The sequence below is a fragment of the Coffea arabica genome, chromosome 9c (genome assembly GCF_036785885.1).
Source record: "Coffea arabica cultivar ET-39 chromosome 9c, Coffea Arabica ET-39 HiFi, whole genome shotgun sequence".
Taxonomy (NCBI): Eukaryota; Viridiplantae; Streptophyta; class Magnoliopsida; order Gentianales; family Rubiaceae; genus Coffea; species Coffea arabica.
In genome coordinates, this window is record NC_092326.1 from 38,934,624 (window position 1) to 39,005,794 (window position 71,171).

Below are 71,171 nucleotides of genomic sequence, written 5' to 3' on the forward strand. Positions count from 1 at the left end.
CTTTACCTTCATCAGGGTTTGGGATTTTAGCTGAGAATTGCATGTGGGGTAATGGTTTTGAGCCATGCTTCGATCACGCTCCGCCGCAGCAGCAGCAGCAGCCGGAAAAGGTCAGTACTGATCAAGAAAAGGTGTACCGAGTGAGTAATCACGAGTTTAATGGTTGTCAGAATGCCGAGAATGGATTTGATAGCTCTAGCATCGACTTTGAGTTCATGGATTCGGCTCTAGTTCCTCCTGGAATGTATTGTAATGTGAATTCAATGGATCAACTTGCATGGGATTGCTAGACATTTTGTACAAAATCATTTCAATTTTTTACTTTTTTGCGTGCTATATACTGTCTTCGATCACAAGCATCAAAGGGCAACAGATCTCTTTCAGATCATAGCTAGAGTTAGTTCTGATTCTAAGTTTCTGATATACTGGTTATATCACATATTGACAATTCTTTATGTTATGAAGTATGAGCCTTCTAACCATGTGGACTTCTGCAGCCATGTGCTAATGGGCTGCTGACCAAAGTAACCAAAGCTTTTACAATTCGTAAAAGTGCTTACATGCTTCTACCTTCTTCTAATTAACTTCATTAATATATGTTTTTGACTTTTGTGTACTAATTAGTAATCAATTTCTACGGTTTGGCACCTTTACGAAATCTCATTGTTACATCCAAAGAAACTAGCTAGTCAGTTAGCAGATTGCATTACAATCGCCTGATCCTATTAACTTGCAGATCATATATATTATTCTGTTAAACAAGATTGCTTTAGTCTTTTTCTTGGAATCTTTCTTCCAGTCACTTCTGCTTATGTGTAATCCAACCTACAAAAGAGAGAATAGAGGGCCGATCCAATTTGGATTTCAGTACATAACAGTCACTCTAAAGTTGGTAGGGCGGAATATTATGGTACGTACGTGAGCATGGCTAAAGTTGAGTTGATGGGCATCTCCATGTTGAGTTGCTAAAACATTGCAATATTTGCCTAAATGTAGGAGATAAAACGTATTCAAACGTAAAGTAAACTTGGCTGTATAAGGAATATCGGCATTCATTCAGTGGGAGATATTGAAATATACTACGGTGGGTTGGATAGTAGAGCGAGAGACATTATAAATAAAAAATCGAATTCAAAACTTTTCACTTTCACTCAGAAAAAAAAAATATATGAATTGTGCAAGATCGTAAAACAAAATTATAAAATAAAATAACTATATAGGTGTTTCCATTAATTTTGGGGTGTAAACCATCATAAACTACAAGTTTCTTTGTTTTTTTTTTTTTTTTTATAATTGTCAATTGTCACTTCCTGCATTAACCTATTCAAAATCGTCACAAACTACAAGCTGTTTGCCTAGCCAAAGTTTCATTTGGTGAGTCCAATTAGTTGTCGACATAAGGCATGGATTTTGGATCCCTTGTTCAAAAATTTCTTTGTTGAGGTACCGACAGGCCTGCCCCAAAAAATCCAGTCGTAACTTTGGACCTAAACTATGATGCATCCTTTAAAAGCAAACTCGCCACTTCAACGAGTTTTGGCCAAACTAATCTACTTAGAAAGTAATTTCCTCCTTCAGATTTTGTTCCCTTGTCAATCGGAAAGATTTTATTCCCTTGTCAATCGATCTCCATCAAAAGAAAAGAATAAATTGTAAGTAGTTTCTTTCTTATGTTGTATAATTCTTTTTCTATATATTTGGTGCTCTACAGGCACACTATAGGCAGCAAACTAAGAAAGGAAAATAAATCCATATTAATTAATGCTTTAAAATTATCAATTATCCCTTTAATGGCAATAGTTTTGCAAAGAAAATTTACCCCTTTTATGAGAACAATAACAACATATCTGCTCTTGTCTACTCTTATGGCAACAAACAGCAAATCCATGTATGTCACATATAATTATATCCTATCTTCTGACAATGTCGCTTTTATTTTTCCTCCTTAGCATTGTTCTTTGATTGTTATATCACAAATTTCTTTCTTTATAAGTTGTTATATGCAATAACATAAATGATGATGAACTGCTGACTTTATACATTTCAAGAAGTTTGGGAAAACTCAGATAGTATAACACACTAGTGAGTAGTTCAAGATAATGATCATCATTTAATGAGTACTATAAAAGTTCCATTTTAAAGGAAAAAGGAAATGACAAAAAAAAAAATCTTGTATTGATTTTTTGTCTCGCTGTAGAGAATTGAAGCATGTCATAATAAGCACAAAAATTAACACCAAGGTTAGTTGATAGTCGACATTTGGAAGAGTTATCATTGTGCATTCTAAGAGTGAAAAATCATGAATTAATAGAATAGATCTCCAAAGATTTTTAGTTTATCTATATGGCGTTTCATCATACACATGGCAAGAAATTTTTTATGACTATTTAAGAAATTTTCAAATATATTAAGAAATTCCTCAATGTAGACAATCAATAATAAATAGAGAAGAACTTTTATTCACTTTAGAGTGTGTATACAAGTGGTAAATTTTGAACTATTAAAAATAATTGTGGGTTCATCTAATGTGAATTAGCAATTAAGCTCCTAAGAGTAGTTATTAACATTTTAATGGGGATTGTACCTCTCAAAAAAAAAAAAACAAAAGATAACAGGAAAAGCTTAAGCGTGATTAGATTTTCTTATTTGAAGTCCACATCATGGCATCAAGTAGATTAACAGGGGAATAAATTTTGAAACTGCATTAGTTTGAAAATATTTTTTTAAGGAGAGGATTATCGTGGCTAGACCTATCAATCGGGGCTAATGAATTAGGTTTTCATAAGCTCAATTTCAACTCATTTAATTTGTAACATCTTCAGGGTTCGGGCTATGAGTTTCGAATTAATAAATGTGAAATTCATACTCAACTCACATAATATTCGGGTTGTGAGTCTTATTCGAGTTTAGCCCAAACTCACTTATTACTCCTTAATTTTCTTAATATAATTACTATAACTATTAAGTTCTAAAACCAATTTAACATTTACAAGATTGCAATACTAAAACTAAATATGAACAAGTAATAGTTTTTAAAAAGTATATAGACCAACAAATTTTGAACAATATTTTTATCTAATTCATTCAAAATACATGAAAAATAGTAATAAAACATGTGGTCATAAGCTAATAAATTTTCAAAGGTTGAAACTTCTTTATAACCTTGTGATTTGAATCCAAACATGGTTGATGATTTGTGTTTCTAGACAAAATAAATAAATAAAAATCAACCAATATTATGCCAACACAAAAATTTACTCAACCAATAAGAAAAGTTAGATATTCAGTTATGCATTACTAATATTGACTCTCAAGAAAACTGGTACAAGAGTCTTCAGATATATTTTTGTGTTTTGTAATTTATCTATATTTAATATTTAGTAATAATATATTTGGATATATAATTATACACAATATTAAAATATAAATATCATACATATATATAGATAATTAAAGGGTCGGGCCTATGACGGATTTGAGTCTAATGAGATCCAAACTCGACTCATATTTAATTCAGACTTATTTTTAGGCTCAATCTCAAATCGACTCACTAAAAAGTTGGGTTAATGGGACTTTTTTTAGGGTCAAACGAGCTGAACTCGGACTAGTCCGGCCCCATTGACAGTCCTAATCAGGGCAATAAACTCTTACTTCAACGATCCTCCAAAATAATTCTCTTACTTCAACCTTTATCACCTTATTTGGGCTCATACTCAAGGTAGTCCCAGATATCCCAAAGATCTAGCCCAACACAATTAATAGGGATTAGATTGCCACGACACTTCTTATTTGTAATTAGGTTACTATAAGGTCATGACTCGTCTCATGATTTCCTTTTTTTTTTTGCAAGGGTTTTCCTAACAGGTGCCTTGTGGGTATCGTTAACATACTTACAAATTAGCTAACCTAGCCCATATATATAAATAATAACAATTACTATTTTCTCTTACATTTATACACTTTTCCAAATTAATTTCCATACATTTATACATTTTCTCTAATTAGTCTTCTATTTCTAAAATTCTAACAACTGAAATATATGTTAACAGGTGCCCGTAGATTGACCTTTTTTTTTAATATATCTTAAATTATATATCATACATCCGACCGTGACAATATAAGGTTAACTTTTAACTAATACGAATTATGTTAATGTGTGGGTACATCTTATTTGAGATCAAGGGAGATAGTTTTAAAAGGATGGAAGAAGGCGTGGCCTTTGAAGGGTATTCATAATTCATAATCCTAAGCATATAATCAACCCATTGTCTTGTACACGCCTTTATGCCTTTTTAAGTTGCTTACCCTGAGAAGGCGTGAAAAGAAAATGCTCTAAATATGCCTGTTTATGAAATCGTGAGTCATCTTTCCACTTTCAAATTTCGGTAGACCGGAAAAGACACAGGATCCATAGGCTTTCCTGGGCGGTGGCCACCTGGCAAAACTTCACCGTTCTCCTTCCCATTAGATAGTAACGTTGGTGGTGTTGTCTTGTGGCGGAGTTGTCTTGAGTCAGCTGGTCAGACTAAGTACAACGTTGGAAGCGGCAAAAACACACACAAGTTCATATTCACTAGCACACAGAGAAAGACAACCAGGCTTCTTGCTGGGCTTCATCGAGAATGGCCAGAGGTTTTCTCTTCCCTACTGATTAGTAATTCGAATTAAGCTAATGATTCTTGTACATTGAAATGAATTTGATTTGTGTACAATTAATTCTACAGAAATTGCGGGGTATTACTATGATGAGGAGAAGAAAAGGTTCTTCCCTACGCGTGGTCCAATTCCTGGGTCTTCTCGAAAGCGGAAATCAGAGTCTTCTTCTTCTGCTGACAAATCTCAAAAACCAGCCTCAGAATCGGACCAGGTAAATTTTTTTCCTGGTTTATGTGAAGAAGCCTTTTTTTTCGGTTTATCGTTTTAAGGGCTTGCTCATTTTCTGTTAGTGCATTCTAAATTTCTTGATTTTCCTTGTTTGGTTCTGAGAAAAGTTTGGTTGAGAATTTGATTGCTGCTATAACGGAAGTTGGCAGTTGGAGTTGTGTTATTCATTTCCTTTCCCTTTTTTTTTGTAGTCAAATCCGTAAATCAAAAGGGAAAGCTGGAGATTTTACTGTTTAATTGTCAAACGAGACTTGATAAAAAAAAAAGGCAATGATGTTCTTGCAATTTAATTTTTTGTCTCGTTATTGAATCCACGACTTTTTAAGCTTGCTTTGGGAAGAAAGGAAGAGTTTAGCTTTTGAAGGAGGTTTTACAAGCATCGAGCAGTCAAAAACTGCTTTGTCGAACACCTTTTTTTCCTGGTTCAATTACTGTTGTTGATGTGATTGTTAGCATTTCAATTTATGACTAGAATCTCAGAGCTCCAACATGGATTGTACTTTCTTGGTGCTGCTTTTGTTTTGCTATATTGCCTTGTTCAAAATGGTGATTGTGAGGTCTGGTTGAAGTTGAATGTAATGTAGCAAGCTGGTAAGTGTGAGTTTGAAAGAGTTTATCAGATTTAAAGACACCATCTTTTCCAAGACGGAGTATGTCATGTTGAAGACAAATTTAATTGGGACATGTATCTAGTTGATTATCACTTACATATAAAGGCTTCAAAATGGTAGATAGCCTGTTATTATACATAGTACTGAAATGGAAAAGCTAACCTACTATGTGACCATGTACATAAGTTTGTATTTTATAAAATTTAACTTATACAGGAGTATATGAGCATATATGCAATCATGTTACTTCAAAAAAAAAATTAAATGTGCACTTTGAATTACACTTCATTGTGTAGAGAACACAGTTTTTCCATATGTATCCTTTTCTTAAATGAAATTTCACAATGTGTTAAGTTTGCTTATGAAGCGGATTGTTTCTGGATTTTTTATTTCATATTGTACATTATTTTCTTTTAACTTGTGTTCTTAATCACATCTTGAGAATATCACGAGTGACCAATTGCTTCCAAACTTTGAGGATTTGGAAATTTGCTTTTTATCTGTACTTAGTTGTGGAAATGTTCCAAGAAAGTGTAATGTATTGGAATGTCTTAAGAGAAGTGTGACAGTGTTGGTTGGCAGCTAATGGCATATAGCCTGTAGATTGGGGCAACTTATGAATATATTGATCACCTTCCGATTCCGAATAATTTGTAAATAGAAAGGGAGATTCAAGGTTTTTTTTTTTGTCATGAAAGTTGGTGATATCAGCAACATGCAATGATTTTTTTTCTCTCTCTCTTTCCTCTCTAGCTTAGATGTCATTATGCTTTCTCAGTTGTTATTTAGAATATCAGTGATGGGAATCCAACGAACTAGATGCATAGCTATGAGTTAACCTGCAAATCAATAGGTGGACTGATAAGCTTCTTCTTTTGATTTATTTTCTCCTATTATTAGTATATCTGAGTTGCTTAAAATGCTGTTTTTTTTTTCTTACTCTTTTGTTTGTGTTTTCGGATTCTGTTCTGTGATATAAGTTGTTTATTTATCTGTTCAGGCTAGAAGGACACAGAGTTGGATGAAAAGTAGGAGTAAGATACTTCAGTTCAGGGAGCTGTGCGGCAACATAATCCCTTCCAGAAAAGGGAAATTTAATTTTCAAACTACATGCCAAAATAAACAAGCATCACAACCTCTGGTATGCTTCTCCAAGTCAGTTATCAATAGAGATTTTTACATACCATTTCCAATTACCATGAGGTTGGATAAAACTAGACATGAATGGTGAAATGATTTGCACCTTAGATTTAGAGTTATTGTCAGTGTTGCACATTTGTGTATTCGGTTGACTTGATGGAGAATGTTTACCATATGATATCGTAGTGGTGTGCATGTGTATTTGCTTTCTTCATCTCTGCTTGCTCGATTACAATGATTCTTTCCTACTAAAGATAAGTTTTAAGGAATCAATTAATCTCTTATGGTCTTTACTGCTTTCCATTTACAGTGCAGTAACTGAAGTGACACATCAGAAATAATTTTAAACCTCATAAAGAAACTAAGAAGATGTGCTTTCTTGTTGTTTAACTTCTGACTGTTTGAAAAGAGTAGGGAACATATTCTTAATGTGTCAATAACGAAGTTATTCATTAGAGAGAAACTTGTTATGTATTAATTACTTAATAAGTTTTAAAATTCTGTAAACTGCTATACTTTCTTTCTTGTTTTTTTCCCCTGTCAAACAAGAGCTATGAGATTCTTTATCCATATTCTCTTGTTTTCCTATGCATTTAGATATGGAAGTATGGTCAGACCCAAAAGAAGGTTGACAACGTGGTGCAACAGATGAATATTGATATTGACACGCCAGCTGGCACATTGGAAACTGATATATTATTGGCTGGTGGTCTAAACGGTACATTGAGGTATCTTTGACATTGAATGTTGAATTGGATTTGTCTACTTATTTAACAAATTAATGAATAGTCTTTTGGGTTTTGCTTTCCCCTACATTTTTGAGAATTATGTGCCTATTGATGAGACACTGACGACCAGTAGGCATGGAAGGCTCTTTTCAGGAGCACATTGCTTAATGGGAAAATGAACAAAAGGAAGTGAGGTATTTCTGCGTACAAATTGAAATTTAAGATGAATTAGTTGAGAGAAATACTGATAGATGGAGTAAATAAAGAAAAGAGGAAGTGAAAGGGGAGAAAAAATCTTGAGTTCTACAGATAATCAGGTAGTGATTCTAGTTTTGTGTCTGAAATCCCAAAACATAGACTAGTGTGGCTGTATGGGCTTTTCATATATATGACTGAAGAGAACTAGACCATTATAGGCCACAGAAACCTGTAGTCATTGGTCAAAGAAAGCTGATCACCCATCTTGCTTTTTTATATTGCCATGTGTAAGACCTACTCAGGCGACTCTATGCTTGCCAAATATGTTGACAATACTCTGGTATTGAACTTTCACAACGCTTAGTTGTTTGCCATTTACAATGTAAGGATTCCTTTGAAATATTACTGTTCAGGAAACATTCAAGCATTTATTGGGAATTGTTACAAAGTGCTCTTTAATGTGTTGATTTCCGGACCTTTTTTTTCCAGTCTTTTCCTAGTTGGAAATGTTGAACAAGAATTTAATTATGAGATCGAATGTTCTCCGGAGCCAGTATGGCCTGTCAACAAGGTGCAGCAAACCGAATGCATAGCACCGCATAATTTATGCATGCCTGTTCACGCTTCAATCTTTATGGGTTCTGACATAACTTGCATCAAGATGTTGCGGATGCCTGTTGACGGGGCTTTGACAAGGAATGTTTTGTATCCTTTGAAAACTTTTAGATATTCATTGGAGTTTGTGTGAGTATTTCTGGGGTGACAGTTCTGGTCTTTGTCTTACTGGTAACTCTTAGGTACTCCTAAGGTGGTTGATCTCAGCTGTTTTACGATAGGTAATGTGTTTTGCTGCAGGATCTCCATTGTTAACTTCATTTTATATGTTGCTGTTATGTTGAGCAATTCACAAATTTTCTCTGTGGGATGCTCATTTCTTTGGTCTGTTTGTTTCTTTGTAGTTCAGACTAACCACCACTAGTTGATGCATTTTTTAATTTGCAAGTACATCAATCCGGGAGCTTATCTTGTTTAGATGCTTAGAACTTAAACAGCAGTATAATTTTTTGTTGCATGTGTACTCCTTGACAAATAAACCTAAGAATAACTACTATGGGTTCTGGAGCATCTCGTGGAGTGGCATACATTATGGATGTGACTGCACCATTAGGATATTACTCAAGCACTTCAGAATCTCTTCGTCGGCTTGCTTCTTTTGAAAGTACAATTTGGGATGCAGATTGCAGCTATAATGGGGATAAAGTAGCGATTGGTAATTTCTAAGACTTGATCTTTGATTGAGAACTTGTTTACTTTACAACGTTTCTATCTGTTGCAGTGTGAAATGCTTAGTTTACAAAATTAGTTACCTCACATCCATCAAGAATGCATTTAGCAAGATCATCTGTTTTCTTTTCTTTCCACATAATGTGTTATAAAAATTCTCTATTTTCATCCTTTACTTTTATTCTGGTCAAATCTTTGGCTTCAGTATAAGCACAATCTAATTCCGCTTGAACATCAATTTTTATTCCTATCCACAAATGGTTATAATGAGGGAAAGAAAACGAAAAAAAAGAAGCCCATGTAATCTAATTCTTATTTCTGCTTTTGTGGAATGAATTCTTCATAGGTAATATGTAGACATCAAGCACTATAGCATAAACCAGAATGCATTTTATGGAGAAAAACTCCTTTTGACATTGTTTTTGACATTAGTGTGGCCTGAGTTTTCTGTTATTCTTTGATGATCTTTGTCCCTTACTTCTGGAGAGTTCCTCAATATCTTGTTGATTTGCAGCAAAGTATTTTCTTTATTCACCAGTAAAGTTTTTCCCTGTCTGCTTAAACAAATGTCATGTAACTGTCTTTTATATTGTCTTTGCATAAGTGGAGTAACTTGTATCCTTCACCCCATGGGCAATTTCACTTATTATTGGCTTCTTATGCAAGACATATTTCCATAGCAGTATTTATTGATGTATGACATGTAAATACATATGTTTGTTGGAGTAATACTTCTTTCCTTTTTGCTACAGGTGCCAATCGTGGAGCTTTCTTAGTAAACGTAGAATCTCGAGTGGCATCACAGGTTTTGCACTGTAAAAGTGACGTTTTATCGCTACAACTTGATAATCCGGTAATTTGAATTGATTAATGGCTTTTTCTTAGATGCATAATGAAGTAGTTGCTCTCATCGCATGGCCTTTATATCGATTTGATAGTGGAATAGATCATATTTGCCACTTCTTAAAGAATTGTGATGCATGAACTTTATCAAGTTAATGGTGGCATAGATATCATATTAGCCACTTCTCAAAGAATTGTGAAGTAATTACATGGCCTATGAAATTTAAGAAGCTGCCCGTTACATCCTTCCTAAGCATAGTGATCTGCTATGTTCTTCCTTTTTTTTTGGGTAGGAGATTTATTAAACATCAGTGTTGAGGTGCATATTATATCATCAATACAGATAGATCTGCCTGCTTTGCTACTTCAAAATTATGTAGCAATCAGTAACGATACGCCAGTTTTTTAATAAGAGCTCCATTCCATAGCCATATCCTAGTTATATACTTCTAAATGTACCTCTCTGACATGCATTACCGCACTTCCAACAATGGTAAGAGCAAAAACAGTTTTAGTTCTGAACATAATCATGTTTCTGGCCCTCCAACTGTGGTGAACTGGAACAGCTAATGAGAGCTTTTGCATGTTTCTAACATGCAAATATATTTTGATTAAAGTGCTCTCTAAACCAGCAAAGCTCAGTAGGCCAGCTCTGAACAACATTGTCAATCAGACAAAAGACAAAAAAAAATATTTATTACATAGCATACATGTATCATCAGATTGATCTCCTCAGATCCGGAGTCTATCTTGCATAGCGAGCCTTTTTGGAATAAAAGCCTGAAAATGAAAGCAAACTCTGGGATTAAACTCTCTGACCAGACTAGTTTATGCCAAGCTACAGTAGATGCAACCCCTGATATTCCACATGTAGAAGATATCATTTGCCAAATCTTGATTGCTTTCATTTTTGCAATTGCTGGAAAAAATCTAGATGGTTTGCTTTCACTGTGTCAATAACTTCTCCAAGCACTAAGTCTTGTTTTTCCTTCGTCTTGTCTTTAATAATTATGTATTGTCTACTGTTTACAATACTATGGGTAGAAGATTATGAAATCTTTTGGGTAGATTTTTCGGTGAGAAGTAGATTTAACCATTCAGTTATTCTGTTATATGGAATTGTTTGTACACTAGATTTGAGTGTTGCTGGGCTTAGGCAGGAGAACTGACAGGAATGCAATCATGTTGTGGATAATTATGATGGACCTCAACTGGAGAACTTTAAGATGTGAGATTTTACCAGTTAAACTGCTTTAGTACATCATTTTATTATTTTTCTTTTTGTCTTCAGTAGTGGAATAGGGAGTTTCTTTTTTTTTTTTTTTAAGTGGATTAGGGAAGTTATTTTAACCCTATTGTTTATTAGGCGTTAGGAGGATTATATTCTGCATATTCTGCACTATACCCATTTCTTTCTAGTATAATTTTTCTCTTTATTCAAATGACTCTAAATGTAATTATGAAATGGATGGAAGAAGTATTTCACCTATTAGTATAGGTCCACTCACTGTTTCAGCTTGTTACCTTTTGTGGTTTTTGAAATCATTTCACCATATGCCTCCTTGTAAAGATGATCAATGTGGTGCCATTATTTTTTGCATCCTTTGCCTGCAACCTTATTGTAAGATGACCTGGCCTCCAAAACAACTTTATGCATGCATAAGAAAGAATGAAATTGAATATTTTCCTCATTTGCTTCAGAAGTATGGACAATGTGCTTGATTAGTTGTTTCCATGTATTCCAATTGCGGTTCTCTAATACCTTTAGAGACTTTTGTTTTCTCTTTTCAGGGAAACATCATTTTATGTGGCCTCCGCAACGGAGCAATTTTGACAGTTGATGCTCGTCAGAAATGTCAAGATTTTGCTTCTCAACATCGAAATCCCAATGTTCATCGCAATTCTTCAAGACCAAAGGTTGAATGCACTAATGTAGAATGTCTTCCTTCTGTACTCTAGCCTGACAACTGAGAAACACACAAACATAGTTGAGAGATGTTAAGGATAACAGATCACCCAATGAAGCTATAGCCAATTTACAACCTGAGAATTGAGTCAAAACGATTATAGAGATGTTTTATGAGCCACTTGAATATTTTTAGATTTATGTTATTATGTCAGGAAATGTGTCGCTAGACATAATATTGAAAAAAAGTGACAGCAATTTTCTTTCGCATATTTCCTAGACTGGATAACTTTTAAAATAATATGTTAACTTATTGTATCTAATTACAATTCAACTGCAAAATCTAGCATATATACAGGACAATGAGAAATATGTCCTGCATGGAAGTTGATTTGACTACTTTACTATGAGTTAAAGAGACCCCAGAAAGATAATTCTTTCACACTACCTTAAATTTCTTTTTTTAAAAACTTTTGTGCTCCTTAAATCTTGCACGACCCATAGTCCAGTTGCATACTCCTTTTCCCACATGTAACTAATCTTTATGCATTTTGTTTCATACCTTGAAATGTAATTTCCGGGTTTTATAGCTTTCATACGAGTATTAGATTTTGGAGAGTCAGTGAAAGTAAAAAAATTGCCTTTGCAGCTCCAAAGGAATGCGCATTACCCTCCTAAGATATCAATGCCATCATCTATCGCTTGGTTAGTTGCGCTTCTGGAAAATTTTCTGGTATGTTTCTTCTACTCATCATGTTTAACAAACTGCTGTTTTTCCTGTGAATGTAGCTTGAAGTCACTGATGCTCTATGATCAATACTTTCTGGCAAGCTCCATGGATGGATCGGTTGGTATTTGTTCTGAATTGCAGCATTCTATTTTTTTTGCTCATTTTTGGAATCTCTTGAATACCATGCAATACTTAGCCTTATTTGCTTTGATAGTCCGAGAACATCAATTAGTGTCTCATACAATATGCTCATTTTACTGAGGCAAAATGAAAAAAAAAAAAATTTCTGTCATAATTCCATCATGTTGGAATTATAATACAAAATATGTTCTTTGAGAATTATAAGTTTTCAATATCTTAAACTTGATTTTTAAATGTTATATTTGAGTTTTGCATGAAGCCTGAGATTTGATATTTCAGTCCAACTTTCTTCACAAAGATGCATGTAGAATAATGTGTTGCAACATATGACCAGGATACAAAACATCCATGTTTCATTCTCCCTCTATCTAACTTCTTGTTGCCTGGCAATAGGTCAGGGGTATTTTCTGTGAAAACAGTATGAACAGGGCTCAATACTTGTAGCAAATGTGAAACCCTACAATGGCAACAAATATGCTTTTGGTTTTGCCTTCTTAGGTTCTTGCTTGGGCTGCTTTTGGTGAAAGAAAATTTGAAACCCTTGCCCATTTAAGCCTAGTCATGATGATGTATTTAATTATTGATGCATATAGATTGCAGTACCTAATCATAAACTTGATGTGATAACCTTGGACTTACATGGGAAAGACTTCAATGGAGAAGCTATTAAAATATGGTATCTCCAAGTTGTACTCACATTTATAATTCTGGTTTAATCTTCTGCCAACTTCCAGTGGTAAGCTTTTTGGCTTCTGTCCTTTAGATTCACTATGAGTCCTTTACACACAATTAAGAGATTATGCAAGAGTTTTGAATGGATGGATGAGCACAAAACAACTGGTCTCTGTGATGTTATAATCATGTCTGCAGAACCCATTTTTCCCCCCTAACCATTCTTCTTGTTCTCATGTTTGGTCCTTGTAAGGATTAATTTCTTCCACGCCATTCATCCTATCGGTGATTTGACTGGTTAATTCAATATGCCATTGTAGTTGATCTCCTTTCATCCTAAACTACATATCCGGTTTAGCTCCAGTGCTATATTTTTTAAGGAAGGACAATTAAAAACAATTTGTAGAGACCTTATGCATAGTTGCACGTTGCTTCACTATGTCTACAAATTTAAAGAACGCAATAACTGTTCATCACTTTGTCCACCAATTCAGTTAACTAGGCTTTGATTTTGATATGAATGGAAAGCCATTCAGTTTGGAACGCCTGGGACTATTGCCATGTCTATGAGAAGTTTTCTGTTTGTACTGTGGAAGCTGCTCGGTCTATGTTCATCATGATTTTCTTCTGAAATCAATTTGCCTGTTACACAAGGATGGAGTTGTTTCTTGTGAAAATGGGATATGATTGCTTTTGGTCTACATCCTCATTTGTTCGTCAGGTTTTAATTATTAAATTTAGGGTTAATCACATTTAATCCCCTTAATGTATACTCCATTTCTCAGTTTACTCCCTAATCTTTAATTTTGCTCACTTAACCCCCTATAGGACAATATTGCCCTTGCATTATTTTGACTTTTTATTTACCTTGTTTTCCTTTCTTTTATTTCTTTTTCTCTTTCTTCTTTATTTATTTCTTCCTCTTTTCCAGAAAAATCTTCACCTTAATGATTGAAATTAAAAAAGAGTAATTGTAGAGATCTATCTTCTCCTTAAATGATTAAAAAAAATATTCAAATCACTTTCCTAAAATACAATTTTTTTAGTCTTTCAATTCTTTTAATTTTGGATTTTCCTCTTTCTTTTCTAGTTTCTCATTTTATTCTCAAGAAAATATCATAAGATGAAATTGTTTTCCTTTCTTTTATTTCTTTTTCTCTTTCTTCTCTCTTTCATCCTTCCCAATAGAAAATTCCATTTCAACGAAAATTTTTGTTTTGAGTGTGTAATTGCATATTTCTGGGTGAAAGTTTAAAAGGTATCAAAAACTAATTTTGATTTTTTGTATGATGCCATGTGTCACAAATTTCAATTGATGATTATTAATCAGGTCACAATTTCATTTTAAGATATTTTCTTGGGAAAAAAATAAGAAACTAGAAAGGAAAGAGAAAAACCCAAAATTAAAAGAATTGAAAGGCTAAAAAAATTTTATTTTAGGAAAGTGATTTGGATATTTTTTTAATCATTTAAGGAGAAGATAGATCTCTGCAATTCCTCTTTTTTAATTTCAATCATTAAGGTGAAGATTTTTCTGGGAAAACGGAAGAATTAAATAAAGAAGAAAGAGAAAAAGAAAGGAAAACAAGGTAAATGAAAAGTCAAAATAATGCAAGGGTAATTTTGTCCTATAGGGGGTTAAGTGAGCAAAATTAAAGGTTAGAGGGTAAACTGAGAAATGGGGTATACTTTAAGGGGATTAAATGTGATTAACCCTTAAATTTAACCTTATTTTCCTGAATTATTGAAATGTTTTTGTGGTAATTGCTTCTCCAAGGCAAATTAGAATTTATCTTGCACTGTCTTCTTTCTTTTTAGATCAAGCTTTATGATCAACGTCTGATCCAAAAAGGTGCTGTTCAATCTTATGAAGGATATGTTAATTCTCATACTCGCATACAACTTGGAGTAGACCCAACAGAGAGATTTGTTATGTCAGGTGATTGGTTTTAAATGTGTGCATATTTTTTATTATGAATTTGAAATAAAAAATTTTAAGGTCTTCTTGTTAGGTGGTGAGGACTGCAAAATGCGGCTTTGGAGTATCAAATCTGGGGAAATGCTTTTTGAGAATCGATTCATGAGTTCAGTGCCTTCAGTTGTCTGTTGGGCAAAACCTGCAGGTACTGCCAACTTATCCTCAAAATTTTGCTGTTTTTTAAATTTCTAACAATCATTATTTGGTGGCAGTAGAATTTTAAAGTTGACAATCTTAGATTGTAGATTCCAAATAGAGGTACACAACTTTAATAAACTTTAAGCCAAAGAGAGGTATGTACTGACTTCTTGCTTCATCCAAAAGTATAATCTGTGTGTAATCTGTTATTTGAGTAAATACTGGTATAATCTGTGTGTGTGTATGTTATGTGATTTAGATACATATACACTTGTGCCTATCTGTGAATGTACACATACATACATATTGACTGGATTCTGATTAACTCTTTTGGGACTCACTGATAGATCTTGCAAGAACACCTGGTGAATTACTAGATGACCAAGATTACTGGCAGAAACATGAATGGGGGGTGTGGATTGGATCTCGTGAAGGGCTTTTTTACATGGATTGGTGCTGAATGGTACTCGTTCAGTGGTCGTATCTGTGTAGTGTTGTGGCTTAGGTTCCTAGAAAGATAGAACTGCTTCAAGGTTGCAATTGTCAGCAAAGCTTGGGACAAAGCTACAAGGACCTCCTGTGTGCTCAACTGCTCAACCAAGCTGGTTTTTCTATTAGCTTGAAATTCAAATAGATTCAAGCTAATATTGCAGCTTTTTTTTTTTATGTAGAATTCATCATCATCCCTGCATAGAACTGTAAATTGGTATGCATAGTTTTAGCTTTATTTTCTGGAGGAAAGTTGGGCTGTAAAGGAAGAAAAGGAAAGAAATATATTTTTTTGTAGCATAATGAAACTATTTTAAGACATGAAGAGATAGATTATAGAAAGTGACTCCTCTCTTTAGTTGCTTCTGCTGTTGTAACAGATGTCAAATGTAGTAGACTTATAACAATATTTTTTTGTAGCATCATGAAACTATTTAATAAAGACATGAATAGATAGATTATAGAAAGTGACTCTTCTCTTTAGTTTCTTCTGCTATTGCAACACATGTCAAATGTATTAGAATTATAACAGGGGAAGTGTTTGATCAATAGGTTTTTATTCTAAGATGATGGTTAAAGCCAGTACATTTTCTTTTCATGGGAAAAGAGAAAAGGAAGTCTGTTTTGTCTGCCATTTATGTTAATTGGGAGGATGGAAGTAATTGCTGTTCTATTTTTGTAGCTTTAATGTTCCTTTTAGAGTGTTTAAAACTGAATCACTGATGCAGCTCCCAAAGTCAGTGCTGGTGGACTTTCACACAAAGTATTTCTCTAGGGAATCAAACGGTATGAGCTTCTTGTTCATGGAGATTTATCAAAACATTTTTGTTTTCCCCTTAGGAAAATGATTTGGGACATTATTTCTATGGTTATCCCAAAAAGAAAAGCATGAATTGTTAAATTGCTTGATTGGCCTAACCATTGTTTGTGAAAGACGGAATTGATCTCAAGCAATCTACTATCTTAGAAGCGCTTGTTTTTTGGATACTGGGTAAATGAACTTTTCGGTTTTAATTAAAACAGGGCATGTATGTGCAAGTACATAGGGATTTTTCTAAATCAGATTTGCAAAGTAGGACATTTTGGATCTAGAAGTTTTTGCTGAAGCTGAATGGTTAAAAATGCATTTCTTTCCAAAATCTCCATCGAACAAATACTTGATACCCTACAAACACACAAACATCGGTGACCGCAAAAGTAGATGAATAACTAATAACTTAGCTAACAAAAATGATAAATAATTCATAATTTAATATATATATATATATATCAGCTATTAACATATTAAGTTGTAATCAATTAGTGGATTTGTTGTGATATTGTAAAGAGTAAATCTTATATGCACTAACAGTGTATACACTATTACGGTTGGATGTACGACACATGTACAAAAGAGACGTAGAAACTATTATCATTTGACAAATTCAGCAGTTAAGATAGGTTCAGGAGTTAATTTTTTGGTAAGAATAAAACTAATTTAGAAAAACGTCTAAATATAAGGGCTGAAAGGAATGCAAGTGTGTGCTTTCACATAATAAATTAAGTGAAATTTGGGTATCTTAATGTGTACTTCAAAGTTAAAAGGTAAAATAAAAAAAGCTACACCTATGTTTTTATATCATTTTGAGTCATCTATAAGAAAAACCAATTCCAATTCAAGATTTGCATCCTTTTTTTTTTGGTTGCCTACCACGGTATTCAGGGTTTTGCCCTGATTAATCCGTTGGTCGACCCGGGTCACACACCTAGCTGTGATGGATGAGTACTTTTAACGGTCGAGATTGACTCATTAAAAAATCAATAGTCGAAATCTCAAGATTCGATGAATTGGGCATTAAAAGTTCTCGCAATTGCACCTATAACCATAGAGAATTTGCATCCTGTCAATTGTAGAAAAATCACTCCCAATTGAGGATCTGCATCCTTTGCGGTTGTAAGTACAAATGCAAGGATGTTTGGCACTTTTAACCCCTAAGATTGGCCTATTCGAATCAACAACTAATATCAATGCGAAGTTGAATGGGCTAATCTTGGCCATTAAAAAGTTCTCGCAGTTTGCACCTGCAACGGTAGAAAATCCGCATCCCTCAATTCATAATATGTGACAGGATCATGATCAGATGTTTTTAAATAAGGCGAGATCTAGCACTTTTAACACTTGAGATTGGCCCATTCGAATCGATAGTTGAAATCAGTTCGAGGTTGGATAGACTGATCTTAGCCATTAAAAATTCTTGCAATTGCATTGTAACTCTAAATAATCTGCATCCCTCAATTCATATTAAGTGACAACCACCAGCTCTTGGGCTGGTGGCCACCACCAAACCCTTAAGGCTTTGGTGGAGTGGGAGGTAAAGTTTGAAACCTTGCCTCCAACCAAAATGCCATTCTTGTGGCTCTGCTTCAAATCCAGACAGGTGTGTAGTGTACCCGTCTGATCTGGTGATGTAGTGTATCCATCTGATCCGGTGATGGTTCTGTCCCCATCGGTTCCCCGTAGGTTCAGTTGAGCCTCCTCCGTAGTTAGAATAGAAGTAGAAGTAGGAATGACAATTGATAAAAAAAAAAAAAAAAAAAAAAAAATCATATTAAGTGACAGGATCATGACCAGGTGCCTTTAAATGGGGCGTGGTCCAACATGTAAAAACATCCTAACAAGTTTGGGACAGCTTTTTACTGCTATAGTGAATTCTAATTTTACTTTTAAAAAGTAGTGATATTGAATTTTTTGAGTACTCATTTCTTGAATTCCAATACAATTCTCCTTGGGGTGCTAATATGCAATGCCAAAAAATTTCCTTCCAAGATTTAAGAATTTGCCCTAGGTCCAAACCTATAAATTTGCTTAGTGAATTGGTCCTGCCAATGTTCACTCTGCTGAGCACTTGAATCATTTTTTTTTTTTTTAAATGCCCATAGCCTCTATCAAAATAATCAACCTACATGTCAATTTTTTGGGTCTTACACCCGTAACATGTTATGTTTCTCATATAGTACTCTTTTTTCTATTCATAGTGGTTGAATAATATAAAGTAAAAAAAAAAAAAAAAAATTAGCAGGGCATATTGCCTATGCAACTATGCTTCATTATACTCTTTCCTCAAAATTTTCCATCTTATATAAGATTTCAAATTGTTTGCCAGAACACAGATAATATAGAAATTGTCTTGATCTACCAAACTTTACACTATCAGGCTACCAAGGCAGATATATCCATGTTTTTGTTCTTAGCACTGCTCCAAAAGAAAACTATTTTGCTCTGATATTCCAATTAGTAAACGTGTCAAATTTGCTTCCTGGATCAATGAATCCCTTCTTTGTCTTAAATTTTAACAGTTAACCAAACTCATAAAATGTCCATTGGCTAAATACCCCACATTTAACTGGCCTCGTAGTATTGGATGCTGATGGATGATTGGACCATAATATAATCTAATTACATTCACCAAACTCCACACCCTTTTTCTCAATGGAGTATTATTTAATTCTTCAATCCAAACGCAGCCTGACATCAGCTTTTAACTGGTCAAACTTATCATTAATAGTGCCCGCCGGCAAAAGAGTGACAGTAAAATCGCACCACCACCGCCGACGAGAGTATAGAATTCATCTTACTCTCCTTTTCGTGCAATGTTGAGCGTCACATCGTCTTTTATTTATACTAATCATAATTTAAAAAGCTAAAGAAAATCTCATTTCTTCGGCTAAAAAATTTATCGATTTCTCAAGGAGAGCAGTAGCAGACAGTGTATAAATCTCTTTTTTGTATTAAGAAACCTTTAGTAATAAGCAAGTCTTAAATCACTACTGAAAATTTGTTACCTCTACTATCTCATTCTGGAAAAGGGTGACGTCATCTGAAAGCCCATATAAAGCTTATGGCGCGTGAAGGAAGATCTGGAGCTGCGTCTCCTTCGTTTCTCCCTCCTCTAAGCCCCTTCAAAAGTTCCCTCTCAAAATTCCAAGCAAACGGATTTGACTGCGGTTTTAATGTGTGGTGAATGTTAATGTATGCACGTTATCATTACAGCTTGATTGTTGAAGATTTACCATTTCTTGCTGTTTTAGGCCTTAAAAAAAGTTTTAATCTATTTCTATGGCTACTCTTGTTCTTGTTTTCAAGATCTAATAATTAATGTAGCCCCTCAACTCTATTCCTCTTGTGATTATCCAAGGAATTTGAAGTGTAAAATAAAAGAAGCTCTACATTTTATGCCGGCATAATGTGATGAGGATTAGGTTAATGATGCTAGACTTCAATGTGCTCCACAAGTTTGTAGTTTATATTATCATACTAATACATATTGCACTCATTAGTTACATCTATTTCTAGTTTAAATGTACTTTTTACACTATCTTTTATATTTTTTTTTCTTTAGGATTATAGTAGTAGGATTATTACTTTACAAATAATTTTTGACTTTTTAATCCATCATTTATTAATGTTTGGATTGCATTTTCCGTCATTTTTTATGGAAAAATTACTGTAGCGATTTGATATATGTGAGGGAAAAAGGTGATAGGGAAATGTGATCACGAAAAATGACAATATTTTTCGACGGAAACAAGCAATCCAAACAAGGCGTAAAGTACTACAAACACATTCAAGCAAAATTCTTTTCTTTTATCTTTGATAAATGCAAAATTCATTAAGCAATTATTGAAAAATCATCCAACACGATTTCATTTACACTGCTACCCTAATAGTATGTTAAACATGGACTAAAAATAGCAGATCAAATCTGTAATTTAATAGATACAATAGATTTAAATTTTTTTTGAACATATCTAAAATATAATAAATTTTCAAGTTGTCTTCTAACAAGATAAATCACTACAACTCCCTTATGTGCATATTGCAATAATTAGATTTGCTAATCAGTGGATTTAAGTTCAAATAATGATGCTAAAATCTGTCCAGAGAGACCTAAGATCCAAAAAATTTTCAAATCTAACAATCAGGTTTGAAATCAATTCAAATTTAATAATAAATGAAGAAAAAAAAAAGGAAATTTTCACTAGAAACCCCTAGGAGAAATGGAAAATTCTCATTAGTAATCCTTAAGAGAAACTAAGAATTGTCACTAAAAAAATTTAGTAGGATTAAAAAAATAAAATAATCAATCTCCCTCCCAAAGAGGAAGACTTTTCTAAAAGGATGAGAAAAATTAGAAAAAAGTTGGTGAAAAGGAGAGGAGGAGAGCTTAATATTTTTTTTTTTTAAAAAGCTCAACACTCTTAAAAAAATACAATCCAAGTGGAGCCTAGTCTACTGTAGGAGTACTTTATAGTGCAGCAAGATAAGAACACAAAACAGTGAGATGTCTTGATATGTGGTAGGGACAAATGTCAAGTCTTGGGAAAAGTTTTCAGTGGGTTGTGTCCAGTGGCCACCACACACTCATATAATTGAATGAATTAATTTTCTATACACTTTTAATTTATAAAATTTTTCTGACGAGTGCGCTCGATTACTAGACAATATAGGCTCCTAAAAATTTCAGTGCAAATGGTTTTGTACATTAATAATTTATAAAAGATTAATCTACAATTGAGAACAAATCTAAATTGTTAATAGCCGATATTACACGAACAAAGCAAATTTTAACATTTATTTTGATCAAATGTTACTTTTCTCAGTTTTGAGTTTCATTCTTTTGTTTCACCACTGAAATACATAAATTCCATCATAATGATGACCTAATTGTTGATTCTGGTGCAGCATTTAAAAACTTTTGCAAGTAAAGGTACCAAAAGAAAGAAAAGGAAGAACCCAATGCAGGCTAACACCTATTTTTCTGAGTTCCTAATGTGTACATTACACACTGGATGTGCTTATTAAATGATGATAGACCTTATTACGAGTATGCTTACCATCTTTTGCAAATAAAAAAGGTATTATGATGCTCATAATGCCTAAAAAAGCCATTGTTGCCATATTAATAGCATTACAACCACAACAAATAGTCATGTGGTGATGGCCTTTTGACTAGAAGCATGTCATCGATGTTGAACAATTGAGAAAAGACACTAGCTAGGATTTCTTTTTCCCCTTGAGAAGCCTATTTTAAAAACCTTTTTTTTTTTGTATTTGAAAAAAAAAATGATATTGTTTAAGGTGAGTAAAACAAACTGTCAGAGTTGGTCTATCTGACAGTTGGGGATAAAAAAGACGTGAAAAGTGGAGCTGAGAGTGTTTAAAAAAAAAAAAGACAAAACACAAATCCAAGGCAAATATGGTAGTAGAAAAATATAGTGCCAATAATGGACATTGGAACCATGATGTAAAATTTATTGTTCGTGTGACAAATATATTCCACAGCCGTTGTTTAAGGAATCCTTCACCAAAATTATACACGTTGAGTTAATAGTTTCTAAAAATTTGATAAAAGGAACCCTTTTGCACACAGAATCGATCAATGCATTTTAAAGCACTTTTACCATTTAGTAGGGATATTTTATTTTTATTTTTCATATAACTAAAAAAATTGACATACATTTCTCTTGTCTAATATTTAACTATTAAAATTTTAAAATAAATAATAAATTATTAACTCATCGAATATTAATTTAAATCTTCAATGAATAAAAACTTTAGTGACATACAGCTAGCCTCTCATATTGTGACATCACTCCACTATTGAACAGATGAATCCAAACAAAGCCCATGACAAAAGCATGCAATCGGTCAGGCCTTATCATGAATAGTGCCAGCCAGCAAAGAAAGGGGCAGCGCTACTACACACGCTCGGAGTATAGATTTCATCTTACTCGCTTTTGCTTTATGCAATGTTAAGTGTCACAACATATTTATATATTAATTATTTATGTATAATATAAATAATAATTTAAAATATATATATATAAATCTAAAAAATTTTTAATTACTGATGTACCTATTTCTGAGCTCCTAAAGGCATCAAATTGCAACTATCAAGAGTAATATTAACAATAAATGTTAAGGAAAAAAATTTTTGTTTAGAACCCATCGAAGGGCAGTGGCGCGTGAGAGCAGAATTTTGAACATATGCGCGTGTGCATGTAAAAGAGTGCGTTTTCCGTTTCAGTAGCGCACAAAAATTTTTCAGCTTGGACTGTAATATTTCCTTTCAATCTTTTTGCATAATTGTTGCCGAATTTGATTCTCTCTGCTCCCTCTTTGTAAGTTTCTCTCCCTCCTAAACCTCTTGGCAATTTCCCTCACTCAAAATTCACTGCCCGCCGATTTCTTCATCGGTGATTCTATATTCTAGCTCTGCATGCTTCTCTGCAATCTAAGTCAATCTCATTTTTTTATCCTGTTTACGGTTGGAAAACTGTTTTTTCTCATTCATTTTCAGTTCTTTTTAATGGGGTTTTCGGGGTTTTTTGTTTCGTTATGAATGCAGATTAGTAGTACTCCCACATTGTTGAAGTATACAAAAGTATTCAAGTCAAGATCACGTTTTCTATCTGTTTCCTGAGCTAAATTTTGCTGGGTTGGATTTTGTTTTTGTCTGATAAATTATTACATCAGTTTTGCAGTGACTTTGGGATGATTGGTAATTAACTGATAGTTTTAATTGTCTTGTAATTTTGTTAAATCAAAAAGATTCTTGTTTGTTTGATAAGGAAAGAACTAATTAAAAGAAGGGCTCGTATACTCAGGTAAAAGAAGGCCAGCACTTTTTCTGTAAAAATTCTGACCAGCATGCAGCGATTCGGATAGGAAATAGCAATTTTGTTTAAGCTTGAGCTTTTCAGATTAGATGGTAATTTATGAATATCCCTGTGAAGAAGAAGGGGGGAAACATGCTTTGACTTGTATTGGGAATTTATTGTTGACCCTTCTGTTCTTTCGTTTTTATTGTCAGTGAACAGGTTGGGAATTTGCTATTGAGGAGATATTGACTTGGGATTCTTGAAAATTCTCGAGAAATGGTAAAATGTTGCTCAATTGTTTAGAAATTCTTGTTTAGTAATCTTCTTGCTGAAGTATATTCTCATTGCTTTGGTGGCTTCTTGCTGAAGTGCATGCTGCTTTAATAATCACAATTGGGTGCTTCTGTAAATCAGCTTTTACCATTTCTACGATTAAATAAATAAAACAAGCTAAAAGACAAAGCTGAAAGCAGGTGAACACAACTCAAGATTAATTCCTAAGCCCAATTTGGGATTTGTAATGGTTTGTACTAAGTAGTTTTGCTACTGGATTTCTCAGTGAAGTGCTTAATGTGGGTGTTCGGGATATTACTTGCACTAGGTACTTATTTTTACTTACTAGTCTTTGGTTTTAATTCTTAATAACTGATTCTATGCATAGTCGTATTCTTAATGTTGCAGTAAAATAGTGAAACTTTATGTTTAATTTCTTAAACTGAATAGTTATCTCAAACCTACAAAATATTAGTTTGTGCAAAAAGTTCTGCTGATTAAAGTGCTCTAGTCCTAGAATTATCGGAAGATGATCATCAGACACCCTCAAAATGCTTAGTTTCATAAAAAAAGCTTCTTAAAAGGACTGCTGCAACTCCAGCTGAATTTAAGCTGTCGAGACAAGCCCATGGAGACTTAGAAGCAGCTATTAGAAAAACTTTTTTACTTCAATTTCTATGCTGTGTAATGTTCTTTCTTTTCAGGAGAGTAATGCGTCTGGGGATGACTTTGGTGACATTGATTGGAATACTGAAGATGAACTAGAAATTTCAGAAATACCAATTTCTACTTCGAACTTGCCCACTCCTGGTGGTGTGACAATTGTTTGCAATGGCGAGGTATATGCTTTAAACTTTTCCATTGATAGTAGAGTTAATAAACACTTCTTTTGTTGTTTTCGGGTACAAAGTGATAAATAATTGTGTGAATTGTATTAACGGCTGTGGCACAACATAATTATTTATCGTATTATTTTATGCCCAACCTTAATAATCTTACCTCCTATTTGTCCATAGGAAAGCTCATCTGCTCATTCTTCCAATTCCAAGTTGATTCAGCATTTCGTGGGGATGGGATTTCCAGATAAATTGGTGGTCAAAGCAATTGAAGAAATTGGTATCTACATTTCTATTCCATGTAGAGAATCATGTTCATCTTTCAAAGTTTTGCTAGTGACATTGTTTATTAAATGCACAGGAGAAGGCAGTTCCGAAGGGAAAATACTAGATACGGTTCTTACATACTTGGTGAGTGATGTCAGTACCATTGAGACTTACTACTCATTGCTTCATCATGTTTATCGTAGGTTACAGTCTTTGGGTGGGTGCGTGCTGTGTCAGCACATCTCTGTGCCTGCTTATTTTTCTTGTCTTCCACATCAATCTTGATTGTTACACATGATTAGGAGGAGCAAATTCTGGGAGAAGTATTTGTTTAATGTAAACTTTACCACGTCAGATGCATCTGCAGCTATATAAGAATCATGGTTTGGCTATTCAGCATGCAAGGCATCAATTTTGCAAACTGATTGGCTCCCCTGCTAATATCTGTTTGTGGTATAGAAGTATTACAAATTGCTTGATTGCATCTGACATAGTCTACTTTGAAGTGATTTAATGTTGTACGTGGTTAGATTGAACAGTGTTTTTTAAAAATAATCTGTTTGCTACAAAGACCTGTGTGTTTCTCATACTGCTTGCTTAAATTTCTCATCTAAGTACCCAAATATTCAATCCATGAAAAATAATTTTCATTCATTACTTTAGATACTTGTGTCCGTATACTGTAGATTTTCTGTCGTTTTCTTTATTTCTTTCTGGTGACTGATGCATGTCATGATTTAAAAAATATTACTTTTATAGTTTTGGTATTTCTATGTCTCTCTGCTTTGAGTTTTTACATGATTATTCTTTTACCAATTTTCTTGTGATGCTTGGTTCTGTGCCTTTCTCCCTCTAATGGTAATGCTAGCAGCTACTTCTGGTGCGTACACTCTTATTCCTTTTCATTGGAATGAGAGTTTAAGACCATTAAGGCATTCTTTCTTTCATATGTAGGATCTTTTATTACAGAGGTATGTTGTTTGGTGCTCTTTGTCCAACAATGATGAAAGGCAACTAGTTTGAAATTTATAAAACCATGAATATGCAACTTGTACTCTACATTATTAAAGTTTTGAAGTATGACTGTTAAATGAGTTAGGCTACTTCTGGTTCTGATTTCATTGAAATTAAAATGATCAAGCTGACTTTTTAAGGCTGCAGGGTGTTTGATTAATAAATGAAATAATTGCACTAGGCTTTTGATTTTCCAGTGTAGACACAGAAAATTCAAAGAGTCAGAGAAAAATGCTTATAATATTCTATGAAGGCTTCTTGTGCTTTTAGCAGTCAAGTATGGTAGTCATTAGAATGAGAAGAATAGTAAAACATCCCACGTGTTATTCACGGATGAAAACTTTCCTGAAGAATGGGATTCTCTATTGGCTGATTCAATGGCAATAATTTGCTGCACGCAGATTTGTAGTCCTTTAGAGATTCATGGTTTGACTTTTTCTTGCAGGAACTTCAGAATTCTAGTGAAGAGCATGGCTGTATTGACTCTGATCAGAGCACTTCCGGTTATGATGAGAGCCTTCTTCATGATTCAGATATTGATAGCTGGTCTGATGATGATGATGAGGTTTGTGATACTTGTCCTGTTCTTTCTTAGTTCTCTTTTTTGTCCATTTATATAGTGCCGTTGTTGTGTAATACTAGATTTTGAACCAATTGTGTGTGGGGTGACAATTTCCTTCAATCTGTTGGGTGCCATTGTCAACAACTTATGTGTTTTAGTTTTATAATGGACAAAAGAGTCTTGGTTCATATGATTAACATGGTATATCCAAAAGAATTTACTTCTATCTCATCTAAGCCATTCCAGTGAGCAGTGTTCATGATACATGTGTTTGGATATCGAGTAAGAATATTCAAAGTTCACCACAGTTACGCTTGATAGCCAACAATTTTTTCCCTGTTTTTCAATCTGTAGGGATTCCATCATCTGTAAAACTGGTCCAATAGCTTGTGAGTTGGATTGCACTTGTAAATGTATTGCTGGCCCTTCCTTGCATGAATTTTAGCTCAGATGCATAGGTAGCCCTCTAGTCTAAGTATATAGGATAAGTACTTGGAAGCTTTTTAAAACGGCAGAATGATTCTCTAGTTACAGCCATTTCCTCCTCAAAATCGATTTCTGCACTGCTCTTTTTATGCTATTTCTTGCTTGGAAGAAAGCTAATAAATGAGTAAAAAATGAGAAAGCTACTTGGGAAAAAATTTCAAAGCTTTCGACTAAAGTTTACAGTATATTGGACAGCACCACCAAAGCTACTAAGAAAGCTTCAAGAATGTAACTTTTAGGCCATGCTCTGGGTATCTTATGTATATAATTAAGAGAATTATCAAGAGAAAATTTTGCATCAATATATGGTTGGTGAACCATTCAATTGATTGGAAAATATATGATTACAGTATTATGCCTAAAATTGATTCAAATAAATGTAAGACATGACTTTGAGTTACACACATCAAAGTTATAGAACCAAGCCTCAGATCATAGGATTTCAAATTTTAAGTTGACAAAAATATAATCTCATTGTGTCATCTCTCAATGGAAGGATTTCCTGATTCGAATGTTATCTTTATTTCCCCCGTTTGATGTCTGTTATTAGTATGCCAGAGGTGATTATATAGTATGCTTATCATATCATTATGAAATTAAAATTATCCTTATATGTTTTCAAACTAATTCTTGGGTGAGTTATTGTTTCTTTTATAATGATTCCAGCAAATTAGAGTATGAATAAAATTTTATTCTATATTTTTATATTCTCATATTTGGTTAACCAGCATCGGAATACATAACGAGCACCAAATGCAAGACCTTTTCTTTTGAGATTTCTGAACCACAATCCTCTGAAATGAAATTCACAATATAATAGACATTATAGTGCTCCAGAGAAGACAGTAGTTCAGGGTATACCTGAATGTAGTGTGATGTTTAAGATTGTTGTTCTTCTTTTCAAACGGTTTTGCTGGACATTTTTCCAGATTCTTCAAAGGCTTCCGGTTCATAAACCTACACATCATTGTCAGCCTTTCTAAAATTCTAGAAGTTATTCATCTTTATTTATAGCATTTTGTGTGAAAATTTTCCAAGGCTTTCAAGAGTATGATTACTATGTCTAATAAAAGAAAACCCTTGCAGGAAAATTCTGATGATTTGTCTGAGTCGGAGAAAAAATTGCAAACCTTACAAAAAATGGGATACTCTGTTGATGAGGCGACAGAAGCTATGCATAGATGTGGTGCATATACTAATACTTCTTTACTTTGTTTACTGTTTTGCTCATAATCATGTTGTGTTTATTTAGTTATGCTGATATTAGTAACTACGTGAGTTACAAGAAAAGATATATTTGTTGAGAATCTTTAAAGGTGCAACTCTGTATCTTGTTTACTGTAGGTTGTTAATTTTTGGAACTCTTGTTGGATGTGTAAAATAACCTTCTCTTTTTGTTCCTTTGCCTTGATGTTTTTCTTGCATTGCATTTGGAAGTGGGATTAGTCTGAGTTATCTCCCAATTCTAGTACAATGTTGGGTACTTTAGTTAAGAATGATTTTTCATGTTAATTTGTTATATTTCAGACTTGTGTTTTGACTTCCTTTTTCACTCTTTGTGGTCCTTTATGTTCTTCTTTTTGATAACCTGGCGGTCAAGCTTCGTATGAATAGTCAGTCTCTGATGCTACACCGTTAATCATCCTCTATAATAGTTTCTTTTTATTGATATAACTCATTGGCACAGTGGCTGAGATGTTAAGACATAATTAAAGACAGGACCTAACAACTTGTTTTTAGCAACATTATCTTTGACCCCATCAGGCTTCTAGCTTGTGCATGTCATAGATTTCATTTGCTGGTAAAATCTAGGCTGTCTATCTTAGCACCTTTATACTACTACTGCTTTCACTGCTCATATCAATTCTCTGTTCACACATTTCTAGCTGTAGCTGAATGAACCCTTTTTCTGTTTATGATTAATCACTGACAGTGCCTGATGTGCATTTTATATCCCTGCTCTGGTTGAAAAGTCTTGAGGATCTTTCAGATCAGTTTCTAATTTAACAATTTTGTTTTGGGTTTTAATGGTTGAACTTTCCTAGTTTGTGAGTTATCTACTTATGTTTTGGTAGGAGCTAAACTTCTTCCTATTGGGTTGCTATCTAAGAGAAGAGATTTTTCGTACTAGTTTTAGAAATCCTTTCACTTTTACGGCCCTTTTTCTCTTGAAATAAAAGCTTCTCAGAAAAATATGTTATGCTGTTGCCACTTTGTAGAAACTTGAACTTTTAATCTTCAACATTGGCTTTATTCTAATATTATGTGGACTTTGGAGTATTTCAGTGTCTAAAGAATATATATCAAAGATGTTTAGAAATAATAATAGTTACTTGTTTCCTTTGCAGTTACAAATTTGTTTACCATTTGTATGGCTAAGATTTAGAGTATTTTGTAAAGCTAATTTCTTTTCTGTTTTAGCATTTCAAATGACTTACCACCCATTTGGTTCAGATTAGAGAATGACAATGACAATCACTCTGAAATATTCCTTCAATAGCAATGAATTTATCAAGATTCCTTTTTGTAAAAACTTGTGCTTGGTATCTGTGATGGAATGAGAATCAATTCTCATTTTTAATTTTTTTTAACCCCTTTTGCTTTTTTTTTTGTCCTCTTTTTCTTTTCCTTCCACTTCATCTCCTCTGTTTCTTTTTCATCCACTTCAAGCACTGCCACCCTCACTGATGGCCAAGCAAATAACCAATCTTCAACCCCCAAAGGGCCAAATTGCATATTAGAAAACTAGAACACCAATTTTTCTTTCTTGGGTTTCCAAAACAAATCTGCAAATATGGATCTTACTCTTAACAAATCAATTTTTTCACAACCAAAAATCCCAAACTCAACTATAAGCCATGATTAAAATTTTCAATTTTGATTGAAATAAACTCAAATTATCAAAATTGAAATACCCAAGAACAATTGTAAACCATCTGCCACTATGAATCAAGACCAAGAGAGAGAATAAAAGATGAAGCAATCATGGAGAAAAGAGAGGGATGAAATAGAATGGGAGGGGAGGAGATGGCAGAAAGATAGAGGTGAGGGAGAGAGTTTCTACAGATTAAAAGGATAGGTGGCGGGTAGGATGAGGCGGCAGCTGTGGAAGGTGGGAGGCGGCCATTGAAGGGAAACCTTGGGAGATGAGAAGAGGCATCAGTGGTGGGAGGTGGGAGGAGGTAGTATTTCCATGATTTTTCTAATTGGAATTTGCTTTTATTTTTTAGCTTCTTGTACAATGTCGGTAATGGGGATGACAGTGCCCAAATTACTAGGTAATGGGTTTTGGGAGTTGGAAGACCCAAAATTGGGTAATGGAGAATCCTATTGCGGTGTACCAAGCACAATGAAAGGGAATTATTGCCCGTCTATTCCCATTGAGTGGTAGGAAACCTCCCAACCAAATGGGTGGTTAATCTTTGATTAGAGTGAAAAAGGATTTTCTAATTGGCTTAACTAATAAAAATTAATGACCTTCAGTTTACAGATTACAGCACATTGCACATGGCATGAATGTATGCAAACTCACTTTTAATTGAAATTGACCTCTAGAATAATTGATTTTGCATTTAGCTTTTAAAACATGAGGGTGACCAGCCTGTGCATGGATGTGAAAGTTTGCTTAGTCATCTTGAGGTGCAAATACTAAATCTAAATGTTAAATTGGAGTAATATAGAATATTCAGATGTGAGTTTTTGTTGTGTTTTTGGAAGGCAGGTGTTATCATGTTCTTTCAACTTCTGATCGGTTCATAAGAGACTATTTTGTTGCCAGAACAAAACTGGTTTTAACATTGGCCACTGCATGACATTTAGTGAAAGATCATATCACCAAACAATGCAAATGCAGTCCTGCATCTTAATCAGGGCCATATCTTTCTGAAATGATTTTACGTTAAATGAGACTATCCCTGAAAAGAAGTTACCGGTAGTTTCCTGTTATTCAGAAAACTGATTTTTCTGAACTTTGTATCATGTATTGGTTTAACAAGTGATACTTCTTTCAGAAAGGACACTTTTGGATCGAACATTTGCTTTCATGGCTTTATTTATTCTTGAGGATTTAAGTGGATTAATTTGGGTAGATTGGATAGTGAGTCCTTTGCTAAAAGGTGATAACTTTCTGCTGGTGCCAATTGCTTCCTATGGGTGACAGATCTTATATCATGATTAAGAAATCGCTTATTCACTTGTATCCTTGCTGCTGTATTTTATTTTATTGTAGACCTCTTTGTGAATTTCTACTTGACAATGCTATAGGTCCAGATGCCTCAATTGCTGTATTAACCGATTTCATTTGTGCGGCTCAAATAGCAAGGGCAGAAGCTCCAGACCTGCCTGCTGAGATTAAGGTTCTTCTTCCATCTCCAAGTGCTACTGTTCCAGTTATACTAATCTAATTTACACTGATGTTTTTGCCCTTTCACTTTCAGCACTCCCAAAAACTAATCTAATTCAAACTGATGCTTTTTCCATTTCACTTTCAAAGCCAAAGGCAAATTATACCTGCAGTCAAAATGGAAAATTGAAGAGGAGGCTGTATGCTGAGCTGGATAACAGGAAAAAGCAAAGGGGCATGGTAGGAGAAGATAGTGAGATGATTCGCCTACCAAAACCCATGGTAGGTTTTGGTCTACCTACAGATGATCAATCAAGTATTGTAAGAGAAAGAACTCTTCCAGAGCAAGCACTAGGCCCACCATACTTTTATTACGAGAATGTTGCACTCACTCCTAAGGGTGTATGGGATGAAATATCAAAGTGCTTGTATTATGTGGAGCCAGAATTTGTTGATTCGAAGTATTTTTGTGCTGCTGCAAGAAAAAGAGGATATGTCCATAACCTACCAATTCAAAAGAGATTCCCTCTTCGTCCACTTTTGCCCCTCAACATAGAAGAAACATTTCCCCTGACCAAGAGATGGTGGCCATCATGGGATTCACGAACATATTTAAACTGCTTGCAAACAGCAATTGGGAGTGCAAAGTTGCAGGATAGGATTCGCAAGGCTGTTGAAGCATATGATGGGGAGCCACCTGAGCATGTCAAGAAGTATGTAATTGATCAATGCAAGAAGTGGAATTTGCTGTGGGTAGGAAGAAACAAGGTTGCCCCCTTGGAACCTGATGAATTTGAGTTGCTGCTGGGTTTCCCCAGGAATCATACTAGAGGAGGTGGGATTAGTAGGACTGACAGATATAAATCACTTGGCAACTCATTTCAGGTGAGCATTACTTCCACCTGTCTTAAAAAACTCTGTTTCCTATGAATTGCTATGCCCAAACTGGAAAGTTTACTCCTAGCAATACTAGATCCTGAATTACTGGTAGATAATATTTCGCTAGTTTGCTTGCATATATAGCTTGATATTTTAGAGTTGATTTAGCGACTACAATGGTGATAATGAGAAGCTGTTTGCTATTTATGGCAGGTTAATACTGTGGCATACCATCTGTCTGTCCTGAAACCTTTGTTCCCTGACGGCATCAACATCTTATCGCTTTTCTCTGGGATTGGTGGTGCAGAAGTTGCTCTCCACCGACTTGGGATCCCATTGAACAACGTAGTTTCTGTTGAAAAATCTGAAATCAACAGAAATATAGTCCGCAGTTGGTGGGAGCAGACAAATCAGAAGGGGAATCTGATTGACTTTGATGATGTGCAGACCTTAGATGCATACAAGATAGAGAGTTTAGCAGGTAAAATTGGAGGTTTCGATCTTGTAGTTGGTGGCAGTCCTTGTAATAATCTGGCCGGTAGCAATAGAGTGAGCAGGGATGGACTGGAGGGTAAAGAGTCCATTCTCTTTTATGAATATGTCCGGATATTGGACACAGTCAAGAACATAATGAGTGGGCGACGGTTTAATTGATGGTTGCCCGGGCAGATATCTTGATACCTGATTTCATTCATTGGAAAGTCTGTAGGCCATAAATTTTCATTCATTGGAAAGTCGTAGGCCGTAAATTGCTTCTCTTTAGTGAATGAAACATCACAACATTCAGTAACTTTAGCTTTAACTTGCTCTCAAGTGTAAATTCATATTGATTTATTTGCCCTGTAAAAGCCCAAGATATCCAACCACAAGTGTACAAGCTTCTCCCAGTTGTACTTTGGAAACAGGATTCTGGACTTCCAGTCTTAAATTTGTATCAAGTAGAAAATTTGAACTTGCAAATGTTAGATATGATCCAGTTCTCACATACTGAAAATGGTTGTCTGGACTCTGGAATTAGCTCTGTTAGGGGTGGTTTCCTGATGGCTTTGTTTTGACATGCGGACATGATTGTGGGACGCATATTATCATCTGAAACTGTCCCATTTGCAGGAGGTTTTACTTAATGTCACTTAGCATTCCTAAAGTTTTAAAAATATCACTTACCATCCTTACTTTTATTATTTGTGCAACAAAATTTTTAAAAACCCTAAACTACCCTTTTGCTCACTAAATAAAAAATACTCTTAAAACATTTTGTTTACTCCAAGAAAACCATCACTTTAAAAATAATCTCTAGTAGAACTACTATGTTACAATACTATAGCCCATAAAAGTATAAATTTGAAAAACAAAAAAGATATTTGCAAAGAAATATACTAGTATCAATTTAACTCTATATGCTCAAAATCAATTTCTTATCAACCTTATATATTATTTTCAACTTCTTCTCAACCCGTGTCCAAGCCTTTAAATCGTATTAAGCATTATGAAAACAACTCAAAATAAATAAAGAAATCGTACCCCACTCTATTACAATCACAAAAGGTAAAAAGATAAACAAAATTCAGTTTTCTATAATTTACAAATAAAAAATCACACTGTCATTCAAAAAAAAATTAGCAAGAGATAACATTGAAAAAAGAAGAAAGAGAAAAAAGTGACTTTTGTTGCTTTCTTTCTTAACTTTTTTAGCTCCATTTATTTAATATGCAAATTATATATCAAGTGAGGGTTAATATAATCTTTTCACAATTACTAGGGGCGGTAAATGATATTTTTAACATCTCATGAGTGCCAAGTAATATTAGGACAAAACTCAAGGGAGGTATCTAATATTATCCCTAAAAAGTAAATTTCATTTATTGGAAATTGTCTTGAAGATATAAATTTAGTTGCTTTTTTTGGTAAAAGATTTTGTTCAAACTTTGACAGATTGGTAACATGATGGTAGGAAATGGTAAGTGACACCTTTCCATTTCGTGCCATCAATTATGAGGAACTGTGAGAACAGAAAGTTCATCGACATTCAAGAACTTCATAGAATGAATGAACACAACGTCTCCAAATTTAAAATTTTCGAGACCGTTAAGTTGCTGTGGAATCCCTTCTCAAAATACTCGTTGCAAAGAAAGTTATAGTCAAAATTCTTTTTTCGTATAACTCAACATCTTTCAAAAAACTTCAACTAATTTGCCTCCAATTGGATTTCAAGCACTTGTCCATGTTTCCCTTCATGTTGAGAGGGGCGATTGTGAGTCGATTGGTAGATCCTTTTAAGTTTAATTGACTATTGTTTCTCCCACTAAATATTTCTAGTATCAAATTTTGTCTCTTATAATTTTTTTTTTTGAAGATCAGCGATAATTAATTTTTTACTTAACCCTCTTGATGATTTGAATCCGTGACCTATTTGTTATAGGTATTGTCCCTCAGTAACTTAACCATTAATATGTACCAAAAAAAAAAAAGGAGAAGAAGAGAGAACTGCAAATCAGGAAGGTGGCTTACAAGCAATTTAGAAGCAAAATGTTGCTTACCAACTAAAGAGACAAGTGACAAATCACTACAGCATAGTCCACTCGATGGTACCCCACGGTCCACCCACGTAAATTAGCTAGCCACAGTCAAACGATTAAATTATTTTTAAAGCAAAATTTGGCAGAATTCAGACTGATGCCATATCTGATATCTCTATCACCTCAATCTAGTCTGAATTCATACATTACTAGCACATAAACTGTAAAAAGAGCTTTTGGCAATCAAGGCATCATATTGTCCTCCATCACTTTTTAATGTTGACGACTTTCATTACTTTTTTAAGCTACTTTTAAGACCCAAACCTGGACGACAATGTTCATGAGTCTATAAAAAAAGTTAAGACCTAAACCCTTCTCAAATGCAAACTCCCTAGTGGTTTCTTTTCTTTGAGAATTGTATCGAAACTATCCACAAACAGCACATCAGTTCAGTAGTCTATTCAACTCATTCAAACCAAAAATGAAGAGAAAGATGTAAGCAAAGACTGCTTAAATATCCTCTTTTGACAAAAGTGATTCAAGTGATTATCAATAACTTTTCTTTACAAAAGTGAGACTTACTTGGGTGAGAATATCCAAAGTCGGTGAAGTCTTTTGCTTGGATGGCGGAAAGATTGATAACATGTATATAGCAAATTCTTTCCAATATCTTTAGCTCAATAAACAACTCTTTTTGTTATTTTTAACACTACGAGCTTCACATATATATCTATTACCATTATAGTAGTAGAAATTGGATGATCATTTTACACTTTGTTATTCTAATGTTTCCTTGATACACACTCATATACGCACACATATGTGTGTGATGTGTGTGTGTATATGACTGATTAACTTTCTTGAAGTGTGTTTTTTTCCCAGTTATAGCCATCACCAACGCCAATTCAGCAGAAACTCCTTTTCCTCTTCGTCCCCATGCATGCAGATTATTACAGATGTGAAGTAGAGCAACATTTCGATTGTGATAAATGATCCCCCCCCCCTCCTTTTTTTCTCCTTTTCCTTTAGCAAAACACACACACACACATATATATATATATGTATGTATCGGAATACAATTTTGTGCTTCTTTCGTAGCTAGCTACATTTTATTCTTTGAAAGTTAGGTTTTTCAACCCGGAGGAGTGTCTTGACTTAGACCCTCCAAAGCAGAAATTTTGCTTGATTTCTAATTAATTTCAATTTGAGCTATTTGTCATCTTTTTTCCAGCTTCTTATGGAGGCACAGTTAACTTCTAATCTTTGCCAGTACATTAAAACGTGAACAATTACCAAAGAAGTGCCACTGCAGAACTCGTTTACTTCTTTCTCCAACTTCTACACTTGTGGTAGTTGCAATACCCTTAAAAAGTACATGATCTCCATATATAAACTCTACAAGGCTGTATTCTGATATGTAATTCTGTAAGTAAAAAATCATCAAGGATCCGATATCTTTAACTTATATCAAGAAAAATCACACACCACCGATTTGGTGGAGAAATATCTAGTTAATGACAAAAACAAATGGTTCTAGCTTAATTACCAGCTTTGAAATAGGACTAACTGCATGAGAGTTGAAACACATGAATTCTGCAAAATAAACTCAAAAAAAGGAAACATAATATATATCTTAAGTGTAACATTACTAAGTACGAAATGATACTGGAGTACTTTTTATTTTAAAGTCTTCTTTTTGTGCGTCAAAGTCTGAGTTGAATTTATGTTGGTAGGGATATGTACGATCAGTCTTCCAGGAAAAGTGAAAACCTGAATGTGATCTCTTTGAGTGAAAGGCCTCATTTCTTGTTCAAATATATAAGTTTAAGCTTTGAGCATATAGGTTAATTTCTCATGCATATGCTTCATTAGGTAGTGCCCATCAAGTTGCAAAGCTCAGTTCGTAAATAACCCAATAATAGTTGATGGCACTTCTTTATTCTGAAAGAAAAAAAGAGAATAGAAAAGAGGCATTACTAATAATATAAACTTCAGCTGAGCTCTTATAGGGGTTTAAAAACTTCATGACTGAGAAGGCAAGTTAAATTACTTTGTCAGAAAGAGTACTCTTCTCATGACAGTTTGACAAAAACAAGGCTATTGACAATTAACCTATTCATGGTCCGGGCTCCAATATGTAATTTAAAGCTTATGTGAAAGTTACTTGGAAGTAGATGTAAAGAGTGCAACTAAACATAGGAGTGTACTAATGTGAAAACATTTTGGTCTTCCCATCGAATAATAAAAAACTACACTTGGTTTGATCCCGTAGAATTTGACCCATTTCTCGTTGAGCAAGGTGTACGAAATAAATCAGATTGATTTTTCGATCAAAAGTACTATGTGAAATCTTCAATTTTTCCTCTTCTTCTGTCCCTATCCCATAGGTACAGTGTTTGAATCAATAGAGAATCTTTTCTTCTGTATGAATCCCTATTATTCCATTCCAATTCTTTCACGATACCTCCCAAGGAAAATCTCGAGGTATACATTACTCCAAGTCTACCATTCCAAAGCCTAGAATGGTACAGTACAGGACAGAAACTCAACTGGTACCACTGCCAATAAACTATACTCAATTAAATTACATAAAACTACACTTAGATATGCATTATTCCTCACTAACAATCCAACATCATATCAACTATAGCTGACTGAAATTATCAGAAAATTTGCAGTTGCAGAGACCTATCTTCAATATTATGGCATGTTTGGCAATTTAATCCATGAATTTGTAGCTTAGGTATGAAGATCGCACAAATCAAAGATTTCCTAATGGCACAAGTTTTTTCTTTTTTTTTTTTTTTTAATTCCAAGACTAAGAAATGATGTTCCTGGTATATACTTGGCACTTTTTGAAGTTTATCCAACCTCTTCAATCATTATCCTTTCCCCAGTATTTGTTTTCGTAGGTGATGTTATTAATATGTCATCTATTCACAAGATTTTGAACATTAATACTTCTTATTCTTGTTACTACAATATTAAGCAAATTTGTAAATTTCTTCCGCCTCTATCTATTCGTTCGCTGAAAGAAATCTATATATTTAAACGGGCATCAGCATGTCTTTGAATTGCATATGTGCTTACTTCAACATTTGAACACCCCTAAACTTTCTTGGATATATATACATGTAACGTAATTTTATAGGGTAAGTTTTAAAATTCACTTGCCAAAATTGGATATTTATTTTCGCACTTTCAAAATGGAAATCAACAAAATGAAAATGAAGCACATATTTATATCTCAATATTAGTATTAATTACTTGTTCTCATGGCTCAACAAAACGGGGATGTAAGGAGCTGTCAGACCTATTTTTTTGCATAATATTGTCAAGATTTTCGTACCATAAATGACCCTCCAAGAAGGGAAAACACTAAGAACAAATATTTAGCAAATCCTTGCCTTCCACTATAAATTTAAGTGAAGATCTAAGAAAGGTCATTGTATTTTCTCCTCTGAAATTTCACTTATCAAGAAATCATGGAGGGCAAGCAAACTAGGGGTCGTCGGAAAATTGAAATGAAAAAGATAGAAAACGCTGATGATAGGTATGCTAGCTTCTCCAAACGTAAGAATGGAATTTACAAGAAAGCTAGTGAACTTTGCACCTTGTGCTCGATGGACATTGGCATACTCATATTTTCACCAACAAATAAGCCTTATTCTTTTTTCCATCCAACTATGGAAACTGTTCTTAATCGATTCCACAAAAAAGACCAGCAACCCGATCCTACACAGCAACTTATTGAGGCATATACTCGAGCTAACGTTGATAGACTCAACAAACAACTTGACGAGCTTGACGCTCAGATGGAGATTGAGTCAAATAGGGCTAAGCATTTGGATCAAATTGGTGCTCCAAAAGACCCGTTTGCTTGGTTGCCCACCCCCATTCAGGAAATGGATGAGGAGATGGTTGCAAAAGTTGAAGCTTGGGTAGGTGACATGCTTGTCCAGTTGCAAAACCATGCAAATGAGTTGAACAAGGGAGCTTCTTCATCAGCTGCTGTTCCTCAAGCTGCTGGCCCTTCTGCATCAGCTTATGTCCCCATACAAGATTTTGGTTTTGGAACAGCTTCTTCATCAGCTGGTTTTCATCCACAAGATTATACTTTTGGAGGTTCTTCATCAGCTTTTGTTCCTCGAAAAGATTTTAATGTTGGAGGTTCTTCATCGGCTTTTGTTCCTCCAAAAGATTTCAATGTTGGAGGTTCATCATCAGCTTTTGTTCCTCCGAAAGATTTCAATATTGGAGGTTCTTCGTCAGCTTCTGTTCCTCCAAAAAATTTCAATATTGGAGGTTCGTCATCAGCTTTTGTTCCTCCAAAAGATTTCAATGTTGGAGGTTCTTCGTCAGATTTTGTTCCTCCAAAAGATTTGAATGTTGGAGGTTCTTCATCAGCTTTTGTTCCTTCAAACTATTTTAATGTTGGAGGTTCTTCATCAGCTTTTGTTCCTCCGGAAGATTTTAATCTTGGAGCTCCTTCATCGGGTGTTGCACCTCCAGAAGGTTTTAATCTTGGAGCTCCTTCATCAGCTGTTGCTCCTGTAGCAGATTCTAGCTTTGGAGTTTCTTCAGAAGATTTTACTTTTGGGACTTCTTCATCAGCTTTTGTTTCTTCAGAAGATTTTAATCTTAGAGCTTCTTCATCAGCTGCTATTCCTCCAGAAGGTTACAGTTTTGAAGAATTTTATTATGAAGCTGCTTCATCACTTGGTGTCGCTCCTGAAGATTTTTATTCTGAAGTTTCTCCCCCATTTGTTCTTCCGCGAGATGATTTTAACTATGAAACTTCATCAATTACTCCTATGGAAAGTTATAATTTTGAAGCTCCGTCAATTATTCCTCCACCAGAAGATTTTAGTGTTGGAGCTTCTTCATCACCTATTCCTCCACCAGAGGATTTTACTGCTGGAGCATCTTCATCGCCCATTCCTCCACCAGAAGATTTTGGTGCTGGACCCTCTTCATCACCTTTTCCTCCAAAAAACTCTAATCCATAGTGTTCATTTTGTGTTCCATCAGTAGTAATCAATAATATCATGTTACAAAAATAAATAAAATCATAATCCGATTCCTTTACCCCCCCCCTCCACCCCCCCAACATTCACAATGTAGCTTTTATATTGTCTGGTGAAAGCAATGAAATAATTTTTTCCTCAAAAGCAAATGGTGTCTGTGTGTAATGGTATACACATGGCATTAATTTGTCAATTTTTATGAATCGTGTTAATTATTTCATTTAGCTGACATTATGTGTCAAGAATCTCATGTGCTAATCGGAGTTTTAGGATTTCTAACTTCTGATATATTCAAGCCTATATATAGACTATGATATACTTGTACCCAATAGAGAAAAAAAGAAAATAAAATCTCATTCTTGTTTGTAAGTTATGCTAGGGTAAAATGACCTTCACAACTAGTTAAAACTCTATGCAAACTTACTTTTGTGCAGATTCATATTCCCTGCGATGCCATTAAACTCGAATAAGCCATGAAGGTTTTCATACATATTAATTACTTGTAAGAATAACAAAATATATGCAATCCATATGAGATTATAATAAAATGCTGATTGTATTTCCAAGGACAACAAACATATGCATACTTATATAATCATAAGTGTTTATTAGTCCAAATTAATGAGGGGTGGGTATTGTTCTTGTTTAGGCTGTTCCACAAGTAATGTCTATATTCCTATTTCTAATATTGTGGTCAAGATCTTATGGACCCAAAATTTGAAATTTTGTCACATTTTATCCTAAAAAGTTGTATTAATCTAAATAAAGCATCCAAGTTTAGATGGTAAAGAGAATATCAAATGAATAAATCATCGAATAGCTTTAATTGCTTTTTGTATATGATCAACTAGAAAATAACAAATTTTCCTACTGCTAGGAGCAATAGGAATTGTTTCACCTTTACGATTTTAGGAGGATGATGGAAATCGTTTCAGATTTTGATTATATATTCTCGGTTGCTGGCTATAGTAGATCCAGTACTGCTAGTCATAAGGTATCTTAAAATGCATAGTCAAAAGTTTCGATTTACGTTGAATGGACTGTTTTCTAATTCTCTTATCTTTACATGCATTATCATCTTCTGAATGGTTAATAATATATAAGGCATTTTCTTTCTTTTTTTATTTCTCTATTTTGATGAAATTGGGGTGGAAGCTGAATTTTCTTATTACCAACTCAACTGATATAGAAGGAACAGAATCTAACATAATCATCAATATTCTTATCAACTCAATTGAGATTACTGAATGGACTATAATAAGCCTTAGGTTTCATTTCCCTTAGGCTTTTTGAGTATCAAGAGAAAAAAAGTTTATTTGTATATGATATTGTTCATCAAAAAAAGTTTTAATTGTATCATAAATACGTTTTTTAATCACTGTTTGATCTTTCCAACCAATTTATTTTACGTACATCACATCTCAAAGAGTAAGTTACAAAGGCGGAAATACACAATTTTTAGGCGTGTTTACAGGTTCGTATCAGTTTGCGTGTCTTAATTCTAAGCTTAATCCAAAGAGGATCCATTTTAGCCTATCAAACTACTGGACAAATGATGTCTGCAAGAATTTCTCAAGTGTAACAATAGTCACAAATGAAACTGGGGACCAGAATAAATGTTGCATATGGACCATGTTTGAGACTGAAATGCACAATATAGTGTAAAGGGCAGAGAGGAACAAATTTGTCAACATAAGGGACCATTAGTCTGTGTGCTTTTTTCTAATTAATGGCTTCTTCTAGTGCTAATTATTTTAGTTCCGAAGCACTGGCAAATTAATTCGTAAAACTTCCTCATTTAATTAGGAATCATTTTTCTCAAAGTTGGAATAGTATCTAGCAGAATTACACTTATTCTTAGGAGTTAGGGGAAGCAGATTATTGCAGCCGTTAAAGCAACTACAATGCTGTAAAGATTTTTTTGCATCTTTGGAAGAACAGCCAGCCATAATCTCTGGGGAGGTTGTTAGTGCAATGAAGACAAGTTCAATTAATTGATGGCTTCTTCCTCTTTTCAATTTGATCTTTCATTGCTCATTCAATCCTGTAGTTCTTATCCAAGCTTCGTTACCGGGTGAGACCACAAGTATAAAACAAGCAAATTGCAAAATACTGACACCCAAAAGAGAAGTAGAGAACAAGAGCTTTGGCAATGAAGACGTACGATCAAATGTAATACCGACTTTTATGGTGACAGCTTTTAAAAGAAATGGCCCAAAGAACAGTGGCAGCTGTTTATTTTTCAGGAAGAAGTAGAAGGGCTTATCTTTAGTGAATTTGAAGAAGAAAGGGACCCTTCTTAGGCAGGCTTCTTTCATTGGATGCTAGACACGTATATAAATGTGGTACATATGTGACTTTACACGAAAAACAATGGGTGAAATGGTGATGCACTCATGCACTCTCTTCTTTTGCTTTTGATAATTACATGCAGTCTCGTCTTAACTCATAAAGCTTAAACCCCACAAACATATACTAATCATTGTGCTCCTCAGAGAGACCTGCTTTTGTTTATCTGGGCCAACACTTTTGTTTGTGTGCTGCAAAATTTTTGTCATTTGAATTGATCAGGGCAATAGACCTATTTGTTGACCGTGGCTAGCTATTCCCTTTTAGCGCTGCATTCCTGACAGTTCACGGTCAAGATTTAACTAAAAAAAAATTATGCGATCTAGATTTTATCTTATATCTCGATTTTAACAATATGTGTGGGATCTACAAAATTTTATTTTAAAGTTACACGTTGTTGAAAGTAAATTATTCCACATACAAATAAAGTTACGTCGTATGCAAAATATACATAACAGTTAGGAATGGTTGCACCTGCAACTGTTCTTGCCCCTAGTCCTAGAGAATACACTGCTTCTTTTAGCTATTCCTTTTTACCGGTGATTATCTTTTTCATGTTTTGCCTAGCGAATATGCTTCTACTAAGGCCTAGTTTGCGTACTAGTAATGTGGTTGTCCGGGATGTACTTGAGGTTTAACCTCGTGTGGAAGCTGTTTTCTTGCCTATGTCAATAAAATAGTTACTAGTATTTTGCTCAGAAAAGAAAAAACTTTCGGTACAACGTAGAACTGTACATAGAATCTTGGAATGGTAATAGAAAAGAAAAATAGCTTTGGGAAGAATGTTTCAAATTCAAGAATAGTAGTCCGCCCATAAAGTTAATGCAATAAAAGCCTACATAAATGAGAAGTGCCTTAAACGAAACCTACAAAATTTCCATCCAAGGAGAAGAAAGAAATTCAATTAGTGCGAAGAATCTTTTTTAATTTTGTTTCGGTGTAAATCTTTCAGTAGTATCTGGTTGACCTCATTGGACCACGACTAATTTGGAATCAAGTACTGTCAAATCTTTTTCTAGAAGTGATTAGTTTGGAATAAAATGCTATCCAATCTTTTTTTAGGAGTGGTTCTTCGAATATTATATTTTCCATCCACAAAATTCGAACCCGAGACTTTGTTTAAAGGGTATCAAACTCCTTATCACTTGACCCAAGAACCTATGATGTATGACACAATCTGAATACAAGAAACTAGGACAAAGATTTATCAATTTTCAAGTAAAAGGTACTTTGTTTTGCTCTTTTGTTTTTTGGTTTGTTATAAAAAGGTAAAATCAAGGAACAAAATGGGTAAAAGAATTTGCATCATTAAGGTAAATGTTGTTGAGTAACATCATAGTTTTACAGAAAAGCAAAATAAGATGAACAAAAGCTGCTCAAAAACAGATGAACAGAAACTACCATCGTATAGTTATCCATTTATTTTTCTCAATTAATATAATCAGAGAGATGTGGACACGCATACACACAAAAACATCAGTATTGATTGAATACTATAGCAACTTCATGTTAGCACGACCATATACAATTCATACTTGTTTGCTTCACGATCAATTTTGTTTTATTTTTCAATATTACTGCGGGGGACCGTTCAAAGCAGCTATTCCGTGTGGAGAAAAAGCAAATCAACCATGTCTTTTTGATTAAATGAATAAAGACACTCCTCCTTGGAATGATGGCCCTTTCGGATTTCCCGAACAAAGACTATTCCAAAAAGTTAGCAATCAAAGATCATCATGGCTGCAATCCCATCTCCATGCATCCCCATGGCCAAAATGATTGGAAAATAATATACACTTGCTACTAAATAACAACAAAAAAATTGTAATTATAACGTTCAAGACTAGAATCATAAACCAAAAGGTGTCGCTCGATTGTATATAGTATTTAACGTTTTGTAGAAACAACAATTTTCACAAGCACCAAGAGATGACTAGCCATGACATAAACCCACAATATTCTTAATTTCTGCTACCTCTGATGTATTTTCTTGTTCTCAGTTCTCACCTATTTGAAATGGGGTTTGGACCGCTAGGAACTTCATGAGCGCTGGCACTGAATATTTTATCCCTCCATGAGAAAGATGGAACCTTAACAGAATGGCGCCCTCCTTTTCTTCCTATTGGTGAAAAATGGATTCCATTATTTGTCGAATCATGGGCACTGTCTCTGCAATCTCTCCTTGTAGAAGATTTTGATATGATTTGCTTTTGCCCCGTCAGTTTAGCTGATTCATGCCTGGGATCAGCTTTCTGGAATGAACTGGGATTTTCCTGCTGATGATGATGATCCGCTATCAGAACTAGGAGGAAAAAAAGTAGGGTTAATGAAGTGATGTAGGGAGAAATGGAGGAGGTGAATTTGTAGCTGATAGGTCTTCTTCCTTCATTCCTAGCCATACAGAACGGAGAGCAAGAACCATCCATTATATAACTTGGTTTGTTTAGTACATTTCTCAAGGTTTGACTAGTGTTATGAATATATATTTAGAACTTGACAACAACCTTGTTGAGTTGAGCTGAGCTGAGCTGGCTAGCTTAGGATAAGAAAATGTATTTTTCTGCTTCTCTCTGTGTGTGTGAGTAGTGTGTATTATGTGGGAGGATGAGTGAGGAAGAATCTTGAAAGAGATAAAGAGTGTAAAGTGGGGGAGATAGCCAGAGAGGCTGCTTTATCAATGTTTCTTGCGGTAGACTAATGGTAGTGGTAAAGGTGAGAGTAGAAAAAAGAAAGTGTGCATATATCAAGTTATCAACTGGTATCAAAAGTCTCTGAGAGAGAGAGAGAGAGAGAGAGAGAGAGAGAGATGAGGGTGGTTGATGGTCAAGGGTAAGCGCCTCTCGTCTCCTAAGAGGAGGACCGAATGGAGCCCATGCAGAAATGAGGTTAACAAAATGGACAAAATGATACAAACAATATTTGTCAGCAAAAGAAACTCAGAAGGGCTTGTTTTTATTAGCTGACACCTAGAAATGAAGAACATTCAAACATTGGTAACAAGTTGCTACTTACAGCAAAACTCAGTAGAACATGAAAAATCATAGAAGTAGGAAAACCATTTACTGTCCTCGAACATGACAAGTATGTGCATTTTTGGCTTCAAAAGGATTTTAGAATGATTGCAATGGGATCTTTCATGATGTATAATTATTGTGGTTAACTTGGCTGTAACAAAGTGATATTAAGACATGGTTGTTATTCTAGTACATTTCATTAGTGTACAACCCTAACATTGATTAATCCTCATTAAGTTGGGACAATTGCACGAGGGGTTTTGTTGTCTTTAAGGGCTTCTTTTTTTTTATTTTTTTTTAATTTTTTTGGGGGAGTGGTGGGGCTCTTAATTGAGCTTTCTGAACTTGGTTTCAGTTTGGGTAAAGTAGAAGTGGCTCAAATATGTAAGAAAAATTTTATTTCCTTTCTAAACTTTAATTTGATGGTCTAGATGAAGCTAGGTCGACAGACACAACACTGTCCAATTTAAATTGTCAATAGCCTCGTGCAATCGCCTTCACAATGAGTTAAAAACCAGGCTCACACTTGAGCAGATCGGGTTTTTAAAGATCCAATGATCCACATTATACCACATCATCTCACCAAATGCTATGGCACAATCTAGATCATTGGATCTTTGAAAATCCAATCTACTTAAGTTTTGGCCAAGAACTATAGGCATAATGAGCTTTGTATGCCATGCACAATGGTTGGCCTAATTAGACTAAAGGTGTATTAGATAAAACTGATCGAAGTCTAAAAATTGAAATATGAGATATAAAATCTGAATTCATTAATTTATTGAATTGTTAAGTATTAAATCTGATAAATTTGAATGTATATTACATTAAGTGATAAATGAATAGTTTATCACTTAAAAATGCGAAAAAGGAGTAAAGATATGTGAATTTAGAATCTTTCGATCTTGAAATCTGAACCTTAACTGCTAGACGAACTCCTCCTTACCTCAGCCTTTGACGAACGCTTGACATGTACCACTCTTACTGGGTTCCATTAGTTATATGGGTTGGCCAGGGACTTTCTTTGGACCTTACACAGATCTGTACACAGAACAACGTAGTATCTGGATCTTAAGCGTGCCCATTCTGGCAATAGTAAAGCCCCATCATAAAGCCCAGTTTTTCCCTATTAGATAGAAAAACTTGTGCTCGACTTTTCTTTTCTTTTCTTGTAGTGAGTAATTGTTTTACCCTTTTATTTGTTTGAGGGAAAAATCATGTAAGAAAGTGTGCCATGGGATAAGTGATGTGAAGTGAGGTAAAGAAAAAAAGGAAACTAACTTTCTCACATGTGTTTGGTTAACAAGAAAATGAAGCAAGAAAATATAAATTTTTATCTTTGTTTAGTTGGAAAGTCACGAAAAAAATTGGCTAGTGTGTCTTCTAATAAAAAAAAAAATTCAATATTGAAGTTCTCCAGTTTTGGTATTTAATATATGTAAAAACATGTAATAATTATAACATTTTGCATATTGGAAGAGTTGTTTAACTGAAAATTAATCACATTCTTTAACAATAAGTTTGTGTGTTTGTATACATATATATATATATATATATATATATATATATATATATATATATATATATAATACTAATGTCATACAAATGTAGAAGAAAATAATACTAACATCATATAAATTCAATAAATTACTAATTTATTAATTTTTAAAAATAAAATAAGATTAAGATGTCTAACTACAAGCTGGTTATTTGAATTATAAATTCTAAGTATTCTAATGAACATTCAAATAAACATTCAAAATTTGCAGGAAACTCACTTTTCCTTCACTTTCCTTCCCTTTTCCTGGCAAACAAACACTATCCAAAACTTTCTGATCACAATTCATTCATCCCCTGCAACTGCTTGTTAGATGAGCAGTTGGAAATGTCTTAGCCCCCAAAAAAAATTAGCATAGTAAGTTATTCCTGGAGCTTCTGTTGATATTTAAAACATTTCAAGATCTTGCAAGCCGAAAAATGTACTAGAAAGCCATCAAAGGTAGTCAGAATTCAGATGCATGGTGAAGTATAAAGATTTCTGTTTTCTTAAATGAAAAATATCAGAAACAACTGCGAACTAACTTAAATCCATTTCAAGTCATACTGGCCAGTGTGAAACGCTACAGCCAGACAAGAACAAATGAAACAAGAATGAGAAACAAAATTCCAGTCTTAAAATACAGATAAATCCGCCACCAATACTGAGGATGCAGTCTTAAGCTTCAGTATTTTCAATTACTTAAGCATTGACACAGTTACAATTCACTCTGATTTCACCGTCATCAGCACTCAAATAGTCTTGAACATTCCCAAGTTTCACCATGGATGCTGCAAACTGATGGTGAAAGACATGAGTTTGGGAAGCCAATGCATTCACAAGAGGGGCTGTCCTTGAATCAGAATAGAGGATTTGGTCAGTTCTTAGGAGCCCCATCTTATTCTGAACATTCTTGAAGTACTGAACATCAAAGGTCTTAGGGGTGGTGGCATCAAGGTCTACGTATTCTGATGCCCATCTGCATTTTCTCCTCAAGAAATTTAGATACTTGGGGTTGATGGTTGGATCAGGCTTTCCAGTTCCCATGTAGTTGAACAATCTGAACTGCAGCGATCCGCATGTGCTTCTTCCAATTGTATGAGCTCCTGTAAAATAAATGTCATGCAATGAGAAAATGGTGCTTATCATTGAAGAGTTATATTCTAGTGATTGATGGCTGCTTCCTACACATAAAGAAGGCTCATTTTACCGTTCGAACGATAGAGCATGTTCTTAACTGATTTCTTGGACATGCTTTTAGTTTTTCGTTCTATAAAATTGGTTATATGATATGATATTCTCAACGACTTTTTCTTTCAATTTTTTTACTTTCGAAGCATAAAAAAAATGGTCAGAATCAGATGCTCTAAGATACCTGCATTTTGAATTCAAGCTTTTTCTTGGCAAAAATCAAAATGAGAACAGGCCTATTGTAATAAAAAGGACTGCACCACATTTTAGCTTCTTTTTCCTCATCATCAAAAAGAAGATTTGCATACCTGAGAGGGCAACCAAGTCCAGTATATTCAGTCCCTTGGACTGGTAAAATTCGATCAAATCGGTGACTCTTTCGTGGCCCATGGGAACCATTTCAGCTTCCTTGGCAATGGAAACTCGTCCATCTTTCCTCCCATATGGGACCTGCCAGAATGGACCTCCAGCTAAAACTGTTGCATCTCTAGCAGCAGCAGTGAGAATGTCAGCACAGGAGACGGTCTTAGGGCACTTCTTCTCAATCTCTGCTTTGATATCATCAATCACTTCAAATCCTCTCAATGACTTGCTCACATTAGACCTTCTTTCACTTCCTTGATGGTTCAAAAGAACTGAGGCATCACATCCCTATTCGAAAATCAAGAAATAAATTCATTAATCTACGTAACTTAACTACGTAATATTCAATACGTTCATGAAAAAGATGAAATTCGACTCGTGATTTAATCACTGGACCTAAAAGGTTGAAATTTAATTAGAATGTCATTATGTAACCAGATGTTGACATTTAATTTATGACCAAATGAGGCAAGAAGTAATAATAGATAAGTGAGTCACCCGCACACACGTATACATACATAATATATATATATATATATATATATCTAGGAAAATAAGGTGCAATTATTTGTTTGGAACAGCTAAAAGATTGACAAAATTTATTAGAAAATGAGATATATATATATATATATATAAGTACAAGTTGTAGTAAATGATATTTCTGTAGGGAAATAATGCTTACCCTAACAGCACAGTCGTGGAAGTGCAACCTCATGAGGGCAGGAGCAAGTGTGTAATCTTTGGCAACCCATTGTTTGACTTTATTGTGGATTATTTTTTCAACGTCTGGGCAGCTTCTATAGTAATGAAGGAAAGACAAAGCATCATCATCAAATGCAGAAGTTTCAAGAAAAAAGAAGACCAAGAAGCACAAAGAGATAGAGAATTTCATGGTTTTGTTCCTTTTGTACAATTGGCCAAGCTAGGAGTGTTTGGCTTGATTTGATTTTCGGGTTCGTTGAGTTTTTAGTGAGTGATCAATAGGTGTGTATATATATATATAGAGAGAGAGAGAGAGAGAGAGAGAGAGAGAGAGAGAGAGAGAGAGTTCAGCAGCACAAAGTGGTAAAGTTTAAATTAATTGGTTCTAGATGAAGTACGTGACTTGCACTATAGTGAATTTCAGAAAAATACGTGAGGCACACATTTGAAAACATGACGTGCAAGCATGTAGTAGTTAATTGAGCATATATATGCTAAATGACCTGCTTTAATCATTGTCCAATGCTTAAGAGAAAACCCACCAAATGAGATAAAAAAATAAAAAGTGAGGAGACATTCTCCAGTAGCAAGAGACTCACAAATTAAGTATTATAATGCGAACCTTTGTTCAAAAGTCAAAACAAACATATTTCTTTAGGATTAATCTTATATACATTATCAGTGTATGCACAATTATCGTTAGATATATGACACATATACAAAATTTGAATTTGAAATTAAAGTTTTGCTCATGTGTCATCCATCCAACCATGATAGTGTATAAAAGATTTACTCATTTTCTTTAGTGTCAGTGGCATTCTATTATTTGCACATTAAACCCATTGTAAAAAAAAGAAATTAGATTGAAGGCAGCACTGTTGTAGGAAAATTGATTAGAGTAAATCTTATATACACTGACAGTGTATACATTATCACCGTCGGATTTATGATGTGTGTGCAAAAATTAAATTTCAAATTCAAATTTTGCATAGTTGTCATTCATCTAATGTTGACAGTGCATACACTGTCAATGTAGGAAAGATTAATCCAATTGATTAACAACAACATGGCAGAAGCAGAACTAAAATAGAAGATTAGTTGACACATGCAATATTCTTCAAAAGGAAAGAGCAAATTAAGTAATTATTAAAACCGTAACCACCAAAATTAAGTTGCTGGCTTTTTTCTCTTATTTCGATTTTGTTTTTGAGTATCATGATGGATGGTGCCATTTGGATTAAACTCTGACTATCCCACCAATTATAACGTTTGATTTCATTTCATTGGATATAGGTTAAATGTTCTTGAGCGAAATGGCTTTTTAATTTTGCCAAATTTTAGCTCTTACTATTTGAACACATTTTTGAGGTTGTCAAAACTAGTATACAACATTTCCTTGGCTGCTTTCACAGTTGCCTGCAGACTCAAAAATTGCGCAAGCTTCTTGTACGTGAAGCACTCAAATCATATAAACCTTCTAAGGAAGACGTAGAAATAATTTGAAAAAGAGAAATTTTTAAGAAGAACATTTGAAAAAGAGAAAATATTATTAAGAACATTTGGAAAAGAGAAAATATTTATTAAGAACTCATGCATCAAAGTATCATGACAGCACATGGCAAACGATAGCATATTGGGGTACCTAAGCCAGCCCTCTGACTACAGAGCCTAAACCCATGGCTATTGTGGCCCATGAGCGGTTTGCCCGCTTGGCAATCTGAAAAGAATGGTTGACGCTCAAATTGGACCGACGCAATGTTGAATTTGTTTTTTTTTTTTCTTTTTAATTTTCTCAAAAACTGATTCCAATTAAGTTAACTTGATCTGGTCCAATGTGGAATATGAACCTTACTCTGAGGAAAAGCTCTCGATTCGCCCATGAGCTTTTCTTTTTCTTTTTCTTTTAAGGACAAATCGTTTAGAATGGCCATTGCATTTTGGCAAATGAAAATTTTCATCCTTCATTTTTAAAATAGAAACTTTACGCCTCTTACGCAATCAAGATGGTAAAAATTTAGTCCCAACCTAAGTTTTCGACGACTTTTATCTTGAATCCATTAGGTGACCCATACGTAATCATTTTTTGAACACAAAAAAAAGTTAGATTCCATGAACCACATTTAGCTTTTTTCAAAAAAAAAAAAAAAAAAAAAGAAGTTGAAAATCTAACCCAATTCATATTCATTTTTACCACTAAAAAAATGGGATCCTTGTACATAAAAAATGACTAGATGTGAGTCATATGGTGATTTCAAATTAAAAAAATGGTTAGAAACTTAAGATAGAACTAAATTTGGCTAATTTGAATTTATGAGGGATATAAAATAAATATTTTAAAAGTGAAGGATGAAAAAATACATTTGAGAAAATGTGAGGGGTTTTAAACAAATTTCCCATTCTTTTTACCCTTCCACACCCTTTCCATTCTCGAACTATTAAGTATATGATTTAAATTCTGAACCTGATAATGGAGAGAACTTTAAGGATCCTTCTTTCTATTTGCTCATGAGTTGTTTATATTAAAAAGAAAAATTCTAATCTAAATGACATATAGAAATAAATAATGGCTTATTTCCTTAACTTTAGAAAGTTTCATATTTGTATTTGTAGTTTAGATATGTCATGATTTTAAATCGATTTTTTGTAGGCAAAATCGATTGAAAATATCCAAGTGAAACAGGATCTTGATGTTGTAAAAGGAGTAAGAGTTCCTTAGTGATTTCTTTTTTTCAAACGATACCATTTACTTGGTGATTGAAATAGCCAAAATTTTTAATCTTCCTAACACTTGTAAGTGTAGTTGAAAATCGCAGAAGACAGACAAGTATGATGATGGAATTGAAGGTCAGAATATACTTTACTATATGGTAGAGAAGACATGCATGCTAGAGAAAGATGTCTAGATTAGTGTATGCGGACAGTAGATTATTTTAACCAAAATTTATTGGAATAATATTGTAGATCATTTTGTAATATATTGTATGTAAAATAAAACGGTGTGTGAAAAAATAAAAAAAATGACTAAACAGCGTTATTCTGATAACTTTTTTTTTTTTTTTTTTTTTTGCAAAAAATGGTCTGTCCAAAGATAGGGGAATATAGACCTCCATGAATTTTTTTTTTTTTAAAATGAAATAGCAGCATCATGGAATTATGATCCTTCTATTAAGACTTTGAGATGATATTACTATGCCCTCAAATAGGTAAAGTGTATTACTTGAAATGAACAAAAGTTAAGTATTGTTTTACCCCTTAAACATCATGTCTTGAATGAATAATTTTCGTCTTAACAGCTATAATTAAGATCTAAAGTCAATGTGATTTTGCAACTTTGCTCGATTGCAGTTAGATAACCAGCTAGTTAAAAGAACGAAAAAACTAATAATTTTTATCATTTGAAAGGTCAATTGAAATCATTAGATACTTTTTTAGGTGATGACCAAAATTGAATCTTGAGACTTCAACCTTGAAATATGTGGGTAATAGATCAAGTTGTTACCATATAGCAAGGAGTCTTCATTAGTCTGATCCAGTTACTGCTGCCAGTAATGTTCGTGTGTTTGATTGATTTTTCAACCTCAATGAGAGCTTAAATTCAAACCCCAGAAACTTTGCCTCTACTCTAGTCATATATATGCCTCTACACGTGTATTCAAATATTCTCTTCGTCTGCCTAATTCTAATTGATAATTTCACTGTTTCACGTTTTACTAGTAATTCTACAGCAACCATAAATTAATTGTAGGTTGCCATTGTGAAGAGTTCAAAGATGGAAGCCCATATTGTGCTGGTGATGATTATGTCGTGGCTAAAATTAGAGTTTTTTGCTTTACTAAGATTAATCAAGAAAAGTCTCTACAAATGTGCATGTGAAATCAAGAAAAGGGCATAGTCAACTTTAACTTATTGCAACAATCCGTTATCATAAAAAAAATATTTTGTTAATTACTTGTTTATCTCACATGTATTACATCAACAAAGTGCTATAATATTATGCTTAAAATTTGGCAAACAAACTCAAATGTTTTCTGCTTTGTCAAATAGCAGGTTTTGTCTGTGTGTGTGTGTGTGTGTGATAGAGTTTTTTATGTGTGGCTTTTGTCAAGAAATGGGCATAATCAACTTGAACAGTGCATGATTTGGAGAAATATTATTTTTAGTTGCATCAAAAACAAATTTTTAAATATCTTTTAATACCATATATATATTATATCAAAAAAGCGCTATAATATTATGAATAATTCTTATATACAGTGATCGTTGTATTCATGACACATATATAAAAGTCAAATTTTAACTATTACACAACTGTCATTCATCCAAGACTAACAGTTCCAGTATGACATCAGAGGAGTTTTATAGTATCATACTCAAAAATTTTTTTCAATTAATCTTCTGAACAAACTCAATTTGATTTTTGCTTTGTCAAATAGCACTGTGTATGTGTGTGTGTGTGTGTGTGTGTTGGGGTGGGGGTGGTTGAAGTTGAAAACTTGAAATTGGAAGGGGGAACTGTACATTTATACAGATGGTGATGGCACAGAGACCATAGCCTGAGCAAGAATGAGATGTTTCTTTCTTCTGTGAATAGCAGAATATGCAAAGTTTACAAGTCAAATTTCTGATGAACTTGGGAGCACGTGAGACTAGACTAGCAAGCCGAACAGACATTCAAGTTTCACAAACCGAGTTGTCTTGGCAAATTTCCACGCATCCATGCAGCACAATTTAGACTAGTCGATTCTGGTCAATGTCCTCTTTTCTCAATTCTGCTGCTCTGCTGCTGGTAAGCTTCCCTTTCAGAATCTGACTTTCTTTGTTTGATACATTGGCCTTCTCTTCTCAGTTCTCATCTACTCAGGCTAGTTCTACGACAAAATATTAATATTTTGAAACCCCCCCCCCCCTTCTTTTATGTCACTTGATTTTTTGGGGAAAAAATCAATCAAACTTTTCAAGTATTTGAGGGATGCTAGCTACATAATTTAACACAAGAAATAGGAACCACAAAAACAAAGGTTAAAAAAAGAGTTATGTCATATGATATGATTTTTATTGCCTTGGTTATAAAGCAAATAAACTTAAAATTCTCCCAATAATTTTGTCTGAATTTTTGGTATACAAAAATGTCATGAGGTGCTGCTTGTAATTGGAAGTTGGCGGATCAAGTCAGACATTGGACAAAAGACTTGGCGAAAATGTCCCGTGGGATCCCTCACATTTCGTAAAAATATTCTTTTCGTCCCCCACTTTTAAAACAAAGCAAATTCGTTCCTAACATTTAAAAATTAAAACTATTACATCCCTGAACCTAATTTTCAATCTGAATCAAACTATCCAATAATTCTGTAATAAATTTCGGAGTTAGAATTGATGGATCATTCAGTCAACTCCATCATATTCACGTGACATTTATTAAACCAAAAAAAATAAAAAAAATTATAACATAAAAGGTCATTCTTTGTTTTGGAATAGTAAGGTTTCTTTTTTGAATAAATCTTTTCATGCATCATTAGTATATACGCTTGCGAGTCTAGATGTATAGCACAAATACAAAATTTGGTGTTTAAATTTAAATTGAAATGATGTGGCAGGTATATAAACCCGTCAGTGTATACAATGATAATGTAGGAAAGATTAATCCTTCTTTTTTATGTTATAATTTTTTATTTTTTGTGGTTCATTAAATTTCAATTGAATATCAAATTGAGTTAACCAAGTGATCTACTAATTATACCTGCAAAATTTGTAATCAGGTTGATAGGTGAGGGACGAAAAGAATATTTTTGTAAAATGTAAGGAATGAAACAGGTCATTTTCCCAAAGACTTATTAGAACCCTCAGTTGAAAAGGACTAGACAGGCTATTAAGTCCTTGAACTTTAGGTAATGTGCCAACTGCTACTGGTAATTGAATTTATCTGAAAAAGTGTACCATACTAGTAATTTGCTACTACTAACTTGTAACTATTGCTCTATATATATATATATATATATACACATATATATATATATATAGAAAAGATCATTTCATTCAATAAATCTGCACTAATAGTAAAAAAAATTACATCAAATAAACATGACGCAGATATATATAGATTTGAAATCAATAGATACAACAAATTTAAGTAATTAATACAAATAAAGATAACATTGATAATCTCATTAGAACATTTTAGGAATGAATAAAGTCAATAAAACTCTCATCAGAACATTTTAGGAGAGGAAAAACTCTCGCTAGAGCATCTTAATTAGGAGAGAAAAATCTTTCACTGAGAAACCTTAAGAAAGAATTTATTCAAATAAGATAAATTAAAACCTAGAGAAAGTGCTCCGATCCCTTCCATAGAAAAGACCAAATTTGATCTTTCTCCCATGAGAGAGATGAAGGAGATTTTTACTGAAAAAATTCTAGAGAAAACGAGGAGAAACGAGTTCTATAGAGGAGTAGAAGAGCCCAATGGTAACTATTCCTTTTGCAAGAGCATCATGTTTATCATATTTCAATTAGTTCAATCAATCAAAGTTACTACTGAGGTAATCTTCACACAACTACATCACACTATCATCACAGGTTTCGTAAGAGAAGGTAACAGGAGGTTTGACTAAGGCCGTGGAGAATATTTGCTTGTTGCAGTCTTATCTTATGGTACCAATTTGGACTAAGCATTGTCAAAGGAATGACGCTCTGATGAGTTTAATATTCATCATCTTTGTCACATTCATTTGGACTAAGCATCTTCTTTATGTTGCAAATTATTGAGGACTTAACAGCTATCACAATTCACAACTACACATCATTGCATGGAATATATATATATCATCTCTTAATCTTCTTTGTCTCGTATAATTATTTGATGATCATGATCAGAAAGAGCAAATAATGTGGTTTTAAGAATTCAGCTAAAGCTTCTGTATTTGTTACAAAATCTAGAAGGTTTAATGGAAATTTAACAGCCGTACACGATTTGGTTTTTGTGTACCAAATAATGACTCATAAAAACTAATATTAGTACTAAATAACGGACAAAAAATAAGTGTAATAAATTCATAAACGATGCCAGCCAAAATATGCTTGACTCTTTGGGATTGATTCATAGTATTATATGACAATGGACATTTGAATGAGATGAAGGTCCGTGATCCATCGACAGCCAGATGTGATTTCAACAATAATTTTTTTTTTATTCGAGTGTATAATGCTTACAAGATTGTATAAGATATTGAGGGATTCCTTTTTAGTTTAACTGATTATCTTTGTCTTCTCATGAAGAGAAAATGTTAGGAGTTGATAGTGAAGAAATAGGAAACAAAAAAGGACTATATATATATATATATATATATATATATATATAGATATATATATATATATATATATTTTGGTAGAATAGACTGATAAGAAAAAGAGTAATAAAAAGCAACACATTAAGGGGACAAAACATGTGGTGTAAGTTTGGAAATATTCACTTGCTTCTATAATTTATAGGAGAAAATGAACTCGAGAATCTGCAAAGAGTTTGAGCGTGACATCTACCAGTATGTGTAAGAGTGTTTTACAGCACCAAACCAAATGCATCCCATTGAATACCACATAATTTGTCCTCAAGGGTTAGCTCGAGCGGTCAGCTCCCCTTCTTTAGGGTATGGTAGACTTATCTGAGCAATCAGGGTTTGAACCCCCTTGTTACCGTGCTCGGAGTGCAGTGGACCTCCTCTCCCGGACCAGAGTGGGAGTAGTCTGGGCCGGATACCCACTCCGTCAGGAAAAAAAAAAAAGAATACCACATAATTTCTCTTTCAAGGTCTTCTAGTGCAAATACATTTGCTAATCTTTCTTCTTTTTTTTTTTTTTGGCCATGAATACAAATAAATTTAAATTTATGTACTATCTCACAGAATATTTGCAAGATTAACCTTACCTAATGATTTATATTTGCAAGATTAATCTTACCTAATGATTTAGGCACTGAAGATTGAAGCTGGTATGATGCATTTCGCAAATAAATTCTGTTGTATGGTTTAGGGTTTCAACTTGGGATGTTAAACAGGTATAAGTAGGAAATAGCCATTGGCATTGTGCAGGCAGTACTCTAATCCTGTCAAAATGAGCTTTCCACTTTTAAGAGTTTTTCGAAGAGTTGAGAGTTTTTCAAAATGGCTTTGTAGTTTCAATCCAGTGAAATGACCCTAAAGTTCTAAATGTACCACCATTCTGGCACACTATATATTAGTCCAATATCTTAAAACTAGTAGGAGTCCAGGAGGAAAAATAGCCATTTTGGTCCCTTATGTTTGGAGTTTTAGTCAATTTAGTCCTAATTTATCACCGCGCGCGGCTATTTTAACTCCTTCATCTATCCTATAAAAAGCCAATCAAGACCCTCTAATGAAAAATTAAAAAAAAAAATTTTAGCAGTGTCACTCTGGTGCACAATTAAAAATGACCATTTTGCTACATTATCATTAGATCGTATCCAATTGTACCCCTTACATATCACCACATACCCATTAGTGTGTGTGTGTGTGTGTGTGTTTTTTTTTTTTTAATTTCAAATGTAGACTTATAGTGTACAAAACTGGCTCCATTAGCATTTTTTAAAATATCCCATCAAAACTCCCATACTAATTTTTTTTGTTTTGTGAAATAATGGACTTTTGGGTTTGTATTGATGAAATGACAAAATTGGACACAACTTTGAAAATAATGGACCAAGACAATCAATTTGTAAAGGTGCACATGATTAAGTTCGTTAAAAAATTTTAATTTTCCATTGGACATTTTAGATTGACTTTTTGGCAAATACAATACATAGGGGCCTCAATGGTGGATCTATAGTTTTATTATCCCTGATATATATATATATATATATATATATATATATATATATATATATATATATATATTTATATATGACTGTGGCCACATCTCCTCAAACATCACAAATTTTCAAAGTAGGAACTTGCACTTAAAAACTGAGAAATGATGTAAATTCCAAAATAACAGAAGGCAGTTTAGGCCCATGTGTGCTAATCAGGAGTTGCATTAAGTAGGAAATACTATCAACCAAGGCAAAGTTCTGTGTATAGCTTCACAGAGCTGCAGAGAGGATGGTGTTGGTTTTGTAGGTTCTTCATTTATTTTTATAGGTCTCTGGTAAAATGTATGCTATACTTTCCCCCAAGAAAAATTTTGTAAAGACTATTTATTACTAATAAAATCTTTTCCCTTTTGATTTCTATTCTTGATGTGTGAAGGCAAAATGCAAAATCAATTGGGCAGCTTAAAGTTCAAGAATCTACCAAGTTGAATCCACCAAAAGGGCAACCTAGAAAGTCAGTAACTTGAAACGTAAGTAAAATGTAAATTGTCTATCAGATGCTAAACAGAAATCTTGAAGTGGTTGGATTTCTTGTTCTAGTAAAAGTGTAATGCGATCGAGCTCAAAAAAATGTTTGGAGCGCTGGAGATGAAAGGCTTGGATTTTGGATTAGGAAGCAAAAGTCTGAGCCTCAATGCAACCATTCAATCAGAAAGAGGCTGCAAAAGGACACAAAGATTTGGTTAACTCAATCCAATCACAAGGTTAAAGAATAAGTTTCCTCTTTGTCTAAGAAACAGAAAATCTGCAAACGTAAAATCACAGAAAAGAGAATGAGAGCAGGAAGTTTGTTTTATAGCTATGACGTGGGGACCTGAAGTGGTTGACTCAATAATCTTACGTTCCCTCAGCCCCTCCCTCCTTCGTACATATTTTTTTTTTTTTTAAAAAGAAAGAAAGAAAGAAAAAAACTACCACAAACTAACAGATAAATTGGAAATCCAACGGATCACTTTCATGTATGTTCATAGTTGTTTTGAGCTAACACACCAAAACTGGCAAATCCACCAACTTTCAGTCTTCACTTCAACCACTGTATCTTCCACTCATGCAAGCTTTTATGCTCCACATTTTCACGCACATTCACACACACTCTCTGTGCATTTAGTCGAACAAACCTTTTATTTCTTTGTTCCATTAAGAACTTTCTATACTTTTAAATTGGTTTTTTGGTCCCTTCTGGGGCTTCTTTTCATTGACCATTGTCTTACCAATCACAATTCCATTCAATTAATTTCCTTTCCTTGTTATCTTTGTCTCTCTCTCTCTCTCTCTCTCTCCATCTGAATGGAATAGGAGAGCGGTGGCCATTAATGGTTATGGCAGGGTGGCTGTGGTAGCTCTATCTTTTGTTGCTTATCTTTTATTTGGCATCAATTTTAAGGCTTCAACAATAAAGCTCTACAAATACCAAACCCCCAACTCCACATCAGTCAATTAGCCTTACATTTTTCGAGAAATATATAGCCAAAAACTGCATGCACTGCCTTAAGAATCCCACGCGTCTTCTCAGTTCTCACCATCCCAGACCAAGATTTACAGTTGTCCTTCAATGCCTACAACCAAACAGCAAAAACTCATGGAACCCATGCAGGATCATCAGAAGCAGCAGAAGGAGATTGACAACACTAGTCCTCCTCTTAGTCAAACCTTTTTTAGTCCTAAATTTCAGCCTCTTTCTTCTCTCCCTCCCTTGCCCTTTCATTCTTCTTAGCTCATCTTCATAGCTTGTCTCAACAATTCTTCTTATCCCTTTTGCAACAACAAAAAAAAAAAGATGGCATTTCTGAGACAAGTTTTATCAGTTCTTGTCGTAGTTCTAGTCATCGTTCTTTCAAGTGGATCAGTGTCATGCCAGGGTGCAAATTCTTCATCAACTCTTCAAGTTCTTTTGGAGGTGAAACAGTCGTTTCAAGACCCCCAGAATGTGCTGCAAGATTGGTCCATAAACAACCCAAATTTCTGTACATGGAGAGGTGTCTCATGCGCAAGAAATCCAGCTGATGGCTCACTGCAACTGGTGAGTCTCAATCTTTCTGATTCTTCACTTGGTGGGACAATATCACCTTCCCTAGGCCTTTTGCATGACCTGCTCCAACTTGATCTTTCTTCTAATCAGCTCTCAGGCCCCATTCCAACTACTCTTTCAAACCTTTCTTCTTTGGAATCTTTGCTTCTTTACTCTAACCAGCTTTCTGGTCCCATTCCTTCTCAACTTGGCATTCTCATCAACCTCCAAATTCTCAAAATTGGTGACAATGGCCTCACAGGGCCTATTCCTGCTTCTTTTGGTAATCTTGATAATTTGATCATTCTTGGCCTGGCCTCATGCAGTCTTAGTGGTCATATACCTCCAGAGCTAGGTAAACTTGGGCAGCTTCAGTACTTGATTTTGCAGGACAATCAGCTGGATGGCCCTATTCCAGCTGAGCTTGGGAATTGTTCTAGCCTTGCTGTATTCACTGCCGCCCTTAATAACTTGAATGGATCAATTCCAGCAGAATTGGGTAGCCTTCAGAATCTCCAGACACTAAACCTTGCCAATAATACTCTTTCAGGTGAAATTCCTGCCCAGCTTGGTGAAATGAGTCAATTGGTATATTTGAATCTGCTTGGTAATCAGCTTCAAGGTGGAATTCCAAAGTCCTTGGCAAACTTGCAAAATCTTCAGACTCTAGACTTGTCAGCCAATAAGCTCTCTGGTGGAATCCCTGCTGAATTTGGTAATATGGGTCTAATCAATTACTTGGTTTTATCAAGTAACAATCTTTCTGGTCTAATTCCAAAGGAATTATGTACTAACACCACCAATTTGGAACATTTGATGCTAGCCCAAAATCAACTTTATGGTGGGATTCCTGTGGAATTGAAAGACTGCAGGTCATTGAAGCAACTTGATTTATCTAATAATACTCTAAATAGCTCAATCCCATTAGAGCTTTATGAGTTGGCTGAATTGACTGATCTCTTGCTCAACAACAATACTTTGGTTGGTACAATTTCTCCTTCTATTGCCAACCTCAGTAACCTGCAGACATTGGCATTGTACCAAAACAATTTAAAGGGCAATTTGCCTAGAGAGATTGGAATGCTAGGAAACCTTCAGATTCTTTATCTTTATGATAATCAATTATCTGGGGAGATTCCTGAAGAGATTGGTAATTGCTCAAGCTTGCAAATGATTGATTTCTTCGGAAATCAATTCTCGGGTCAGATGCCTATGACAATTGGAAGGTTAAAGCAGCTGAATTTCCTTCATCTCAGACAGAATGATCTCTCAGGTGAGATTCCAGCCAGTTTGGGAAATTGCCGTGAACTGACAATCCTTGATTTGGCAGATAATCGGCTTTCTGGTGGAATTCCTCCCACTTTTGGTAACCTTCAAGCTCTGCAAGAGTTCATGCTGTACAATAATTCGCTTGAAGGTACTATCCCTGATGAACTGATCAAAATTTCAAATCTGACAAGAGTCAATTTGTCAAGTAACAAATTGAATGGTAGCATTGCTGCACTCTGTAGTTCGCATTCCTTTCTTTCTTTTGATGTTACAGACAATGCATTTGATCAAGAAATCCCTTCACAATTAGGCTATTCACCTGCTCTTGAAAGGTTAAGATTAGGGAACAACCAATTGACTGGTAAAATCCCTTGGACATTTGGATTTATCAGGGAACTATCCCTTCTAGATATCTCAGGAAATTCACTCACTGGTTCTATACCTTTCCAGCTTTCATCGTGCAAGAAACTGACACATCTCGATCTCAATAATAACCTTTTTTCTGGACCGATTCCATCTTGGCTTGGAACTTTGCCTCTTTTGGGTGAGCTGAAGCTCTCCTCTAATCGCTTCTATGGACCTCTTCCTCAAGAATTATTTAACTGCTCCAAACTTCTAGTGCTTTCTATTAACGATAATTCACTCAATGGCACTCTTCCTCCTGAAATTGGTAGACTCAATTCTCTCAACGTCCTCAATCTTGATGCTAACCAACTTTCTGGTCCTATGCCTTCAACCATTGGTGGCTTAAGTAAACTTTACGAACTTCATCTTGCCCGAAACAGCTTAAGTGGAGAAATTCCTAGTGAGATCGGGAGTATGCAGAATCTCCAAAGTATTCTCGACTTAAGTTACAATAACCTCACTGGTCTAATCCCATCCTCCATCGGTGCACTGTCGAAACTTGAAGCGCTTGATTTATCTCACAATGAACTTTCGGGAGAAGTACCTCCTAAAGTTGGTGAGATGATCAGCTTGGGTAGGCTTAACCTTTCTTACAACAATCTCCAAGGGAAACTGGACAAGCGGTTTGCTCACTGGCCAGTTGCGGCATTTGTTGGAAATTCACTTCTTTGTGGAAGTCCTCTCCAGAGCTGCAAGGACTTCCAGGAAAATAAGAATTCAGGTCTAAGTCAGTCGTCTGTAGTGGTAATATCGGCAATATCTACCATAGTTGCCATTATTCTTCTGTTATTTGGAGCTGCCCTCTTCTTTAGAAGCAGGCGAGAAGTCATAGGGAGGGCCAGTATTGAAGGGAGCTGTGCCTATTGGTCGAGTTCTTCCCAGGCTCAAAAGCGACCACTATTTCAGCAGCATGCTGCCAGACTTGATATCAGATGGGAGGACATAATGGAAGCCACAAACAACCTCAGCGAAGAGTTTATGATTGGGTCTGGAGGATCAGGAACTATCTACAGAGCTCAGCTGTTCAATGGAGAAACAGTGGCAGTCAAGAAGATTCGAAGAAAGGATGATCCAATGCTGGACAAAAGCTTTGCGAGAGAAATTAAGACTCTTGGCAGGATCAGACACAGGCATCTGGTCAAGTTGTTGGGGTACTGTAACAACAAAGGAGGGCAATCAAATTTACTGATCTATGAATTCATGGAGAACGGAAGTGCGTGGGATTGGCTACATAAGCAACCAAGCAAACACAAGAAGAAGAAAGGCCTTGACTGGGAGGCGAGACTGAGGATAGCAGTGGGGTTAGCCCAAGGAGTGGAGTATCTTCATCATGATTGTGTGCCTAAAATCATTCACAGAGATATCAAGTCTAGCAATGTGTTGCTAGACTCAAATATGGAGGCACATTTGGGCGATTTTGGACTGGCAAAAGCTCTCACCAGCAACTATGATTCTGTAGATACTGATTCAAACTTATGGTTTGCAGGCTCTTACGGCTATATTGCACCAGGTATCGTTGTTGTTTGTTTAGTTGTCGCGAATACAGTTAAACAGAATAACTAAGTTCTAACGACATGTTTCTGTGTTTGCAGAGTATGCTTATTCTTTGAAAGCAACAGAGAAGAGTGATGTATACAGCATGGGCATTGTGCTCATGGAGCTAGTGAGTGGAAGAATGCCAACTGATGGGAATTTTGGCGAGGACATAGACATGGTAAGATGGGTTGAATCCCGCATTGAAATGCAAGGATCTGCTCGCGAGGAGATAATTGATCCTGCATTGAAGCCACTCTTACCCCATGAAGAAAATGGTGCGTTCCAAGTGCTAGAAATGGCACTGCAATGTACGAAAACTGCACCTTTTGAAAGACCAACATCACGGCAAGCCTGTGATCTATTGCTGCATATATTTAACGACAGGATGGTTCAATCTGAGAAGATGAGTCCTGATCCATATGTGTAGGCCTCCTGAAATAGCGATTGGTTTTTCTTGAAGAAGAGAAATTTTATTATGTGAACAATTGGCGTATGCAGAATTGACCTTTTGATTACTCAGCAAGATTGAACTCAAAATCCATTGTTTCTAGTTCACGTTTGTACAATTCACTTTTTGTGCATTTAATTAACATGGCAAGACAAACAAAACAATCTGAAGGATGTGAAGATGAAACTCTTCCACTCTCATCATTATCAAGAAACAGGGTAGAAATTAGAAAAGGTTTTTCCTCCCGCGTATTGCCTATTTCCTTTCCCACACAACCAAGATCGTGGTAAAGGGCAGTATTCTGTAGACCAAGCTCGTAACAAACAACCATGGATAAGCCAAGGATCAAAACTGAACCTTATGCATCACAAATCAATCAAATTACCTATTTGCTCACTTCCATAAAAAGCTAAGAGAACCTCTGAATAACTGCAGAATATAATGTGCCCTTGTGCACATGAATTCGGGATGAGAATATGGTGCAGGTGTGATCCAACTCCACCTCCGTTCAGTGGTTAGTGGGTGCAGCATTTATTACCAACTTTATATGCACCATTTCAGCAGCAGTGCTGCTCCATTTATGATCCAAAAATAGCTACTACTGTATCTAAAATTAGACCTCCAACCAGATTTCACTACCTACCTAAAGCTCAAAAGTACAATACAAAACGAAGAGTCAACATGGAATTGAATGAGTTTTCATTCATAGCTTTTGAAGTGAACAAAGAAAGTAAATGATCATATTTTACATGTAGCTAACAAATTCAATTCCTAAGTAATCAATCATAACAAAAGAGTCGTTCCTTCTCACTCAATGGATTTGCAGCCAGGGAACTTTACAGTATATTATTGATGATGAAACTCTTGCATAAGAAAATTCAGAATATGACAGCATTTCAAAAGCATTAATGCTGCAAGTCTAAACTAAAAGGAGAAGAAGAAGACCATTACAGACAGAGACCAAGCTATGAATGTCTACAGTGCATTATACGGCTGTCCACAGCTTGTGAGCTCTCCAAATTGATGAGCTCTAATCTTCTTCATCATCTGCAGATTTAGGTTCAATTGCAATCAATTACTTTTTCCTATAGTAACTGAATATTTACAATCTAGCATTTACCTCTGTTCCACAAGATAGCAGAAGATGTTATTCTACATTTATTGTAGAAACACAGAGTTCAAAAGATAGAAGCATGAAAGTTTCTTGAATAATGTGACAAAAAATTAATAAAATTTTCATGAATAAATTAATGAATACTTTCTGCATAACGCACAGCTGAATACTTGGCTTAAAATTCAAGTAAAACCAATAACGACATTAAATATATGCATCAGTGACAAATTCATACAAGAAAATCCTCTCCCCTCAAAGTTAGAATCATCCTAATTAACCTCTCAATTTTGACACATTAATGTAAGCTTCTGTGAAGTGAATGAAGTGGTGATTGCCAGAGTTCACAAGCCTTGAAATATGGAGCCCAGCATCATATATCAGAGGGGTGGTATTACAATATGCTCCATAATCACAATGATATGCTCAGTGAGAACTAATTGCTGTTAGCTCATATTTCAAAGTATTCATCTCCAAGTGCAACATGGATGCAGGGAGCATAATTTTTAGTTTTACTTTCTGTGTTCTGGTCGCCTGGTTACTTACAGCTAGCTCTTCACTTTCCTCTTTTATTAGACAATTTAATAATTATGTGTATTCAGTCATCTTCTTTTTAGTTATCAGGGCAACAAACTGTAGTGCAGCCAAAAGAAAAGTTCAAGGAATGTTAAATATAGTGGAAGACAAGAAAACTCAGGGAGCCATAATAATTCACTTTTAACAGTCTTTACTAATAGAATTCTACTTTTATATGTTTTCTCGATTTACTTTTTTTTTTTTTTTTGAAGGAAAGTCGACCAGCAGAAAAGGTCAAAGAATTGTGCGTCCTTTGACGACAGTAAGGCAAATATTCTTCAGATATTGATGATTAGAAAGGTTTAGTGGCAATATTCAGGACATGACATGTGGATCTCCTCACTTAGAGAATAATGCATACAAATGCCAGTCCCAGCCAAATTGAAGTAGTAAACTAGGGAGCATGATGAAGAAGGTTATGACCCATAGAATTAAGAAAACAAATACCATTATAAGCAACAGCAAAGCTTAGCTAAGCAAAAGTGAGTATTATAATTATTGGCAAGCCCAAACATATTATCTAAGTCAGAGGAAAGAAAGATCAAGCTTCATTTGACAATATTCTGATTCATTCTATGTACTAGAGATGCATAAGGTTTGAATTTCCCACACTAAACTAACACAGAACCAACTTTTCCACTTTCCAAACTTGATCTGGGATTTTGTCTTCTGAGGCAAGGCAAACTTAAATCTCATCGAGAAAAAAATGCTAATAAGGCTTCCCTACCTCATAAAGGCAGCCAAAATGTACTTCCTGTCCTAAGGCCTTTATGTAGACTAGATAAGAAACAGTAGAATGTTAGAATTTTCAGGAAGAGGATCCTATCCAACATACTCAAGACAAACAGGTAAATAGAAGTCGACTTGAAAGAAACAAGGATTTAACTCAACAACCAAGTGCACAAACCAACATTATCCCAAATTGATCAAAACAGTGTCAGAAACAGACAATCCCAATGCACCACTACATCACGCCAGTTCGTTAAGAGAGTGGATGATTTTGAGAGAAAAGAAGGGGAAAGAAGAGAAAGTGAACATTTCCTTCGTTTGTTAGTTTTATTAGGAAAGAAAAGAAGAGAAATGGAAGGATTTAAGGATTTAAGAGGATAAATAGTAAGTAAAAGTTTTCCTCCCAAATTGGAGAGAAATGGAGAGAAGGTTGGAGGAAGCTTATGAAAGTTTTTTAAAATACCTATTTTATCCTTGAAAATGTCTTGAACAAATATTTAATGACTTTTATATCCAAAATCATTCCACTAATTCTCAAAACTCCCAAACAACACAACAATCCCTTCTCTTCTCTCATAACTTAAGTTTTCCCTTCTTCTCTTTTCTATCCTAAACTCCCAAACTGCCAAGATATACCATCCAAAAACTACAAATCAATGATTCCAAACAAATAGCCTGACAAATTCACCACCAAGCATTTCCCTAGATCAACTCCATGTAGAAGAATATGGAGAAGTACACATGACCAACCTACGCTTCTTAAAACGCCAAAAGAATGTTTTCTTTCATGCATCAATCAGTAAGTAGTGAAGAAAGTAGTCATACTAACAATATGTGGAATATGCCACTTCCCAATTAGTCTATTGCCTTTTGTTATTATGTTGCCATCAAAATGGAAACAGCTACCTAAGCAACTCCAATATTTTGTTTGATGCATGGCAAAAAATCGATCAATAAGCAGAAGGCCACGCACATTACGTGGGGTTTAAAACAAACTAAAACACCAAACTGCTAATTTCTCGTCTCCGAAAACATCTATTTAAAAATAAAATAAAATTTATTACTGTATTTATTTATTTAAATAATTAAAAAAAAAAGGAGCAGCAGAAAATGGCTGGATGAAATGAAAACTTCGCCTAATATGCAAAATGGATGGCGAAAACACCAAAAACAGATACAAAGATTTAAACTTTACAAAACCCAACAAAAAGATAATGGAAAAAAATGAAACAAAAATCGAAGTAGGAAAAAGGAAAAGGGAGAAAAATAAAACAAGTACCAAAGTAACGGCGCTCGTTAGCTTCCTTAGCCTTAGCAAGGAGCTTATCGAGGTCTTCTTGGGCTTTGGCGTCCCACTTCACCATCTGATTAGCAAGCACAGCTCCCAATCCCATCCCCAGCAAATGTTCCCACGGATCTGCCGAAATCATTGAATTAGCCCATTAATCAAAAACCCCACAATTGAAAAGACAAAAAAAAAATTCAATCTTGAACCACCCCATTTCGGTTCTGATTTCATTTCGCTGAGGTTATAGAAATAGAAACGAATATAGCAAAGAAAGAACACTGACGGCGCATGTAAGGGAGTTTGCGGAGGGCATTGGAGTACATCTGGGTCCCCAATCCCAGCAGGGCTCCAACTATCGTTGCAGTCGCCGGCATCCTTTTCTTCTCTCACAGGTGGGTTCGATGACAGTGGCGACGACTGTTCACTGTTTTAATTGGTTCAACCGTTCAAGTCTTCAAGAGTAAAGATTACCGCTGCTAGTAGATTTTACCTTTTTTTTTTTAATTTTCTTTTCTGAATTTAATTACCTCCCCAGAAAAACATGGTAAAATACGATCAGACCCCAATAGTTTCAATAGTCAAGCTTGTTTGCATTTGAGTTCAAAAACTTTCCTCAAAGTTGCACTCAACAGAATAGAAGAGGTAATCTTACGTACACGGACTGTGTATATGTAAAATCCCTATTTTGATTGCTATTTTTAAGAGTTTTTGTAAAAATATATATATAATAGCGATTTAATATATATAAGATAAAAAATAATTAAAAAATGTACCAAAACATTGCATCTTCGTGTATTACGGACTGTGTATGGAAGTCAAAACTACACGTTCTTCGAACATTGGCCCAACAACTGTTTGCTTTTAGTATATTCAGGCTGATCAGAGTGGGTGGGCTGGCCCGGGACGTCAGCTTTTCTTTTTAAGTTGTCCAATGGGATTGGCCCAGCTCCCAGTCCACCTACGGATGTAAAGTTTTAAGCCACGATATTTCCTGTTCTTGTCGCTTTGTGTTGCAAAATTTGCTGTCGTTTTCCGTCACGACCAAAGTTTCGTACCAAAACATCCAAAGTTTAAAACATTGCATCTTCGTGTGTATTAAAACATCCAAAGTTTCGTACCAAAAAGTAGAGTTGGATTAAGAAATTAATCCTTTATTTTTACCCACATATAAAATATTTAACTCTAAATATAATTTTTTTTAAAAAGAATATATATTGTAGATTGACACAAGATTTGTTTGAATGGTTTTATGTGTGTGTGTGTCTATAAATATATATATTTATATATTTATTTAGGACCAAAGAAATGAAACTAAAAACTTAGAGAGTTAGAGCATGTTGTAGTTTTTCTACATCAAATACAATTGCTAAAGAAGACATTATTATAAATCAATTCTCATTGTTGATATTTCAGACAAAAAAAAAAAGAAAAAAAGAGGAAGCTATTTTTCAACAAAAGGTAAAGAAAGAGGGACAATTCATCGAGGAGGAGAGACCAATCGGATGGTATAGAAATAAAGAATACGAGTGAAAGGTCTAAGTTCGAAATTTCCAACTTTCACTAAAAGAAATTGAAAAAACGAAAAAAGATCGTTTCCTTTGGCACAAAGGTGAGCTTTGCACCATGCATAGAATTAGTTCCATGATCATGTATATATATAGATCATGCATATATATATATACATATATATACATATTTTAGACAAGATGATCATGCATATTCAATCAAAGTCAGCAACCCTGTAGACAATCCTAAGTCAAGGGCAATATTAGTAGGATGGAAGAAAGTTTGACTACGTAAAAAGAAAGAGGACAGACAAAGTCAGAAGAGGAGTCTCATCTCAAGAACCAAAAACTCCTCTGTTTCTTTTTTTTTGTTTTCCTAAATAATGTTTTTGTCTTTTATTCTTGCTAAAAACACAAAAAGAATCAATCGTACAATTTCACCTCTTCCCTCAAGCCGAAATTGATGACTCAATGCAGACTTAGTAGGCCATCAAGATGAATTGTATTACCAACTAAATAAATTGTATGAAAACTCTTCTCCTCCAACATGAGAACGCATTTGGTGCGAAAATTCCATATACCAAACTAACCCTTTTCAATTGACTTGCTTCCTAGATGCAAACAGAATCAAAAAATGCTTTTGGAAGTATAAAAGGCCTTTAGAATTTTGTTAAGTAAAAGATAACAATCTATAAAGAAAAAAAAAAAGTTCTTTTTTTTTTTTCTTTACACAAAAAAGAAAGTCAAGAAAGTGTAGAAAATGTGAAAGAAAGATGTGCAAGAATGGAAATTTTGGTTGGCTTGACCGCTAAGTGCTAACCTTAGCCTTACATTGCTGGCAACAATAATTCACCCCAATATTTCATTATTCGGCCCTACAAACAAATTTCTCAACGGCTAAAATCCAACGTCTCTTAGACTCTTTCATAGTGTAAGCTCTCCTTGTCTCTCCCTCCTTTTTCTTGCACCAAACTATCAAAAAAACTACTCAACCGTTTGTAAATCATCCATCAATCAGGACAACACACCCCAATTCCCCCTCTTCTTCCTCTGTTGTCGTCATCTCTACGATATTTCTCCAACATTCTCTCCCTTCATCTGAAGCTTCCATCTGTGTTTTTATCCTCCTTGATTGATTCCATCCCATTTTATTGCTGTCCGCCGTGTCTGATGAATTTTGAGCCACAAACATATTTTGATAATCCCAGTTGGCAAAAATTCTTTCTTCCTATTTTTCTGGATTCAAAAGTTCCTGTAGAATCTGAGTAATCAAGAGTTAATTGAACGGTTCAGGCATTAAAGACTTCCAACAAATTAGCCCCGTTTTCACCTCCTCCCTCATTTATCTCCCTTAAAGTCATTGTCCTTTCTGCTGATTATTGGTCCATTTTCTAAATTTAGTCAATAAAGATTAGGATCAGAAACAAGGTGCAATATAGAAAAGACCAAGATTGCCGGTACAGACAGATTGAGAGAGAAAAAAGGAGAGATGTTTGTCATTGACAGACAATTTTAGACGGCCTTTTTGCTGCATTTTCTTGATAATAATGGATTCTTGTTCTTATTATGAATATTATTCTTCATTCTTCTTTGATCTCTCCACCCATTTGAATAAGATGTGGTGCTTTCTTTCCCTCGTGCTTTGCACCAAGAAACGATGAATAAGAATTATTGGAGAGCTCAGGTTTTTTGAGTAATTTTTCCAGTGCAGGATCATCAGAGTTCGTCAAAAATGGCTTCTTCTCAGGTTGAGATTGCGTCATCTTCTCCGTTTGGTTATGTTTTGAAGGATCGTAATCGGCACGATCATCGATACAGGACAAGGGAGTCCAATGCGTTTCAGAAGAATTTCAAGGACTTGGTTCAGACTCACCTGAATTCTTGCGGTCCAGGTCATTCAAGAAATTCTGGTTCTGTTTCCAATGGCAAATTGAGTCACCAGATTGATTATACAGATTTATGGGTTCATAATCCGCGGAGTCATACCAATGAGAATAATCATCATTCTTGTAATTTTGATGATAGGAGAATGTCTGGTCATACAGATTCCAATGAGAATTCTCCTCGTCATCATATTGATTTTACAGATTTGTGGGTTCACAATCCACAGAGAAACAACAATGAGAATGATCCCAAGAAAAGTAGAGCTGGGGAAAAATGGGATAAGGCAAGAGATATGGTATTTGCTTTTGAGAGAAAAAGCCAAGAAAACACATCATCAGGAGGGCCTGTTTTGAATTCTCAGAGGGGAAGAAGTCCTGACAGCCCATCATCAGGGCGGCCTGTTTCGGCTTCTCAGAGGGGGGCGAGCCGTGAAGTTGTATCCCAAGAGCCTGTTGCATTATTTCAGAGGGGAAAGAGCCAAGAGGAAATCACATCAGAGCCTGATTTGAGATCCCAAAGGGAGAATTCCCCTGTAAAATCTGAAAGTTCTGTGGAGGCGCAAAGTTTAGGCGGAGTGTCTTCCCTTGTGAGGATGTGGAGAGACTTTGAGGCTGAGGCTCGGTGCTTCAGCGCAACCAATTCTCCTGTTTGTAGCTCTAGGAGCAATTCCGTAATGTTTTTCAATGATAATTCTTCATATGCTGATGCCCCTCTTCGAGGGCCTGATGCTGGTGAGGAATTTGCCGATTTAAGGCCTGCAACCCCATCTAAGAGTGAGGACTTGTTTCTAGAC

At 34.7% G+C, this 71,171-nt stretch overlaps 7 protein-coding genes across 10 annotated transcripts in view; 5 read left to right on the plus strand and 2 right to left on the minus strand.

Moving 5' to 3' along the window:
- The window catches only part of LOC113707682 (uncharacterized), a 1,497-nt gene extending 1,161 nt beyond the window's left edge, over window positions 1-336 (plus strand). Inside the window, exon 2 of the mRNA XM_027229969.2 lies at window positions 1-336. This exon is cut by the window's left edge and continues 576 nt beyond it. Coding sequence (XP_027085770.2) covers window positions 1-290 — 290 coding nt within the window. The 3' untranslated portion in view covers window positions 291-336.
- A 3,830-nt stretch (window positions 337-4,166) lies between these two features.
- On the plus strand, window positions 4,167-16,106 carry LOC113707816 (uncharacterized). Of its 2 annotated transcripts, XM_072064871.1 has the most exons (13): window positions 4,167-4,632; window positions 4,725-4,867; window positions 6,496-6,636; window positions 7,233-7,363; window positions 8,051-8,266; window positions 8,662-8,831; window positions 9,598-9,698; window positions 11,480-11,605; window positions 12,244-12,299; window positions 12,384-12,441; window positions 14,956-15,076; window positions 15,150-15,260; window positions 15,601-16,106. In XM_072064871.1, exons 1-13 carry the CDS (start codon window positions 4,623-4,625, stop codon window positions 15,711-15,713), a joined length of 1,497 nt encoding a protein of 498 aa, XP_071920972.1. In that variant the 5' UTR covers window positions 4,167-4,622; the 3' UTR covers window positions 15,714-16,106. The 2 variants fall into 2 exon arrangements, 1 of the variants encoding a protein (XP_071920972.1); XR_011821022.1 differs by lacking the exon at window positions 15,601-16,106 and having other exon boundaries at window positions 12,384-12,445.
- Window positions 16,107-22,811: 6,705 nt separating this feature from the next.
- LOC113708593 (DNA (cytosine-5)-methyltransferase DRM2-like) lies at window positions 22,812-33,007 on the plus strand. 3 transcript variants are annotated; one of them, XM_072064721.1, is made up of 10 exons: window positions 22,812-22,903; window positions 23,596-23,662; window positions 24,361-24,495; window positions 24,673-24,772; window positions 24,854-24,903; window positions 26,219-26,338; window positions 27,908-28,007; window positions 31,085-31,176; window positions 31,314-32,048; window positions 32,256-33,007. In XM_072064721.1, exons 2-10 carry the CDS (start codon window positions 23,660-23,662, stop codon window positions 32,694-32,696), a joined length of 1,776 nt encoding a protein of 591 aa, XP_071920822.1. In that variant the 5' UTR covers window positions 22,812-22,903; window positions 23,596-23,659; the 3' UTR covers window positions 32,697-33,007. The 3 variants fall into 3 exon arrangements, with proteins under 3 accessions (XP_071920822.1, XP_071920823.1, XP_071920824.1); XM_072064722.1 differs by having other exon boundaries at window positions 22,903-22,978; XM_072064723.1 differs by lacking the exon at window positions 22,812-22,903 and adding an exon at window positions 22,935-23,049.
- A 14,180-nt stretch (window positions 33,008-47,187) lies between these two features.
- Window positions 47,188-48,931, minus strand: LOC113709091 (peroxidase 7-like). Its single transcript, XM_072064670.1, has 3 exons — window positions 48,722-48,931; window positions 47,985-48,327; window positions 47,188-47,591 (listed from the first exon to the last, which is right to left on the minus strand). Exons 1-3 carry the CDS (start codon window positions 48,929-48,931, stop codon window positions 47,188-47,190), a joined length of 957 nt encoding a protein of 318 aa, XP_071920771.1.
- Window positions 48,932-58,666: 9,735 nt separating this feature from the next.
- On the plus strand, window positions 58,667-63,387 carry LOC113707733 (uncharacterized). Its single transcript, XM_027230035.2, has 2 exons — window positions 58,667-62,811; window positions 62,894-63,387. The coding sequence occupies exons 1-2, from the start codon at window positions 59,397-59,399 to the stop codon at window positions 63,262-63,264; spliced, it is 3,786 nt and encodes a 1,261-aa protein (XP_027085836.2). The 5' UTR covers window positions 58,667-59,396; the 3' UTR covers window positions 63,265-63,387.
- A 582-nt stretch (window positions 63,388-63,969) lies between these two features.
- LOC113707779 (uncharacterized) lies at window positions 63,970-67,547 on the minus strand. The gene is made up of 3 exons (XM_027230100.2): window positions 67,273-67,547; window positions 66,981-67,118; window positions 63,970-64,332 (listed from the first exon to the last, which is right to left on the minus strand). The coding sequence occupies exons 1-3, from the start codon at window positions 67,361-67,363 to the stop codon at window positions 64,316-64,318; spliced, it is 246 nt and encodes an 81-aa protein (XP_027085901.1). The 5' UTR covers window positions 67,364-67,547; the 3' UTR covers window positions 63,970-64,315.
- Window positions 67,548-69,410: 1,863 nt separating this feature from the next.
- Window positions 69,411-71,171, plus strand: part of LOC113709090 (uncharacterized) — a 7,326-nt gene continuing 5,565 nt past the window's right edge. Inside the window, exon 1 of the mRNA XM_072065070.1 lies at window positions 69,411-71,171. This exon is cut by the window's right edge and continues 348 nt beyond it. Coding sequence (XP_071921171.1) covers window positions 70,227-71,171 — 945 coding nt within the window. The 5' untranslated portion in view covers window positions 69,411-70,226.

What these genes read in the sequence shown, in the direction of transcription:
- LOC113707816 (XM_072064871.1), top strand. An exon ending in CAGCCTCAGAATCGGACCAG is followed by an intron (nt 4,868 to 6,495) that starts GTAAATTTTTTT and finishes TTATCTGTTCAG; the next exon opens with GCTAGAAGGACACAGAGTTG. An exon ending in CTGTTGGGCAAAACCTGCAG is followed by an intron (nt 15,261 to 15,600) that starts GTACTGCCAACT and finishes ACTCACTGATAG; the next exon opens with ATCTTGCAAGAACACCTGGT.
- LOC113707733 (XM_027230035.2), top strand. Translation starts at nt 59,397, where the DNA reads ATGGCATTTCTGAGACAAGTTTTATCAGTTCTTGTCGTAGTTCTAGTC. An exon ending in TTACGGCTATATTGCACCAG is followed by an intron (nt 62,812 to 62,893) that starts GTATCGTTGTTG and finishes CTGTGTTTGCAG; the next exon opens with AGTATGCTTATTCTTTGAAA.
- LOC113709091 (XM_072064670.1), bottom strand. Translation starts at nt 48,931, where the DNA reads ATGAAATTCTCTATCTCTTTGTGCTTCTTGGTCTTCTTTTTTCTTGAA. An exon ending in TCCACGACTGTGCTGTTAGG is followed by an intron (nt 48,328 to 48,721) that starts GTAAGCATTATT and finishes ATTTTCGAATAG; the next exon opens with GGATGTGATGCCTCAGTTCT. An exon ending in GGACTTGGTTGCCCTCTCAG is followed by an intron (nt 47,592 to 47,984) that starts GTATGCAAATCT and finishes TTTATTTTACAG; the next exon opens with GAGCTCATACAATTGGAAGA.
- LOC113708593 (XM_072064721.1), top strand. An exon ending in CAAAGCAATTGAAGAAATTG is followed by an intron (nt 24,773 to 24,853) that starts GTATCTACATTT and finishes TTAAATGCACAG; the next exon opens with GAGAAGGCAGTTCCGAAGGG. An exon ending in GGTCTGATGATGATGATGAG is followed by an intron (nt 26,339 to 27,907) that starts GTTTGTGATACT and finishes AAACCCTTGCAG; the next exon opens with GAAAATTCTGATGATTTGTC.
- LOC113707779 (XM_027230100.2), bottom strand. Translation starts at nt 67,363, where the DNA reads ATGCCGGCGACTGCAACGATAGTTGGAGCCCTGCTGGGATTGGGGACC. An exon ending in CAAACTCCCTTACATGCGCC is followed by an intron (nt 67,119 to 67,272) that starts GTCAGTGTTCTT and finishes TGATTTCGGCAG; the next exon opens with ATCCGTGGGAACATTTGCTG.